Here is a 68,138-nt window from a genome sequence, read left to right on the forward strand (position 1 = left end):
ATACAAGTCGGTCACTATTAAGGGGCGGAGCCACACGGAGGCGAGTGCAGGCATCCGCCTCACCTCATCTGTGATTTCTTGCAGCAATTGAAGGCAGTGCCCGCATTGAAATTTCTGGAGGATTGGATCTGCTGAAAACACTTTTCTCTCCACTCGTCTCCGGCTACACACTTTTCTCTCCACTCTGTTTCAAGGTTGCTTCTATTGATTCGGTCCTCTAGCTTGAATTTGCTTCTTCTTTTCGTCAATCAACTTTTCATCTGGGAATTGCAGTTTTTCAGTTGGGACATCTTCTTGGTTTCTTCATAGCTTGAAGATTGTGTATATTGTGTATGTATATTTCATATAAAATTTGATTTTACTCAAAGACAGTAGTGGAATTACAGACTTGCAAGGTGTCAGGGCACTTTGGTCGGATGGATTGGGTTTGAATTTTAACTTGCAGGGTGTCAGGGCACTTTGGTCGAATGGATTGGGTTTGAATTTTAAATTGGTCATTGCCATGGTCTTTGCATTTGTGTGCTGGATTAGATTTGAATTTTAAATTGGTCCACTTCCATGATCTTTGCATTTGTATATTATTTTACTTAGGTAATATTATAAGTGGAAGGTGGCGTTAATGGTGATAGTCATTGTGAAATATGGAGATTTAATTCACTAAACATTGTGAAAAAGTTAAGCTTTATACTTTAATATTGTTTCTCAATATTTGCTCAATTTAATAGTTTACTGTTATTGTACTTTCAATGTTAACATGTTTATAATTTTAAAATTTTAAATGTTTACCTTTATACTTTAATGTTGCCTATTGTAAATTTTTGAAGGCTTAGTAATTTATTACTTATAGATGATTCTTGCCGAAATCATGGTCCTATATCATGAATTTCTAATAATTGATGACTCCTCCGACTGCTTTGAATGGCACTACCACCAGCGGAAGTGGGAACCACAGTGAGAAAAAGCAACAACAATCACAGTCGCAAAGACTAAAAAAATCACTGTAGCCAATATCTAAAATTGTGCCCGCACTGGATAAAAATTCTGACTCTGCCCCAGAATATACCTCACAGTTACAAATGAAGAACTAAAGCTTTCTCCAACCAATTATGTCGATAAGTAATATTAGCCTAAATATGACAAACAAAATAGTAAATGACGAAACCTTCAGTTTCTTAGAGGTCGAGTGCTTGTAAGAAGACAGATGAAACGACTAATAGTTATTCAAATTTCACAACTACAAACATGTCAAGAGTTTAGACTCTGCAACCTCATCTGTTGGCGGACTCGTTGAATGAACAAGTCGGCCATTTTGTCGATATCATCCTCTAGTCTTAGCTCCTTTCCATATATGTCCTTCGGGTTCCTCACCATTGACATTGATTCATCACTTTCTTCTTCCTTGTTCACATCATATTCATATGACACCGGAGAATACATCAAGTTCAGATAATTGTTATCTTCCTTCTCTTCTTGTTCCTGTTCCTGTTCCTGTTCTGCCAGCTGTCCTGAGTTGGTCGATGTGATATCACCGTTCTGAAGTACGACAGTATTGCTGTCAACGGTGTTGGCCTGCTGATTGAGGTGCTTGAGCTGGTGAGATACACTGGAGCCAAGAGAAAGCACCTTCTTGTCCCTCAACAAGTAGAATATGATTAGACGATTCTCAATGGCCCGAAGTCTCCGCTTAAGAGCCTTTGAGTTGGACTCCAACTTCACCATTAACTTCTTAACCAATCCCATGCCTCTAATGTTGTCCTTCATCGTTCCTTCGGATAAGTCGAATGTTAACTCAATAGTATTAGATAATTAAAGGATGAGGGAGAGATGAAAGAATTATTGAACAAGTCGGGTGGTTGTGGATATCATTTTTAATGTGAATGGCACAGAGAGAGGTAGAGAGAAATAGAGATGGTGGAGTGAAGGCTAAGGAAAAGGGGAGGGAAAGGTCAATTCAAATTCAAAGTAAAGTGAAAAAGGGTGGAGAATAAATTAATAAAGGGTTTCAATAAACAATATTTCTGCTTGCACACGGCCCTGTGCAAACAGCATCGTCCTTCAATAAATCATGGCATTGTGCATTTACTTTTGTGAAAAACAAGTCTCTTCTTACCCATAAAAGTAGGAATAAGTCATTTGTACAATGATGTAGGTGTCAACAAAGTGTTGATAGGAAAGATAAAATATTTTTCAAACCGTTCAATGATAATCTGCCAGATAGCATGTTGTCAAACTTGTTGTAAAAATCATTGTACAACAAGTATGAATCATAAAAGTATAGTCAAAGTGGAAGGACGAACCAGATGCGGGACCACAGAGTTATTACTGAACTTTTCTTATGAATCAACTTCACCAGGTGGCATGTTTCACTAAAATGGAAGAAAAGTAGAATTGGGAGAGGCCACTGTGTATCATTTCCTGGCTCCAAAATAGTAGTTGAGTAATTCCAAATGAAGGACTGGAGGGTATAAAACACATGGAATTGACCGACCATAGAACATAATTGCATCCATATACACATTTGATAAATTAATTGAGATTTACTATTCAAATTTGATTGCCTAACATGCTGTTCACCAATAATTCATTGACATATCATTTTACACTTATTTTTATGCACAAGTGACAATGAAAAAAAGTTGGATAAATTAATTTAAAGTGATGTAATGATGAATTATTAGATAAATAGTAAGTTTGACAATCAATTTTGGACAATAGATCTCAACTCTTGATAAATAACATCCATGGCATTGGCACAAATGCTTGCCTGAGTGACATGCTTTTTGTTGGAATTAATTGTTTAATACAACGATTTAAATGCGTGAATTGGAAAGGTTTCAAATGAGTGTGATTACGAGGCACAACTTTTAAATTGCAAAATGTGCGTATCAAAGAGTCATGTTATTTCGGAATGAATGTGACTTTTTAATAAAGTGCAATCTATACCATTAATCATCAAATGATGTGATAGAATGGCTGAAATTAATCTGTACAAAAAGATGCAATCATTCATGGAGACACATGAAAATCTATAAATTGAACATCCTAGTTTTATTTTTTTCACTCCAAATCAATTTTATATAATTGATTTCTAACTCTTTCATTCTTCAAATTATGTCAAAATAACATCCGAATTATTTTTGAGATGCGATTTGATTTTTATATTCGACGTCTTCTGTTCGAGAAGAGTACAATCAAGCGTTGGTTCGTTCAACCAAATTAATATAGTGTCATATTAATTTTGGGAAAAAAGTATCTTGGGAGGCAGACATCCATTTGATCTTTTTAGCAGTAGTTTAGGAGGCAAAATCCGATATAAGGAAATTTTGGTTCGCTTACCTCCCTTTATTTCATATCCTTCATATTTAGTAAGTCAAAATTTATTCACATACCATGGTTTCGGTAAGTAGTTAATTTATTCATATTTGCTTGCATGTATATTTTATTAGTGAAATATAAATTATTCATCAATTTATCCAACAATCTTAAGACAAACGATCTCGTGCATATTATATTATACTAGTCACAGGTGAACGTGTATTGCACGTTATTCTAAAATACTTTATAAGTGCTGTAAAAGTAAGTATACATGAAATTGAAGAATTAATTTGTACCGTTTTGATCTAAATATGAGAGAAATGCAAGCATCTGAAAATAAATTTTAATTATTATACATGCACGTAAATAGTGTACTGCATAATTGAAAATTAAAAGTGAAGTTTTATTAAAAATAATTTATAGACACGTAATATGGACAATTGACTTGGACAAAAGTGTGTGTATGTGAGCCTAGAGAATAAATTTATATAACAGATTAAATGAATAATATTGAAAATAATAGGTTTATATGAACATGAATAATTTATTTACTCCTAGTATAATTAAATAGCCCTGAAAATATATAAAGTGTATATGAACTTAAAGAATTAACTTGCATCCATATGATCTAAATATAAGAAAATGCAAGCCCGAAAAATAAATGTTAATTATTATAATTCACTTAAATAGTGAAATGCATAATCGAATGTTAAATACATATTGAAAAATGAAAAAGTAAGGTATTATTGAAATAATTGAATTATAGTCGGACTAGAATGTTTAATATTTATGAAATTTAAACTCTATAAACTTCACATAATTGCCAAGATATCTATTTCAAATCACCAAAAAAATAATTAATGTGGAACATACTTTGATCCATTTTTTTGTATTTTGAATAATGAAATTTTGAATTATAATTTTTGAATCTTGTTTTCTTGATCTTTAATCTTGATTCTTGATTTTGAATTCTCGAATTCTTGAATTATTCTTCTCGATTCTTGATTTTAGAACGCTTGTTCTTAATTGTGGGTTTTGGATCTTCATTTTCAATATGCTTTCTATATTATTTTTGTATTGATGAGATGACGCAAAGAATATGAAATTATATATGAATTGGGGACCACAACTTTATATATAGTTTCCATATGTATTTCGCCCATCATGAAATATAATTCTAAAGGAATCCGATCTCTACACATATAATCCGACCTACACTTTTTAGGTAGATGCCCTAAACCCAATTACTTAATTCTTTATTAGATTACTTTGATTTTGGGCTTAACTTTAATTTAATATTTATACATAATTAATTACATATGTGGGCCCACATGGAAAATTAACAATTTCTCAACATAAAATTTTTAAAAAAATGATTCTCACTTGATATGATATTTAATATATTATAGATTTGCAATAAAAATCATGATATTGCATGGAAAAAAATCATAAGACATATTTTTTGATGAATCATAATGGAAAATATGCTCTATTACAATGTTTCAAGGGACAATTGCAGCAGTAGTTCCTAACATTTTCAATTTTTGTAGACTTTACTCGAATCTTTAATTTGTGACAGCGGAGGTTCCTAACCTTTCAGAATTATGCATCTAGAATCCAAATGAATGGAATTCGTCCATTTAACCGTTAGTTGACCAATGAATTCAAAATTTGATCAATTTTGACAAAATTAAAAAAGGCTAAAATGGTACGTTTAAAATTACCACATTAAATAATAAATAAACAAAAAATTTAAAAACCAAAAAAATAATAAAAAAGGGTTTCTCCTTCTTTACCCATCCCATCCCTAGCATTCCTCCACCAACATTGGCTGCCACCTCCAACACCAATACCATCGGTCATCTTCTTCACTAACACCCACTCACCCCACCCTACTTCCCAAATTGCCACTTGAAAACCTCACTTTGTCCGTCATTATTTCTACTGAACGCAAAAAACCAAACCCTACTTCCCATTGTCACTATGTCCATTGAATAGTGAAGAGAACTCATTGCATTTATATGGTAAGTCAACAGATTTGATTATTATTGGGATATCTGGAATTGAATTTGAAGGATTTTGGTTCATAATTGACGGTGGTCGGCGATGGTATAAAAATTCGATTTTTATAATTTTATTGAAGCAAAATGGTGGTGAAAATCAAGTTACCCTCTGGTTTCTAGTTTCTATAGATTTATTGATTTTGATTTTTTAGTTAGATTCCATTTGGCTATGTATAAGATGGTAGTGGCGGCGACTACAGATTTGGTGGCGGCGACGATGGTTTGGTTTTGAACCAGATTGCAAGTTGTTGAGTTGATGATGATGTGAAAGTGCAAGATTGTTAGATGCACCATCTCCAACCATTGCAGATGCTGAGGTGGAGGAAGTTATTAGCATCAGTCTGGCTGTAGTCATGTTGGTTCCAGTAATGGAATGGCTAGATAGTTCTTCCACGGGCTTTCTTCAACGGTAACAGCCTCTGTTCAAATGTGGCAATGGTGGTGGCAAGTGGCTTTGTTTGTTTTGGTATTGGGTTTGTTTTGGTGGCATTTTAGGTCGGTGGTTGCACTAGTTGCTGAATGGGATTTTGGCTTTGATTGGCTTGTGGTAGAAGTGTTTGGTGTAGGTGTAGGTGGAGGTGGACATATAGTGGTTGTAGTGATTCTTTCCTCAGATCTGGCTCATCAGCTTGGTGATGGTGGTAGTGTGGTGGTTATGCTACCTGACTTAGCTTCGTGGTGGTGGCGACAACTGACTGTGGGTGGCGAAGGGTTGTAGAGTTTTGGCTTTAGGGTAGGAGTAGGGATAGGGATGGGTTTGGGATAGGGTAAGGGAGGAAGATGATGATTTTTTATTTTTATTTTATTTTTGATTTTTTAAATACTTTAATATAAGAAAAATGCAAACTTACCATTTTACCTTTTTTTAATTTGGTCAAAATTGATTAGATTTTGACTTCCTTGGTCAAAGTAAGTGTTAAATGGACATATTCCATCTATTTGGACTTCAAATGCATATTTTTTAAAGGTTAGAGACCTTCGTTGGCACAAATTGAAGGTTAGGATATAGTCTGCAAAAATTGAAAAGGTTAGAGACCGCTGCTACAATTTTTCATATTTTAATTAGAAAGATTAATTTGTGTCCATCAACCTATTAAATGAAAATGAGGCATTAAAATAATGCTCCAATTTAAGTTTATGGGTAATGAATCTGTGTATCATCATAATTAACTACATAGAACCGGTGATTCTCTACACGTGAAATAATTCATTTATGTTTTTAAAAACATTACAATAAATTCCATATTACTTTGATGCATGGACATCGATTCTCAATATTTATTTAAAGAAGAAAATCTCTTTTAATCTTTAGTAACTTGTTGTCTACATATTTATGTGTTCGTTTGAATATCCTTCATCGACAATTTTAAAATTATGGTAGTATACATGAATTATTCATTGAATTTCAAAAGTGTACCAATGTGGTGTCTTTTCATTTTATTGGAAATAATAACTCATGAAAAGTGAACTTATAATATGCAAATTTTTGAGGGAAAATAAAAGAATTACGTTTAGAATTATGAATTTGACCGTGTAGTTAGTGAGTAAGCATACTTATATGAAAATAAATAAAATAGATCGTGCACTGAGTATTGTTGATCTCGTTTCAAGTTAGGATGACATGAAAAACAGATACGGGGCCCACTCGTGTATACATAAGCAAATTCTAATACGTATGGACATGATGCTAGTCATTGATACTTGGGGTTTGGACGTGGGAAAAGCTTTATAACACAAGATAAATATGTTCAAGCTTCAACAATAGATTTTGAGAACGATTCTATGATGATAACCAATCGTTAACAATTTGACTAAAACTAGATAATCTTAACTCAAGCTAAAAACAAGTGTATAATCAATAAGAGAGAAATCAAATAGTAGCATCAAATGTTTTGATTTGCATTAGCCTTCAAATGATACATGGATGGGAGTATTTATAGTGTTACAAATGAAACGGTGTCCATTGGATGAAAATCCATATTGCCTCTTCTTTTTGCCGAATCATAATATCCTAGGCATCAATTCGACCTTCCTAACTTATGGTGCATTTAATGCTCTTATAAAAAGTAGCCACCATATTGCCTAAACTGACAAGATAAGATATTTTATTCATTACAAAAGTCCCATCAATCATTCTAAAATGATCTCCTACATAAATTAAGAATCCTTTTGTGTAAGTCATCGCTTGCTATTGCTGGTGAAATAGTTATGAAACAACACCTCTGTGCCCTCTTAGCAGCGCAAGGTGTTTCTGCTGCTCTGATGAACAAATGTTACTTGGAAAATGAGGCTGGAACTTTGTTCCTCGTTGTACCTCCAACATGAGAATTATTATAGGATTTTGGAACATCGATTTAGGAGGAAAATATATTATGAGTATTTATAGGTGTCTGAAGCCATATAACTGCTGAGAGGTTATTGTGCCATGTGTCCTACGTAGCACCCTCCACTACGCTACATTCTGAGTAAACGTCCTCCACTATCCAGCGGTTGTTGTATCCATGATAATTGTTGCATGGTTTCCATCCATTTCAATGATGTTTTCATGGTTGAGTATTGTAGAGAGCCTCATAGTAGGAGACGACCTCATGATGGTAGACGATCTAGCATAAAGTTTGAGGGCCTCATAGTGGTCAACTGCCTGATGTGGACATAGCGGGCCTCATGGTGGTCAACAGCCTAGCATGGGGATTTTTAAACTTGGGTTTCCTCCTATTATATACAAAACTTTTTTAACTTTTTCCTTCTGTGAAAGTGAGAATGAGGGGGCGAACATGTCTACTAACCCATGGTCGGCTGGTTGATGCCCGTCCGAGCCACCAATCGACAGTCAACCATTGCTGATCGATGTCGGACAATCAACTAGCCTTGCTGGTCGACATCCATCGATTAGCATCGCTAATAGGTTGATCGTTTGTTAACCAGCCTCTTAGCTGGTCGACGGGTTGGTCGAGAGACTACCAACCTCGTTGAGAGCCCCCATGAGCTTTATTGATCCCTAATCCATTATTTGGTGTCGTCTTCCTTGGACAATGTCGAATTGCAAAGCCCCTCGAGCTATATCGAGTTATAGAGTACAGGGTCTAGTGGTTTAGGGCCTTGACCAATTTTCGGTTTGAAGACTCCATTATGACTGTAGGACATGATTGATGACCAAACTCTTGATTTTGTTGCCATATTGTTGCACCTTACCAGCTAAGGCTTTTGATGGGTATCTTAAGGAGATGAGTATTCTTGATATGTCGCACATACTCTAAAAAGGGCAAGTAGGAGATTGTTAACTTAATGCCCATTCTTCGAGTAGTATTCTGTAAAATCACATTATAAATTGACGTTTGTCTATTTGCGTGTTACAATTTGAAGTGATTATTTAAGGTTCCATGATCATATAGGATGTCACAAATTGTATACTCGATGGATCGGGTATAGTAAGACACAATTCGTGATGTGATCAAAATTATGTCGTCACAATCAGTAAATAAAGTTGGATGTTTTATGTTGATAAGATTGTATTGTTCTTATAAAGATTTGTCTAGATCTTGAAATAGGAATAATAATGTTTTTCGATGCACATTGAATGAGACCGTGTAGATGACTCAATTGTGATCGTTCAAAATGAGACTCTACTTAATTATCAAACAAATCACTTAAATCTTGAGTGAGTAATGTACCTTTGATTGTTAGTTTAAGTTCTTTGAGATACCAATGAGTGAAATCTTAAATAGAAGATTGATCTCGGTGCATTGAGAATCGGGCCAAAACAATTAGAGATCATATACTTACAATAGTGGAATCCGTTAATCATTGAGATGAGACGATCGTCACTCTAAGGTATTTTCCTAGGCAAATTGAATTTGAACTCAGTAGGTCGACGATGAGATCGTTGAAACATTGTGATTTGATTACAACGAATTTGCCGTATGAAAATGGTACTTGGAGGGTAATACATGTTGAAGAGCAAAACTATCATTTTGCCAGTTTCAACATATTGGCGGTCAAATGGGGGTTGACTTGAGGAACGATAACCAGAGGATATTGTTATTGAATCATAATTTGATTCTATAACTATCACTCGACTCGAGGGTGCAATCTCAATTTTTTTATAGAATAAATCAGGATTAATAGATGTATCTCAATTGGTCAAATGTTGACCCAATTGGAAACATCTATTGGAGCTTGGGTCATGTGAGTCCTATTAGGTCTTTTTCTTGACTCCAATGAAAGGTGTGTGACTTAATTGGTCTACTACAATAAAGTCCAAGAAAATTTGTATAATTTTTAAATCCTAATAGGGCATTATAAATATATACTTTATTGGCATATTTTCATAAGGGAATTAGGGTTAGCCACTTTTCACTTTCTTGAAAAAGAAATACATCTAGTGGAGAACAATGGAGAAGATCTAAGGGAGAAAGCAATTGACTAAGCCATTAAAAACCCTTTCAAAAGGTTATCATCTCATCTTTTGATGTGTGAGGATTTTTATAATATAATGATCTTAAAGTTACTAAGATCCTTTTATTCATATAGTTTTAATCTTCAAAGGAAAATTAATTTCCTATTGTGATGATTAAATCCATTAACCAATTGTGCAGATAGCCTCCAAAACTCGAACTCGAACTCGAACATGGGCTCATGCCAAGCCTAGCCAACTAGTCGACAGTGGGGGGCGCGTGGGTTTATGATCGAACCCTATATGATATAAATCTCCCCCCTTCCAAAAATTATTGGTACCCTTTGGAACCCAAATCCAATTTCCAAACTTTCACCATATATTTCACACCTAAGTTTTCTAATTTTCCCATGTGGGATAAGCGTGGCAAATCAAAATTTTCACTAATTCATAGTTTCAAATGAGTTATTTTGACATTAAATATTTCATTCAATTCTATATGATTTTCGATAAATAAATATATTACATTAATCATCTCGTAGAGTAGAACATGAATATATTAGGTCCCATTAAAATTAAAGTATGGATCCCACTAAAATTTAAACTCAAAGTTGACCATTTCAATTACCATTTTCCAACAGAATTTGACCTTCTAAGAGGGTGGGGTTTACTTACGTCAGGAGCTTTATACCTATTTCCGGACATAAATTCAAGGTGTTTAAATCTGCCCTTCTACCATTTCTATTAAAGTAGATTTCCACGGTTCCATTAGGAGTTTGAATATTTTTTGTTCCAGGTCTTGCTTTTCAGCTGTCCGGTTCAGCGGCTCCTTCGAGTTCGGGCTTCAAGTGTTCATAACTTTATTTTAAAAAAAAATAAAAAAAATACCTCTATAGATTGCAGCGACGTGCTCCTTAATGCTTTCATTTCTACTGTAAGTGGGACATGCAATTTCTATCCAACTAAATAATATTTAATGCACCTTTAATTGAATTACAAATCCTAATCAAATAAAAAGAATAGGTTATGCTTTTATAGCCATACACGTGCTGCCAACCATTTGAAAATCAATAAACTAAATTAATTTATAATTAATTACAACTTCTTTAAACGTCAATATTTTATATGTAATTTATTTGATATAAATTTTCTCGAGTCCATGATGTACATCATTTAGAAAAAGTGTAAGTGTAGAATAGTTGATTTCAATTCAACTAAATATAATTTAATGCAATCACAATTGAATTACAAATCCTAATCAAATAAAAAGATTAGTTTATGTTTTTATAACCAGACACACGTTGCCAACTATTTGAAACTGAATAAACAACTTAATTAAATATACATTTTTTAATTTCAATAACTTGACCTCAACTTATCCGAATTAACTTTTTCTCAAGTCCATAATATGTAATAATACGAATTATTGAACGAGCTCAATATTGATATACTAAACTTGAATTAACTTTGGCCCAAATAAATTTGAAATTAAAACTATTTCACTTTATTCTCTAAACTTTTCAAAATTCAAAAGGCACCTCTGTGAAAAATCCTTATCATCAAATAATTTTATTCTATAAAATTTTGCAAGGTTACATTTTGTGATGAAAAACTCGACTATATTTCCGACTCTTTTGCTCCTATAGGCTTTTCCAAGTTAAAGCCCCCTCGTGGGTGCCATACGTAAATTGAATATGGCACTTACAAACGAAAGGTTCCATTAATTCAAATCCACTGAAGTAACGCAACAAATTATGGGATCCAAACATTTTCAACGATATTGAACATGAAGACATGCAAAAATCGTCGACGATTAAGAAAATTATCCAACATAGTTATTATCATTTGAATCCAAAAGTAACTTCATTAACTCTCTAGTCGGAGTCTTCGTAGACTTCTCCATCATCAGAGAGTTCATCAAATGATCGTATATCAAGCTGATAGCGAAGAATGCCCCCAATGCCACCAAATCCTCTGCAAAATTGCGACCCCTCTTGTGATTTATTTGTGACGAATTCAAGTATACAACCAAACTTCTTGTATTCATTGGCAAACCACTCGAGTAATGGCAATTTCTCCTGAACCTCCAACTCTGCAGAGATGGCTGCATCCCTAAATTGACTCTGATCAGCCTCTTGCTCCTTGTTCAAGTGCTTAATGACAATCTCACCGGTGCTACTATTTTTCAAGACGTATCTAGTTATATCTAAATTCTCCCAAACGATCAGGGTTTCAACAGCACCCATCTCCAGTGCCTTCAGCGTGTCATCTACACCAAATACATATTTCCCAGTATCCTGACTAATCTCCTCAAAATACTTGCCAATTAAGCGTTTCTCCTGTATGAACTTAACATTTGATAGAATCTCTGCCGACAACTCAATAGCTTGATTAAAACCATTTTCCCCACCATAGGAAACGTCAACAACGTTGAGTATCTTGGCCTGTAAACGGGGATCAAACATATCTGATTGGCTCAATTCGGTCTTGAAGTCGGCAGAACCAGCAAGAATAAGACCAGAAACATTAGGCTGGCTGGTATTGGGATTAATGAAGAATTGTGTGGCAAGTTCTGCGGTCTTTCTCACATAGTTATGACGTTTTTCCATCCTCAGACGTGCAAATCGAAGAGCAGATTGTCCTCCTCTTCCATGCTTCTTCGGAAGATCTACAGTAAATTTGTGAAGCACCTCCCTTGTATTTCCACTTAATGTTCCAAAAAGAGTCCCATTACCGTCCATGACTATAAAACCAAATTTGTCATCAGATTCCAAAAGTTTGTTCAAAGCTTGTGTGAAATTTATTATCACAAAGGTATAATGATGCATTGATGGGTTTGAAAGGCTCAAAATCAATCGTCACTTTCTTCTCCTTGCCATCTTCAGTAATAATAGTACCAGTGTAAAGAACCAAACCGTTTGGAGGAACCTTATTGTAAAGCTTCAGCCTTTGTTGGGCAGAAGTGATGGCCCCAAGCACTGATTGACGATTCACCCTACTTTTGATGTTTGAAGCTGTTCCAAATTCATCACCAAGCATCTTGGTAACCCTAGAGATCTGATCTCGTGGAGGCATTATAAGTGATATCATGCTGGTCCCATTGCCTCTAGCGGATTCCAATGCTTTGATCAATTTCTTGATCTTCCATATCTCAATGTTCTTATCAGATTCACCATCTGCCATCTGATTGGAAGGTAAAGCAAGTAAAACGACACGACAGCCTGCAAATATTATAAAGAAATACATGCATGAGATGTACAGTATATTTAAGAAATCTAAATAAATGATATTTCATGCTTTGAGGATTAAAAGAAAATTTTGGCTTTGAAAATTATCTAATTACCATCAATAAAATGTTTGCAATGGTAATTTACAAACCATAGGGAACAAGTTCCTAATTTATTTACTATAGACTATAGTGTAGCCCAGAAGAGGATCACATTTTAAGTATTTCAGTTCGATTATAAACAAGGACGAGGAACTGAAAAGAATGTAATGCATATGACTACGGACAGCAGGATGAAACAGTAAGTGTTACAAGAATTACCTGCAAAGTAAAAAGGCGAGTCACAACAACTATTAAACCTTCAAATGCATCAACATTCTTTCCCATTTGAAAATGATGAATGCAATTGGTAATTTATGGTAATATCTCACATTGCTTAAACATGAAAATAATAATCAACAACAAGTAATTAGATTACTGCTCATAATAGGGGTTGACCTTTTAAGATAGAATCTCAAGGCCAACAAGAAACTAAATCAAGCTTCCACGTTGCTAGGGGATATCGAGAGCAAAAATGCACAGCACTTATGAAATATAATAATGTTTAGATGACTCCTCTTAACAATGTTGAGATTTTAAGATCAATCATCAATGCCCAAATTTATTGCTATGCCAAAAATTGGGTATAGACATGTCAGCAATTATGATCCACAGAGAGACATCCAAAACATCCAGATCAACTAAGAAAATTGCGATTTTTCTATTACAATTATAAAAATGCCAAAATATTTTAACAAATCTTAATTGCCTGTGACTGAGTAAACATGATCTATTAAGCAAGCTAATATCAACAGGCACAAAAAATGCGATTTCCAATCAAATCAAGTAACTAATTTTTTTAATCGAAATACAACACAAATTTTGACTGATTTCTCATCAATTTATACATCAAATAGTAGCAAATACAAGTTCTATAAATGTCCAAATTTGGTCTTATCTCTTACTTAGCTGAAATGAAATTTAAAGCGAAAGGGAAAAATGGGACAAGAGTTTACCAGAAAAGGTTAATGATTTGATTTGGAACTAGCGGTTGGTTGTGTCGGTGGAGAGCGGAAGGAAGAAGCCCTAATTTCTCGCTTTTCTTCTTGGGGTCAGCTTTAGTACAGGCAGGGGTAATTTAGGAATCATGTCATAAGGAGAATGTTCTTAGCGTCATTATTTTATCAAAAAAAAAAAAAGAAAAAAAAAAAGGAATTGCACTCCATGTGAACTTTTTGCTTTGCATTTTTTAAAATATAATTTTTTTAAATCTTTGCAAGATTGTCATTTTTGCCCCCCAACAAAATTTAAATATCCTACACATCTTTAAGTTGACAACATAAAAAAATTATATAAAAAGTGAAGAAAATGTGACAATTAATCACCTCACAATTGTATTTCAAAGTCCCTACAATATATAAAAATATATATATAAAAGAGCAAAATTTATTAACTATTAACTCATACATTTTTCTTTCTATACAGTACGTTTCTTTGCAAAATTTTTCTTTTCTCATTTTTTCTTTTCTATATTTCCTCTCTTGATTCTTTGAAAACTATATGGAGTGCAAATTCTTGTGTTGGGATCCCGTTTAGTACAATAATACAGAAGGAAGAAAAATATCTTAGGTAAGGTTTTGAATATGTGCTTTTCTTTTTTTTTGGTCGATTGAATGTTTTATTTTAAATTTTGTTACTAGTGTTCCTATTTTTTGTTTTTATCTTAGATTGCACAATCAATTTTGAGTTTTTAACATCTAAACCATGAGTTAGTTTGTTCTACGTTTTGGGCTTAGCTTTGTTTGGGGTGTACAATTACAGGTTGTTTGGATTTCTCCCTTTTCTTAGGGTTTATATATTTTTTAGAGATTTCGATTTTTTATAGATTTTTTGGTGTGTTATATATGAATTTTTCAATATTTTTCTAAGAAAATATTTCAATTTATGTCAATTTTTAACTTCATATTTCACTGAATTTGTTTGGTTTGTGGAAACCGATTGTTGTATTATACTTTTCAACTTACTTTGTTTATTATACTTTTCTAGGTTAGACATGATATCAAATATGTTAAGTAAATTGTTTAATTTGTCGCAATGAGAGTCTGTATAGTTATGAATTCTCGACACACGAGAACTTCTCGACAGATTGGTTATGTGACCCATCAGCCATGATAAACTATTGTTTCCCATACTTCGTTTCAATTATTCTCTACAGATGACTAAATATCGACAGACGAGTCATCTGTCGATATAAACTGTCATTCTCGACAGTTAAATGCAGTATTTTTCGAACATTATAGTTTGTTTTTTGCTTTTTTATATATTTGTTTCACATTAACATTTGAGAAATTCAAAAATTTAAATACTCTCGTCTCATTTTATAGTGTGCAAATTAGAAATATTGAATTCTTGTCCATTAATATTGTAATTGTTGTTTTCAACAAGATGGATGAGGCATCAACTCGTGTTCAGATTATCATGATGGTCCATTGTCTAGTGGAAACCAAGAGATGAATGGTATGTATGTTAATTATGAAGAATTCAAAATTTTAAACACTCGCATCTCATTTTATAGTTTGCAAACTAGAAATACTGAACTCATGTCAATTAGTATTGTAAATGTTATTTTCAAATAAATGGAGGAACCATAGAGCTCGAAGTGCTATACCTAGACAAAGAGGAAGTTCCCTCAGCTTTTAGCGTAATGGAGATGGCCACAATACCCGTCGAAAGCAACATGTCGTTAACACAAACAATGATCGACATACATTCGATTTCCTGCAACATCTTTTAGGACTCCATAAACCAAGGAGAAGAAAAAGAGAGTGAAGAAATAGTGTAACGAAATTTTATTAATACTACATTAGAATCAATATGTGACAGTGTACTAAATGACCTCATTTTGCTTCTCTCCAAGAATATGGTTACAAACGAAATTTGGTGGTTGAATCTACGAGTGGTTACACATTATATCATTTCTTGTTTCTCATACTTGTTGGATTGTTTGATTATCACAAGAAAAATTGTTGAATTTCTTGATTAAAGTTTGATTATGAGAAGTTTAAATACCAAAAATACTTCAGGACCTACTACAATTAAGATACAAAATACTCTTGAAAATTGATTACCGATAATTACATGCAAGAAACTTTAAAATAAAATGGTACACATGATTTAAGATTCACATTTTCCATAAAAATTGATTATCAACAACTACATGCAGGAAACTTTAAGATAAAATCGTACATATAATTTAATATTCAATTTTACATAAATTATGGACAAAGTTTGGAGGATAAAGATACTTATAGACCTTAAATCATCACACAATTGTCACTCAAGCAACACTTAAAGTTGTGATTTCGTGGTTGTGTTCTAAGTTACCATAATTGCTTCCCTCCAAAAATTTAATTATAAATAGCATGACATGACTTTCTTCTCAGTTACATTTAAATACTTCTCCAACTTTATGATACTTTATACATCAAACAGTTTCACTCAATACAACCGTATTGACATAATGGGTTCGTCTACGAGAAGCAACGAACCGTTGAACCTGAATGAGCCTCTGCCAATACCCTATTCGTCCTCATTTTTTCCCATCATAATTTCTTCAAATGATCAGTAAGTCACCCCTCCAAATGGTAGGAAAGCCATTTTTGCTGTTCTTTTTCCCAAATTAGACGAAATTTCAAGTGAAGTCTCACAATCACCTTCCAGTGTACTTGATGATGTGTTCGAGTTCATGGTTATGTTTGAAGGTGAATCCAAGGATGATGAGTCATTGAGAACATTCCACCTCCCGAGATAATTGTTATAAGTTTGGACGATTCTGATAAAGACAGTGGGAGAACATTCAAATTTTGAGAACGATTGCAGTGGAGTATAACTGTGTACATTTATGTACTAAATTATATATTATAGTTTTGTCAGAGATAAATATGGTAACGTCTTTATCAAATATTTTGCAACAGCTTGTCCCTATACATCTTTTTTGTACTTAAATTTTCTGCTTCGTAACCAAATATAGAGAATGACAGAAACCTTCCCTGGGGACTGATAGTTTAACTGTTAGGATATTATGCAATGTCTACAAATGATAATGAACTACTAAAATAATGTAAGTTGAGAATGTGCTCGGGAACAGCATGTCCCTTGTATATCTTTTTGTAGTCACATTATTTACTTTGCAACCGTCTATCAAGAATGATAGAAACCTTTTGCAGAGACTCTATGTAATTTTTTTCTATATAATCATTTAGCTTGTGAACTTAAACACGACTAATGTCTACAAACGATAATAAAATGAAAATAATAATATAACTTCAGAATGTACAATACTATCGGGGGAACATTCAAAATACAACTTCAACTAATTTCGGATGCCAAGCCTATTTACGTGAGTTGTGTTAGAATGGAGTTGAAACACGTGGTCTAGTTATGGCCAACTCTACCGTAGCGAGTACATAGGGTAATACTTGTTGGAACTAAAGTGAAAGTGGTTTTGTTCAATTTCCGCTTCCATTCATCATCCACATAAACAAACTTTTCCTCCATGCGACAAAATGAATTCAAGTGATTACTAATACATGAAAAGCTGAGATTGCAACTGTAAGAACTCTGCACAATCAATATGTCAACATTTAATAGCATGAAAGTGACACTTTCGAATATTTAAGCCCATTCAACAGTAAAAGGTAAAATGAATGGTTGAATCTCGATGGTTAAATTATCTATCCTGACAGTTTCTAAATGTCGAGTTTGACAATTGAGATGTCTAATATGAAGGTTTCAAAATGCCGAATTCGGTAGTTGAACTGTTGAAACTGGTGGGAAGTTTGAAAACATGTATTTGATACCTTGGAAGAAATTATTCAAAACATTAATGGTGATAATCAATTCTTAACTACAACGTCATAATATCTTCCCCAAAAATAAATAAGGAATAACTCAATGTTTCATTAAATACGGAATCCTTCACATTTTCTAAAGGATGTTGGTATATTTTTCTTTCAAAAATATATCAAAAATCAAACATATCAATGAATAAAAGTCTCAAAAATTTCAAATAAATATGACCATCTTCTATATAACATTTAAAATAGTAAGTTATAAGATGAAAATATAAAAAATTTCTAATAGCTAACTTCTGAATATGGATGATGAATAGTCATGTCTTTTTCGTGATGGAATGAAGAAGATGGATAAAAAGTTCGGGTTTATGAATGGTAAAAAACAATGTGTTTATTTTTTTTTTAACTTTTCAAATTCTTTTTTTTATACCAAAATCCATATTATTCAATATAATAATCATATCTCTAACATTTTGGACCATCTTTAGTGCAAATGAAATAAATTTTTATGCATTTTCAAATTTAGTGACATTTATAAAAATTTCCCCTTTAAAAATATGCATGGTGCATATTTGGCCGTGCATATTTGAAAAGTCTTGCATATGAGCTATGAGTGTAACAATACGATCAATATATTTCATTAATCGTTTATGCATGAACGTCAGAATATGTAAGATTCGGAGAAGAGCCGCAACGCTAATGGAATCACCACCTTTAACGGCCACCACACTCACAAGCCTGTGCCTGTGAAAGAAGCGGAGACAATTCCATCGACTTTTCCCGAAACAGACTTCATGCAATATTAATTCTCATTTTGATTATCTCTTGTTTGTTGTGCAATGTCCTTATTATTACTACTGCAACTCTACATCTGCTGCAATTATGTTGCCTTTATGGTAGCTTGTCTTTGACCAAAATATGGAAATTCATAAATTGAAGGACCTTTTGAATTTGTTGAGTATTTATTATTTTTAAACCATAGATTTATAAGAGTTTCATACTGAATTTGTTTTTGAAATTTACAGTCTTTATAACTCATTGACCAATCGAAAGGAAGATCGACGGTACACCACCCGAGCTCGGCACTGTAGTTGATTAGATTGACAAGACATAATTCCAAACAAATTCTATAAATATAAAGAAATGGTCCCCTACAAGGGACAAGTCTCCTGAAATCAAGGCACATTCACACAAAAGATACTTGTGACCCTCATTATCAAGAAAAGTGCTATTTTTCTTAAAGTTGGCTAAAAAAAACCGAACTTAACAATTTTTGACGTCAACAGTTTGACGCTAAGAGGAGGACCCTATTGTGTATAATAGTCTCATTTTTCCCATAAAAACAATAACTAAGCAAAAGCTATGAGCCGCAATTCCACTTCAGGGAGCCAGTCTCACACTTTTCCCAATGAAGCGCACAGTTTCTAGAGAAGACAAAGCCAAATTGAAATACGCAACCCTCAGATGACGGCCATGAAGGAAGCCATTGGAAGGTTAACAAACGCCATCAGCAAGCTCGAACAAAATCAATTTTACATTTTCCCACTCGATATCGAGGCGGAATCCCTACCAGGGAGAGAACCCAATGACTTTCCACCAGAAGGTCCTTCTACTTTTCAAGGGGGATCCTCCAAAAGTCAAATTGACGAAGTTAAAAGCAAGGTCACAGTGGCGGAGCCAGTCACTAGAAAGGCTGGAAGTGTGTATAACAGATTAGGTTCACGTCACTCGCTAACCCCACAAAGAAAACATGCTGAACATAACCTAAAGCCCTCACTTGAACAAACGGAACCTGAAATGAGCGCCTTGAAAAAACGCATTGCCAACTTGTAGGCCAAAAATGAAGGAGTGGTGGAAGAATATCTCACCAAATGCTACTCCCACTTCACATAAAACATTCTCGTCGAATCTTTACCCAAAAAATTGAAGATACCTCAGTTGACTGCGTACGAAGGGGATGGAGATCCCCTTAGTCACCTAGATAAATATTCTTCGTGGATGGAATTGCTAGGGACAAGTGAGCTATCATGTGCTGCACTTTTTTCCTAAGCCTGGGAGGCTTAAAGGTGGTTCAGGATATTACATCAAAGGTCTGTAAAAATTGGAATGACCTAGCTACGGTTTTCTTGGCCCAGTTTATGGGTTCCAAGGCCAGACTACTCCTAAAGAACGAATGGCAAGTATCAAGCAATGGAAAAGCAAGTCACTTAAAAGCTATCTTAGCATATTCAACAAACAGTCCATGAAGGTTGAGAAGATCTATGATGACACCGCCCTCATGGCAGTTCATTTTGGACTAAGGCCTAGGATAAGATTCTGGTGGTTGGTATACGAGGATGGACCCCAAATGTACTACAAATTCCTTAACCGAGTTGAGAAACATATAAATGCACGGGTTTCCCTTTTGCATCATCATCATTTTTCCATCTTTTTTCTTGATCCTACTATATTTTCTTGATATATCGCTTGTAAATCTTACATCATTACCTCATATGAACAGACAAGTCCCAAAATTATCCCAACGTTTCACTTGTTATGCTGCAACTACACGTCTGCAGTTCTAATTTCGTCGTGTGTGGCTCAAAAGTTGGGATGGGGACACATGATTCTTTGATCCGTGCCTTTGGGGGTTATGATTGTATCCCCAAAGTGTGCATGTCGTTCCTTGCCAAATTCTTGCATCTTCTTTAGATATGCATTTGCAAGAAACCACTATGCAAGGCATAATTCCAGATATTGTGATGGACCCTTCTACATGTCCTTTCGACAAACTCTTGGTCTACTTTTAGAGGATGCTTTGGATAAAGAGATTTGAATTTATCCTCCATTTCTGCCTCACCTTTTAACTCAAGACCCTTTGCAAGAATAAGGGTTGTGAAGGTGATTGAATCCTTGGGATGTTCCTTCTATAGTAGCTTTTACTTTACATAACAAGTCTTGTGACTAGTAGCATTTATTTCGTAAAACAAGCTTTTTGTCTATGCAATAATTATAGCATGTAAGCATTGCTCGCTTTTAGCTTTCTTTTTGATTGATTAAAAAAATTATTTAGCTAAACTCTTGCTTTGCAAATGTTTGTTCAATTTTATTTTCGATTTATTCATTAGATTTTAAATCAACTTGGATGGGTTCGCACAAGAAGAAAGAATTTTTGCGATCTACTTTATTGAGTTCATAAGAAATGACTATTATTTTATTGATAATACTTTCTTAAGTGCATACCATTTCAAGGATGTTTAAGAGGCTCACCATCTTTTCCTACGAGATTATATATTTCAGCTCCCTCCACTTCAATTACAGTATATGATCCTCTCTGTTTTTTACCAATCGAACTATAGCTCATTTCTTTGTTCGCAATGAATACTTATTTAGGACCAAATCCCCCGCTTTGAAGCTTTTCTTGCAAACTCTTGAGTTAAATATCTATCCATCCTTTTCTAATATGCCCCAAGCTCGACTTAAGGATCATCTCTTCTTTCTTCTAAGAGGTCCAAGCTCGTATTCATGGATTTTTCATTTTGTTCTTTGTCATACCCTATTCTTCTTGCTGAACTTATACCCATTTCCACTGGTACCATGCCTCCATCTAGTAGGCTAGAGAAAACGATATTTTTCCAGTGGTAATTTTTATAGTGGTTCGATATGCCCATCTGTCCACAATCCCTTTGCCCTATCGAGCTTCTTTTTAGGATGTTCATTAGTGTTTTATTGACAACCTCCACTTGCTCGTTGGTTTGAGAATAATAATGGTGAAAAATGTCTGCAAATATCCAACTAGTCGCACATTGTTTACAGTTTCTTTCCTTGAAATTGTGTTCCCTTATTTGAAATTATTAAGTTGGGTAATCCGAATTGACATATAATATTTTTCCATACGAACTTACAAGTGTTACCATAAGTAATGTTCACAAGGGGTTTGGCTTCTACCCACCTTGCAAAATAGTGCAATACCACTATCATAAACTTTTGATAGGATCTTCCTCTGGGCAATGGTCCGTGAAGTCAACTCCCCACTTGCAAGGCCATAGGCCATTTCTAGTTACCAACTCTTGTACAAGCTATCGAGAAATTGATGCATATCAGCAAAGTCCATTTCATCTTTTCTTATATTAGGCTAATAATATTCATGTTTCAAAGCTTTTTGTGCTAGAGAGTGTCCATTGGCATAATTGCCACATATATCTTCATGGATTTCTTTCATTATGCATATGCATCTGAGCATATAGAGTATGTATAATGGCTTGAATAAGATATCACTTGCAGCATATATCTAGCAGCTCTTATTCACATTTTTTATGCTATCTTTTTATCCTCGAGTAGTATTTTATCCCTCAAATAAGAGACAATATCTTGCATCCATGAAGTTTTGTCTTGTATGTATAATATTTTCTCTCTTTTCACCCATTGGTGGTTTTGTGAGCACTTCCATAGTAACAATTTTAAACAACTTTGCATCTTCCAAACTTGCTAACTTTGATAAAACTTTTGCACTCTTTTTCCTCTCTAGAAATTTGGACAAGTTCAAATTTGCCAAAGCATTGAAGTAATTTGGTGGCTTCTGCTAGGTACACAACCATTATTTTATCTTTGGCTGCAAATGTGTCATTTATTTGGTTTATCACCAACTGTGAGTCGCTTTTTATTTCAATTCTTCGTGCTTGCATTTCTTTCACCAATCGAAAGCCCATCAATAATGCCTCGCATTTGACCTCATATTTGGTTACTTTAAATGCAAACTTTAATGCACAATTCAATTTGTGCCCTTCTTCGCTTAATATTATGCCTACTCCTAAGACAGTATCCCCTAATGATCCATCCACCCCCCAACTTCCGCATTCCCCATTTGGGCTCTTATTTTAAAATTGGAACATCAGACAGTTTTGTAACGAAGTTAGCTAATGCCTGTAGTTTGATCGCAAAACGTCCTTTATAGTTCATTTCGAATTCCCAGCTCTACCCCCCATTTCATTAATTTTTTTTGACATGTCAAGCTCTTACAATACTTGTTTGAACTTTAGATATAGGGTCGTAGCTTTTGCAACGTCATAACTAAGGCAATATCAACTTTTCTATGTTTGGATACCTTGCCTTTGCTCCTTGCAAGGCTTTGCTCACAGTGTACTGGTAATTGTTGTTGTTCTTCCATTTTTACTAATACCAAGCTAACCGCCACCTTGATTACTACTAAATATAGCAATATCTTTTCTCCATTTCTTGGTTTAGCTAAATAGGGATGTTTCCCCCAAGGGGTATTTCAGGGCTTGGAATGTTTACTTGTATATCTTTCTCCATTCGTACTTCATTCCTTTCTTTAGCACCTAGAAAAGCTTGGACATTTATCTGTTATTCAGGATAGAAACCTACTTGGTGCAACGACCCTTCCTATTAGATTTTGTACTTTTTTGGTTTATATGAAACCGCATTTTTATGAAGGCTTGAATTAGTCGATATTCGCTTCAATACCTTGCTGATTGACCATATATCTACGGAACTAGGCTCGGACATGGCCCAAGGATAACCAAACAAGCGCCTAGGGCCTCAATAATTCAGGAGGCCTCAAATAAAAATGTTTCTAGCCCAAAACTGGACTCGAGACCAATACAAAACCCACCTAAATTCTCAAAATAATCTAGTTTATAGGGTTAAATATATGGTGAGAAGCTGATTCGTGTGGGTGTTCACATAAGAAGCAAATTGGTAGAAAAAATTACAAGTAATCGGTTCTTGTCCCTCAATATCTATCAGTATCACGTCTTGTATATTATTTTCAAGATTGTAGTTCTCCCTGTTGTTCATTCAATAGAGAATGACCCTAATTAGTAATAATTTGTGGGTTCCTCTTCAGCATTAACAGCCGGATCGAAGGAAGGCAATGCTAACCTGCTTTCACCTTCTATTTAAGAAGGAAAAAAATGTTTTTCGAATACGATTTCTTTCTCAGTTAAATTCTTAACTTCGCGACAAGTTAAAATTAGACCTCCGGTCGGCAAAATTGGGATTACACATAAAATATGGGGGTTGGGGGGGGGGGGGGGGGGTGGGGGGGGGGGGGGAGCGTACTGTACAAAAATCTCAGACCGCCACTAATCTCTGTTGAAGGTCTCGCGACATGCCTCAACATTTTGCCATGCTCAGGCACAGCATCTTCACCTCTAGATAAGAGTCTTCAAATTCATAGCCTCAAGTGAATTGCAATGAATCAGTGTTTGACTGAGGAAAATATATCATATCATGTCACTTTGGGCCATTGCGATGATTGTCGGCAAATTCTCTAATTAATTGCTTCAAAACCCGTCCCCCTTTTCCTTGCATATGCCCGTGATTGTTTCCCCCTCCAGATTGTCTGCTCTCGAGATAATCTGAAGCCGCAGCAACAAGAGCATTCAGCCAAACAGGCACTAGAGATTCAGCTTCTCCCTGTTTTAGGTACTCAGCAGGCAGCATTTTCACCTGAAATAAATTACCTCAAGCTTTCAATCTTAAAGAAAGGGTAAATTCCAAACATGAATGAGTGAGAAATATTTCAAATTGTCTTAGAACATGTCAAAAGTAAGTAGTCAAAAGCTGTTCAGGTAAAGGACCTGCTGCTTGATTACCAACAACAGCATAAGACCACTGGGAAGGACCAATTCAAGTTTTGCTGACATCTATGTAGTATGAGCACCCCTTCTAATGCAGTGTGTCATATCCGATGCCTAACTTCTTGGACACTCCAAGGCATGTCTTGATAAGCCAGATTTAGTATCCTATAATTTATATGTTTTCCAAGTTTTCGACACTCAAATTGATACTTTACAGACTCTACTCGAAGTTGTGTCCTACATTGCATGTGCTTCCTATATTTAAACCCAAGTGCCGACTTTGTCTTAGTGTCCTACCTTTTTTAAACATTGCGTGTCCGTGTGTTGTGTGTCCGTGCTTCTTAGGCTGCCATTATACATGCATGGTTCATACCATATGCATATTTCATAAGAAAAAGGCAAAAATACATTATTGACTGCTGAGTTACAAACATTGTAAATGCACAAAACAAGTGACTGAATAAGATTATAATGCAATTCAAGGTCCCACAAACCAGTTTGGTTTTATGTTACATAATCTACCGTAGAAGCTATTTTACCACTTTAGAGATTGACTAAAAATAACAGAGAAAAAATTAATGATTTGTATGGATTTGGCGAAAAATATACTATAGAGAGCCCAATGAAAGTTTATGTTGGTGCTAGAACAATAATTTTTTAAGATTTGTATGATGCAATTATAAGAACAGCAAGCTGTAGTAGCAAAAACTTCCTATTCCTAAGAGCTGTATCGAAGCACTACCCTGGATCCTTACTTTTTGATTTAATCATGGATGCACTCAGGGGACATCCAAGATGAAGTCCCCTGCACATGTTATGATGATATAATTTTAGTTGATGAGATAAGATAACAAATTCAAGTTAAAACTTTGTACAAACACATTGAAATCATAAGGATCTATGTTTTACAGATGAAATGCATATTGTCCTGAAGTGAATTTAGGTAGGTAGGTTTGATTATAATTTATTAAGAAGAAACGAGAAATAAAGATGATATAAATGTATATAAATAAAGTAGGTCGGGAAGAGTGGAAAAGTACTCAAGGATTCCATGGAATAGAAAGAAGTTCTAAGTAAAGATCATTCAATCAACAATCTTATGGTACCGAGTGTCCACCTGTTAACGAACAAAATCCACATAAAAAGAGTGCATTGGGCAGGGAGGGAGTGCTGGAATATCATTTTGTCATAAACTACTAGGAATGATTTCACTCGAGTAAAAAGCTTGGAAAAGATCTAAAACGTGAGTATAGCTGGTTTTGCAGCAAAACATTTGGGAAGGCACTTGTAAAAGTAAACCTAACACCTCTAGTGAATATCGACAAGGAAACAGACTTTCACTTACTTGGAGGCTCAAGTAGCACAAATGGCGAGAAGAGCCTTACAGTCAGGAGACGAGCTAAACCCAAATTGAAGTTTGTTCCTTGAAAAATTAATTTTAGTCTATAGTAACTCATGTATAAACACGTTCCAAGTTCAGAGAGAGATAAACTGGAAGTCACTAATCCAGGTAGGTCTGTTCTTTGTTGGTGGAGAGAATTTTCTTTGTTTTCTAGCCAGGGGGAGAGATTGTGGGAATCAAACTGCAGTTTGAGCTCCTTCAGAAGAAAAATCACTTGGAGAGGAACGACCTTAGGGTGAATTTAAACCTTTTCTTAAAGAAGTAATATGTAAGATCAAAGCAATTTCACACACTAGACAACTCACATCAAGAAAATGNGAGGAGGGAAGAGAGAGGGGCGGGATAGAGACCGCAGAATATAGCCATCCATGTAAAAGTTCCCAGCAAAGAATAGCCTTCCGAGTTGTTCTTTCACTTAAACTGCACATTGCAGCCAATTGTTGGAGTATTGTTGCGGATTTATGTACCTGCACAAAATGGCAAATTATATTCTGTCCCTTTATCTTTTTCAGTCGGAACCAAAACGAGGAAAAAAAATAACAATTCTACAGCTTTTATTGAATGTAAAATTTCATCATACAACGATGGCATTGCCAACTCGGTACTTGAATGACCTGAAAATTAATTTTGAATTATACTCCTATGGACGATAAATCATTAGAGCTGCATTAGTAGAGCAATCAAATGTATTCGAATCACGGATCATTTATGTGGCAGTTCTTTCTTCATTCAGTGTGAACCAAGAATTTGGCCTGAATAATAAAAAGCATGTTTTATTTTTCCAAGATGAACAGTCAAAATTCTACTTATTTAGACGAGTAGTTGTCCAGCATTCCATTTCGAGACACCTTCCGTGCAAAAAAGGTACATGGCTACCAATAAATCTAAGTTTAACCAGAATCATCATTAAAGAATGAAAATGCCAAGACACCTCACATGCAAAAAAAACCATATGGGTACCCAGCCAGCTGTCTATTATAAAAAATGCATCTCGGGATCGAGCACTTGTTTAACAATTCCAAGGTAAAGACGTGAAAGAACAATAATCAACTTTATGCAAGAGAAAATGCCATTCTCTCGACCATACCTTGAACATATACATCTAACATGTCACATAATATACGTATGTACAAAGCAATCTAGGATATTTTAATTCAAAGATTTCCAGATTTATTTTTAATAAGATCCCGTTCATATTTTTATAAGCTAGCTACTGCTAAAGCAATTTGGGATGGCACGTAAAATCTATAAACATCTGTCACCCAGGCCAGAGTTGGATGTTCAACAAAACAAAGGCACAAGGCCTTACTAAATCTACTTCCTCTCTATAAACCTAAACTTCAGAAATTTAAGGATCTAGACTTTACCCTTGACATTGCAGAAACACCAAGCAGGGCATACACCAGATTCGATACAAGACCCTCACCACTATGAGATATAACCCTTGTCACCATATCTTGCACAGATCCTTCAGATATACATGTCATAGATTCCACCAAAGAAGCAAGTCCTACATCCAAGAAGCCTGGAAAGGTAAAATAAAAAATACGAATTTATCAAAACTCTATCATGGTTACAAAATGGTTTATTCAGTTGCAGATAAGGATGAATGGAATGCGGATCAATAACATGCCACATGTTCGTGTTATAGAGTGATCGAGACTGGAAATTGAGGATTAATTCAACCAAAATGTTATACAACAAGTGAAATAAAATATGTTTTATTCTACAAGGCTTACATGACAAATATGACATTGCTGCAAGTGCCGCACCACGGTGCATCGCTGTAGAACATATTGCAGCCTTTTGCAAGGACACTTTGAAAAGGGAACCAGAAGACGCTAATACATCCTGAAATATATATGAAAGTTTCAACAGTACATACACTAAAACGGACTATCAGATAAGTTTGAGGAGATTAGGAGTCAAACTTCTGGAAATGTATTAATCAGCTCATACAATTTTTTTCATGAACACAAGCAATCAGAAATTTAAACATACAGAGAACAAAATGGAGACACCACCTTTGAACAGCTGCGCACATATGAAGATGCAAAATTTGTGTATGCCTCGACCAAGTCAGGCTCTTGATCACATATATATGAAGAAGTAATAGCCAATACTGATGGTGCACAAGTAAATCGTTCAAAAGTACTGATGAATAGAGATCCATATTCCTCCTTACTGCCAAATTCTTCAACAACAATGGATGCTGGAAAAAGTAATGGCAACAAGAAGAATGAAAAGCTAGAAAGGGGAAAGCAGAAAAAGAAGAAACCAACAAATAAATTGTTCAATTGAGATGCACGACAACAATACCCTACAATATAGAGTCCACACCTTGCATAAGCCACGACTATTGAACAGTTAAGGCAATGGGAAAAATTATTAAAAAAAAAAAAAAGGTGTTACGAAAAGAGAAAAACACGGTCAGCTCCACTTTCTAAAGTACTGCTACATGTGGTGATAAACTCAAAAATAAGTTAGTTTGCTAAAGTGGTGATTTGAGTAAGAACAAGCACTCATTTATGTACAGAACAAGAAAAGACTTTTTAGTGCCACAAGGTCATAAAGAAGAGATGTGTGGGATAAGCTGGCAAGAGTCCGCCATACAAGAGACAGAAAAAAGGGTCAAGGTTCATCACATCTCTCCCTCCCTCCCCCGATTTTACTAATGAATACCAAGAGTACTATTAATGTTTCACCTGTTTTTATGTAGCATTCATGACTAGGGAATGCTGCAAAGTTTGTTGAGATACAATCAAGCACTTTTGGCAAGAGTGTTGTAAAATCCTGACCTGAAATTCAACCAACTCAAATTTAGTGAGATTGGATAATAAATTTCACCTTTATTTCAAATCAGTCATAACTTATACTCAACAAACTATGTACAAAACCAGAATGTGTTGCCACAAAAGCATCTAATAATAGATTACAAATATCCTCACTTATTCTCCGGGCTGCATAAATTGGTCAATATTTATTTGCACCAACCATTTCCCTACCCTTCCAATAAGGTCCTTACTATCGTAGTAACATAACATTCTTCTATCCAAAGGAAACCTTGAGAACAGAAATTTCAGGAATTACGCAAAGATTAGAAAGTTTCTTAAAAATTCAACATTCATAGAATTTATTAGGAAGTTACTAATAACAGATTGCAATATCCTCACTTATATTTTCATTAAAAGAAATAAGAAATTTATGAGGGAAATAGAGCCCTACAAGTCACAAGACCCCATTACAGTTCCAAAAACAAATAAGATTTCCAATTGATGGATACCTTTTGAGCACTATCAAGTGTAAAGAAAAAAGAAGCATTACAGTGAAAGCATTCCATTCGATGCAGAATTTCTTATGGGCCTATAAACGCTCGTAATCCTTTTGTTTTGAAAAAAACTTGATCACCATGAATAATTGGTACTCTTGCGCTGCATTTGCCAACAATTGTGAGGAACAAAGCTCTCTTCTTTTCCTTTTTCTTTTATTTTGGAAGCACTATATTCGATACGTGTTCCTAATAGTTATGTAACACGAAAATGGTGTATGAGCAGTGTGCATCAAACCTCGTGTCTTTATGGATTCCGTTGGCACTGTATAAATAATATATGACCTATCAAACATACAAATAAATGGAAATTAAAAACCTGATGACTGAATTCCGTGTGAGAGAGCCCTGCAAGCAGCTGCAGACAAAATTGCATTTTCAATATGCTCCGATCGAAAAAGTTTCTCAAGCATTGGCCAAAATATCCCTAGTAAAGCAAGGGCAGAATCATCTGAAGCCATAACAGGAGATAAATCTGTTGCAAGATGAATGAATATGGTTCCAATCCTGTAATAAACCAGCTAGAGAATGAGCAGGAAGCCCATTATCTATGATGCATTTATGAAACGAATATAACATAAAGCTAAGCAAACAAAGGCTATGGGAAAGCTCAATATGAAAGCACAATGGACAATGACAAAGAAAGACAGTTGTAAATTTTCTATTTGCTGACCCTAGAGGGTATTATTCTGCTCCAGTCCTAATCTTTGCTGTTTTTTGCATCCTGTGACTAAATAATTCTCAAATGACGTCCCATTCTCTGATTGAACTCAAGCAACATGAAACAAAAGCTAGACTTAACCAAGAAATTTATTGGGAAAGTTTAGCTTGTTATACAGTACTCAAATTAAAAGGTTCAGCATCAGATTTGAGGCCAAACGGATAAACATATAATGTTCATGCCGGTACAAAAACGTAGATTGTATAAAAAGGGGAAGTGCCTTCCAGATATCAAAACTAGAAGAAGCAATGTATACAGAACCTAACTCATGATTTTTCAAGGAGTACCTAGTCTTCAGAGTAACCTTGAAGTTGACCAGTCTAACATTTTCTAGTCCTGACTCTAGTTCCAGTTCAGAAGTTCTTCAGGTATTCTGCCCTTCCTCCTTTACCTGTAATCTCTACCCTTATTCTGTTATAGGCTACATTAAGATATAAACCAATCATTCTTTCTCTACTTATAAAATAAAAATAAATAAATAAATAAAAATCGTTCTTTCTCTATTTTTACGACCTAATAATTCAAATTCTCGAAAAACAACTTTGTTACTGTTCAAAGCCCATGGAATGAAACAGTTTTGGCTCCTCAACTTACTATAACCCTCAAACCAATTTCTCAAACGTTTGGGCAATTAAATTGACAAAGAACTCAGTGCTATAAATTCCACTTTCAATGAGTGGACAATTCCCAAGAAACACTGTGTACTCATACACACAACCGTACACAACCTACTGTATATAACATTCATATTATACCCAAGTTGAAATAATAGTAGTTAGCATGTATTACAAAATATTTGCTAATATAAGTTCTCAAGGTTATTCAAAAGCATAATTTAAGCAAACAGATAACAAGAATATATCTTCAGCAGAAAAGAAGAGTACTAATAGAATGTAAGAAGAGCACTAATAGAATGTACTCCTTCCATACCTTTATTATTGCTGAATTATCACTAAAAAATTATCAAAATAGTCAAAAATAAGTTTAACTCACTTTCCATAGATAACCACAAACACAAGCCAAAAAAATAAGATAAAAGCAATCATTGTTTTTTAAATGATTGTGATTTTGAAATACAGGAAAATAGATAAGATAGAATTCAAATGCCAATGTCAATGTACTATGCATAAAAGACTTGATTTTCCAAATTCATGCTAATATCATAGGCCATAAGTAATATATACAAGTTCACCTTCAATATTTCATCTGTAAAGATTTTTCTTTTTCCCTTTTTCCCCCCTTTTTTGGTATCTGGTGATGAATGAGACACGTTATATTCTCCCATATTTTATGTAAAATAGAGAGGCATGGTCTATACAGTATTGATTCAAAACCAAGGTAATATCAGAAAAGCAATAAAAAGGTAAATCTTAAGTGCTCACATCAAAGGGAGAAGTATAAATGCTTGACAAATGAAAATTCATAGAAACAACAAGATTAAACCTATATAGCCCTCTTGTTGCAGAGTTCATCAGTAGAGTATAAGTAGACGGATGTTGCCTCAAATAATGTCCATAATCTTCTTCAATCTGAAACAAGAAGAATCAATTGAAAAGTTAATACAAGCCTCAAGGAGAGCGAAAGTTAGTGCACTTGACGTCAGAACTCCACCATCAAATTCGGCTCATCAAAAAATTCTGGACTTCAGCAAGATAGTAGCTGTGTCACGCCGTGTATGAAATAGGCTCTTGCAATTATTTGAGGAACTGGAGGCTAATAGGGGACGGGATGTGTACACCAGTTGGCAAGACAAGAAAGGGTGATTGTGAGCTTAAGTGGCTTGAATGTTCGGTTGATTATGACGTCAAGGGTGGCAAGTCAAGGAGAGGACGGATGGGAAGGGATCACAAAACGTTAAGATGATTTCAAAAAATAATTAGTTGGAACATGAAAGGGCTTAATGAAGCTGGGAAAATTTTAGTGGTTCGAAATCTATTAAGGGGGACGGGGACTGACCTTGCATGTTTACAAAAAATGTTGAAGGTTGTTTCGAGGGCTGTAGTGAGTGGCCTATTGGGGGACAGCATTTTAGGTATTAGTTTACGGGGTCATCGGGGCTTGAGGAGGTGTGCTAGTCGTGAGACACTATTAATTTTTGATATGGAGGAGGTTAGTGAATAGCTATTTTCTTTATCGCTTTTGTTTAGAAATATTAGGGATAGTTTCCATTGGACGTTTATAGGAGTTTATAGGTCTAATGTTGATCAGAGTAGAGGTGGATTGTGAGATAAGTTGGCTTGAATGATGGCTTGGTGGAACCTCCGGGAAGATTTTAATGTGGTTCGAATTCCTACTGAGATGTCTACTGGTGGGAAATCAATAGAGGCTATGGAGGACTTTTCGAATTTATCAAGGAGAATATGTGGGAGGATCTGCCTATGATTAGGGAGGTTTTACTTGGTCATCTAATAGGTACCAACTTGTCCTATCCTGAATATATTGGTTTTTGGTATGTGGGGAGTGTAAGGCTAAGTACCCAGAGATCACTCAGAGGAGATTAAGGAGGGTGTATTCAGATTATTTCCCTTTTTCATTATTCAGAAATGCGAAGTGGAGTGGAAGGCATTTTAGTTTTAAGAAGATGTAGCTAAAAGTAGAAGGTTTTAGGAAGCGAGTAGGACTTGGTGGGGATCCTATAACTTCAAGGGGTCTCCCTAGTTATGTGCTGGATCGAGAATTGAAGGCCTTAAAAAGGGATCTAAAGTGGTGGAATGAGGAAATAGTGGGAGATGTTAACTATCACAAAAATCAACATCTTTCAGATATAGAAAAGTTGGATAGGCGGAGCGTCGATTGGTAAGTAATGAGAGGTTAAGACATGGAGATTAAGGGGAGAGACAAAGAGGTTTGTAGAGCTAGAGGAGACTGCTTGGCGTCAGAAATCTAGGGTCAAGTCATTAAAAGAGGGAGACCAATGTACTCAATCTTTCCACAGGGTCGTTAATTCCAACAAGCGCAACAATTATATCACTATGTTGAAGGTATATGAGGTTAGTTATGAAGAACCACTTTATCAAGAGCAGTTTGATTGGAAGACTAGAGTTAGAGGGGCTAGATTTTTCTACTATTATTCAGGAAGATGCCAATTAGAGAGACAATTTGGGGAGGATGAAATTAGGAAGGGTGTTTAGCATGAATGACGACAAGGCTCCAAGACCAGACGGGTTCTCTTTCTCATTGTATAAGGCTTGGTGCAATCGATATTGTAGATGTCCTTACTTATTTCTTCCAATGTGGTAGGTTCTTGAAAAGCTCCAATGCTACATTTATTGTGCTGATTCCTCAGAAATCGGGAGCAACAGATATTAAGCCCCTGTTTGATCCCCATTAAATTAAATTACATTACATTCCATTTTTCTCTCATATTTTCAACCACACAATCTTCCATAAAATAATATTACACGTAAATCGAAAACTTTTCTTTCTTTTTCAATCACTTATTTTTCTAAAAAATATTATTCCCCCAATTTTCATTTTCAGGTAATGGGCATCAAACAGGGGCTAAGTATTTTAGCACTATTAGTTTAGTGAGTGGAGTGCACAAAATTATTGCGAAGATTTTGGCAAATAAATTAAAGTAGGTGTTAGAAAAAGTGATATCTAAGTTTCAAAATGCTTTTATCAAAGGGAGCCATATTTTGGATTCTATACTTAATAGTAAATGAATGCATCGACTCAAGACTATGCCTAGGAGTTCCAGAAATGTTATGTAAGCTCTATATTCAGAATGCTTTCATCACATAAACTGGGGATTACTTTTGTATATGCTTAGGTGCTGTCGCTTCGAAGATAAGTGGTGCCAGTGGATTCAATTTTATCTCTACAGTTTCTTTCTTAGTTATGGTGAACGGCACTCCTGAGGGTTCTTTTTGAAGTAGTAGAGGATTGAGACAAAGGGGATCCTTTGTCATTCCCTTTGTCTCCATTGCTATTTGTTATTGTAATGAAGATTTTCAGTAGGATGCTTAAGAAGACTGTGGAGGAAAGTTTGTTAAAGGGCTTTATGATTGTTCAGTAGCAAATATCTCATTTGTTATTTGCAGATGATACGCTGATCTTATGTGATGCAAATACTGAGCAATTCAGGAACCTGCGTCATTTGTTTCTGTGATTTGAAGTTGTATTTGGATTGAAGATAAATCTAGAAAAATCCGAGGCTATCACAGTGAGAGATGATGATAACGTGGGAGAGTCGGTTGCTATATTGTGTTGCAAAGTTGTGCAACTACCTATAACATATCTTGGGCTTCCTTTAGAAGCACGATTTAAAAGCATACATATTTGGAACAGTATTGTGAAAAAAGTGGAAAGAAGGCTGGCGAATTGGAAGTATATGTAAAGGCAGGCCGTCTTACTCTCATAAAGTCCACTCTGTCGATTCTCCTTATTTCTCATTCTTATTTCCTATTCCTGCTGTAGTTGCAAAAAGATTAGAAAGGATTCAAAAAGAGTTTCCTTGGAAAGGATTAGGGAAGGAGAAGAAATTACATTTGGTTAATTGGGGTGCAGTTTGTTCTATCATAAGGTTGGGGAGTCTCGGACTGAGGAGTATTGTTTAATAATGTCTTGTTGGGTAAGTAGTTGTGGCAATTTGGAGTAGAGGGCAAAAGTCTTTTAGAGAAATTATATGGGCAAAATATGGTGTTACAAAGGAGATATGATGCTCGGTTGGGAGTCGTGGTTCTTATAGGGTGAATTTGTGGTCGCATATCCGACGAGTGTGGAGCAACTTTCAAAATAGTTTTGACTTTTGTGATGGTAAACGGTAATACGACCAGTTTTTGGGATGATTGTTGGTGTAGAGATCAACCACTAAGGGTGGGATTTCCTTCTTTATATCATACTGCGTTGGTGTCGTCTGCTATGGTGAATGGTGTCTTAGATATACATAATGGGAGTCTCAGTTGGAATATTATTCTTGGGTAGGGTTTGCAGGACTGGGAATTGGATAATTATGTGCTGCTTTTGACATCTTTGTATTAGATGCACATTGGGGCTGGAAAGAGTGATTATAGTAGGCGGAAGTTGACATGGGATAATATTTTCTCAGTCGGCATTTATTTTAGATCCTTATTGGGACCTATGAAGAGTTCATTCCCCTAGAAGGTGGTGTAAAAATGTATATTGCCTCCACAGGTGGCATTTTTACTATGGACGGTGGTCAGGAATAGGTATTAACAGTGAATAATCATTGAGTAAGGGTGTTTTTATGTTACAAAGTGGTGTTATGTGTAGGAGGGATGGTGAGACAATTGATCGCTTATTCTTACATTGTAATGCTGCTCATTTGCTACAATAAGATATTCTGGTATCTCGACACATGGATCAGGTGTTGCCGAGGCATATGGAAGGCTTGTTAAAGGCATTAAGATGAAATTTTTGTGATAAGGATAGCAAGCTCATATAGGACCTTATTCCGAGTTGCATCGTATGATGTATGTGGACAGAAAGAAATGGTACTGTTTTAATGATCAAATATGGAAAACTGAGCAGGTTAGAGAATTGTTTTATTTGACATTATATACTTAGTTTAATGCTGCGGCTACTAGTCATATAGATGGGTTGCCCAATTTCATGTTCCCTTCTGGTTTAAATTGATAATACACAAGGTGTATTATCCTTTAATAATTAATAAAACATTTGATTACCTTTATAAAAAAATAAAAAAAAGAGAGAGAGGTGGAGTGGGCATTCCTTATAATCTTTTCACATTTATTTTGCTTCAGTTTAAATATGTGGGCAACCATTTAGGGCCAAAAGAAAAGATTTAAGCCATTCAATGTGTTAACCCCCCATTATCCTAAATGACTTCCTATTCTAAGGGAAAACATCCCATTTACAATATCAAGAGGGTTTGAAAGAAGAGAACATGAGGGTATTTATGAGTTCATTTAGGAAGGTGAATGTTATTCTAGTAGATTTGGATTTCTGTGACTATACAAACAGGTAAAGGATCATTCAAACTAAAATAGATACAATTGAATATCTAAAAATTCTTAGTAAGGATACAATTAATCTTTCAGAGTCAGCTCCTTCACTGTCAAAATTCTTGGCTCCAGCACTTCAGGGATTCAGATCGCTTCATAATACATTATAGATATTTATATTGCTACTTTCACTCATCAAAACACATGCCCTGATTATAAATTGGCCATTACTTCAGGAACAGAAAAGGATCAGCTGGAAATTTTCAGCACATTCTGATCTCTCTTAAGACGGAATTAACATTCTAAAACAGTATTAAAAAATGGTAAATATTTATTAGAAGCTCCTAATTTTTGAAGAATGAAAGGTGTAAGGTCAATTACAAGTTCTTGGAGCCAGGTTGCTAAGGACTTGATGCATGCATGTCAAAGATCACACAATGGAAGGCAACTAAGAACTGAGAATAGAACAGTAAATTGCAGCTCCTTGCACTAAAATTACATGATATAATAATTACGAGAGATCCTGTCAATGCTTAGACTGAAAGAGAAAAGGCGATTGAAGTACAATGCAAATGAAATATAAAGATTATGTTTACTACTAAATGCAAATTGAACTAGTGCCAGCCTTTGTACATGTCCGGAAATAGAAAGTATGTTGATTTGATAGCATTATAGGAAAAGCTTACAAGTTTTCCGATAGCTTCATAAGAAGGAGACAGCAACCTAGCCAACAAATTATTCATCAGCTTCTTATCAGGGATGGAGCAAAATACTAGTGTGATGGCACTGACTACTTCATCCTCATCCTCCAAGGACAATTCCCTCTCTTCCAATCCCTAAAGACAATTTTGTCAATAAGTGTGCCCAACACATTTAGAATTCAAGAAATAATTGCTTTGCAAGCAAACAGTTTCCCCAAAATCAAGGGCTGGAAAATTATAACAAGTATTAACTCAGTTTTCAAATTCAGTGTTCATGAATGCTTTCTAAAGGTTCTCTCATGCATAGTCTGGCAATATATTCTTTGTATAAAGGTACACTTAAACTTCTGAGAGTGAACAGATTTCTTAAACTTACATTATCAATTAAACTCAATGAAGATTCATATGATTATAGATATTCGAAAAAACAAAAATAGACCCCAAAGAAATTGAACACATGAATTTAATTTACAGGCATCCATCATGACCAACCTCTCCGATCCAAATTAAGATTTCCAAATTGGAAGGTTCACACAACATTGCAGCAGCCTCTTCACATAATTTGCGAAATGCATAAGCACAAGCATTCGAACAAACAGGTTCTGATATCCCATTCGCAAGAAATAGTCTGAAAATAGCCAGTCAAATACCTTAATGACAAATGAAGGATAAGAAATGGAAAAGGAAGAGCAAGTGCTACAATTTACAATTCATTACTACAGTGCTCCGTGTAAACAGAATGATTTAATAGCAAATTCATTTCTCTAGTTCTTTTTACGGTAGGTGTAAAATGCAATCCTTTCTTCATATGCAAAAGCATTTACAGAAATGGTCTTGTGTTGCTTTGGGAAGCTGATATCCACTTGGCATAGGAACCCGTAACATCCGCAAGCGATTTGTATACCTAGAAGGAATAGAATTCAAAGGAAACTGCATTTAGAAAGTCACTGCATACTGTAACTTACATAAAGTTGCTCCTAGACTGAAGCAGCAGAGATATAGTCTTATTCTCTATTTATTTATTTTTAATTCGTCTTTCAGCTCACAAATAAAAAGAATCAAGACAGGAAAGAAAGCTAACATAGAAATGAGACTTACAAGGCACATAAAGCCCTTGCGGGCATCACAAGTCCTACTGGACAAAATTGTCACCAAATGCATAAGAACAGAGACATCAAAAGGCTGTCCTTCCTTAAGAACCACTTCAGCAACCTGAAACAAAGCCCGTATTTAATTTCTGTATGCACTGAAAATCTTCCAGTAAATGTGTGACACTGCACAATAATGCAGGCAAGGAAAAAAGGTACAAGATAAGCACTTTTTTTTTTTTTTTATTTGATATGGTTCACTGCACTCACTGCATTAAGCATGAATAATTTGGCTTCCACCTCTTTCCAAGGAATATGTATGCCAGAAGACGTCCAACTTCCAGCGAAGATCTGATATATGCATGAATGAGAAAACTTCCATTATGTACACTAACAAAATTCACTGTGCTTATTTTCTGTAAAGATGTCAAAATGCTCAAATTTCAAAAGTTAACAGATGAAATTATCTAAATGGATAAGAGTTGCACAATGAAATATACATCACCTTTTGAATAAATGAAGTAGATCGTATTAGCTGACATATATCGACCAAAATTTCCATCAAATTCATCCTAAATTGCACGAGGCTGTCAGGCAGGTCAACAGTTTTACTATCATCATTATATGTGGAATCATCAACCTGGCTGACACAAGATTCAATCTTATGAAAGAAAAAGGAAAGAGATGATGATTATGATAAATAAATAAGTAAACAAAAAGAGATCATAACACCAATTCTCAGAAGACCCGACCTGGGCAAAAGGTTCATGAAAACCTATTAACCATTTATAAAATTTCCCGCCCCTTAAGCCCCCGTTTGAATCTCATTCCATTACATTCTATCTCTCTCTCCTATTTTCAACCACACAATCTTTCATAAAATAATATTACATGTAAACCGAAAACTTTCCGTTCTTTTTCAACTACTCATTTTTAAAAAAAATACTATTCCCCCCATTTTCATTTGCAAAAAATGGGGGCTAAAACTTGTTCACACATATATGTAATATTCTAGGGGTGCCTTTGCTACGAGGTAATGAAAACTAGGACGGGGGCAATATTTGGCCCTTTTAAAAGTTAATAGGTACCTTGGTCATTAAACTAGATCAAATGCCTGAATACAGGAACCTCAAAAACATCCAAAGTGAGGGTTTTTCGGTTATTAATTGTGAGAAATGAGATTCAAAATGGAAAGTGGTTCTCAAAAGTCCCTACAATTTAATTCACCCTATATGCATAGCTAGCCATTAATCTATTTTAATTAGCTCTTCACAATGACATCAAAGAATGAAAGTCACAAGTTTGCATTGAACACTTAATTTAAAAGTGTAAGCTCTTAGAGAGGACCCCGTGCATTTTATTTGATTTTTAGCTTCAACATCCCCCCACATGTAAGTTAGGTTCGTATTTTCCATGAAAGCCTTACAATGTACACATGCTATAACAGATCGGCAGTGGTGAGACCTCAAATCAAACCTTTGAGTGCTCTGATACCATGTTAAACCATTTAATATAAAAGTTTAAGTTGTTAAAGAGAACAACGTCTATATCATTTAAATCTTATTTTCAACAGTTATTCTCATTGATCAAGAAATGTCCATTTAAGCTTTCTAGAAGCAAAGTGGGTGGGGAGGGGGGGGGGAGGGGAGCAAAACAGGTGCTAAGTACGATATCTCAATATAGAGGATAAAAAAATTGATCAATGAGAGAAACAAACGGCATTTAGGACCAAGTCTTTTTTGTCTTTGGTCTTTTAAGGGACACTCATAAAATTTCACTTTTCTGCAAAAATATAAAGATAATTCCGATAAACATTAATACAAGATTTAATACCTAGATTAGTGTATTATCAATATATGTTAGATCTGCATCTACTTACAGGATTAAAAACTTTGAGTTTGTGGTCAGCTGACATAAGCCAACCACTTTTGTAGTGAATGCTAAGCATAAAACAAAGGTGAAGCCAAAGGAGATGGAGCCAAAAACCATAGATAAGGCAATGGTCATTTCTCTATTTAAGAGAATAAGATCATCTCTTATTCATTTGACTGGTAACACTCATTACTTTCTTCCATCAATGGGGAGCAAGCTTTGAAAAGAGTGTTTTCGTCGACAAAAGAACCCATGAATTATTTTACTTTCAAGCGTGCTACCAAGTTGCACAGATCACGGAGATTTTGATAATCACAAAGAAGAATACGATATGACCATATTTATATGTGTTGTATTTTAAGGTAGTAATTACAGTTTACCTGAAATTGTATCATATTACGTGGTACGTTTGTAATATCCATCTATATAATGCAATGTGTCCCAAACGGGGAAAATCATTCAACCAAACTTTGACATTATTTCTCTTTCACATATCATCACTGATGTTCAGATCGCTGACATGTTGACTAAGGCAATGGCTCGACGTCATCAATCCCTTGTCAACAAATTGATGTTTCTTGATCATCCAGCATCAATGTGTGGAAGATGTCAATAAGATTGAGATTGAGATCACGGAGATTTTGATAATCACAATGAAGATTACGGTATTACCATATTTATATATGTGTTATATTTTAGGTAGTAATTACAATTTACCTAAAATTGTATCATATTACCATGTATGTTGGTAATATCCATCTACATAATGCAATGTATCCCGAACGGGGAAAATCATTCAGCCAAACTTTGACCATTTACAATGTCAATGTAGAGAATCCCTACCTAATTTCTCGTCACTTTTTTATTATTATTTTTTGTTTCGTTATTTTACATCAACCGAACGATTTTTAAAAGGCATTCATTTTTTTCTCCTTTGTTTCAATATTAAAGGTTCATAGGCTATTAAGCCCCTGTTTGATGGCCATTATTTGAAAATTCTTTTTTCTACATATTCACTCATTTTCAACTACATATTCACACAATAAAATATTCTGTATATAAATCTAAAATTTTTCCCTACTTTTTAACCATACATTCTCCCAAAAATCACTATTCAAAACATTGTTTTTCCCAAATAACGACTAGGGGCTAAGTTTTATTCAGTCAATTGAACATTCCATATACAGATTTAAACAGAATTAATATCTAGTTACTCATAGGGAAAAAAATTGTAACATAAAATCCACACTAAAACTTGTGTAAAGAGAGACTTGGTGAATTTTGTTCCCCCGATTTCATTCCCAATTTCAATAATACAAGGTCTTGGTTTTTGTAACTAAGAATTTGAATCCAATCAATTTTCTATTTCAGGTACCGAGGATGGAAAAATATTTAGTTGATTAAAACCCTACAGAAAATTAAGCAATTTTTCCAAAAGTCCAAAGGAAAAATGAAATTTCTCAAAATGGCAAAGATGGGTCAGGCAACTAGTACCCTAGCCACCAGTTCCCACAAAGAGCATATGATGATGCAAAAAGAAGTTGGAACAAAAAGGTTAAAATAGGACACATGGAATTTAATAGGATTTTTATTATATTTTCTTTTTCTTTTTCTTTTCCATCTATTGATATGATAGTACTATTACATATATGATTGATCAATATTGTGGAAAATAATATATATATTATTAGTTTCTTATTTAGTTGTAAAGTAATGTAAATCCTAGGAATTCTAATTCATGACTTTGTGGTAGTAGTCAGAGTATGATTCCTGATTCTTTAGGAATATTTTATCAATTTCCTTTTTAGCTAGTTGATCTAGGTCTGTATCTAGCCTATAAAGGCCTCTGTTTTCTGACTGAATACAAAAAGGAAAAGCATTATTCTCATTTTACCACATAGTATCAAAGCCCTAAGGCTTAGAATTTTTTGGGAAGAATTGTTATTTTGACTACTCGGCCTTCATTGCTTGTAGTTTTGTGATCCTTGCCAACCTTTATTGGTGCCTTAATTGCCTAGAGATCATTTTTTTTTTTGGTTGGAAGATGTCGGAGATTGTAGAGACGGTTGCTACAACACAATTGGAGGAGATTGTTCGATTCCAACATGGGGAATATCCAAGCTGCATATAGGCTAGATGGAAAAAAATTACTTTAAATGGTCTCAACTTGTTCGCACTGTGCTAAAAGGAAAAGAGAAGATCAACTACCTCACGAGTATTGGGACGAAACTAGGAGATCCTCATTTTGAAGCTTGGGATGAAGAGGATTCCATGATTATGGCATGGCTCTAGAATTCTATGACTCTTGAGATTAGTGACACATGTATTTCCTAGGTCTTGAGGTGCTTTCAACTCCAACAGGGCCTTACCTGCATCAACATAAGTATACAGAAGAGTTGATTACACTGGCTGGACTTCGGAATGGTCAATTTGTTGACACTCCTTTGGAGGTATATGTGAAGTACGCAAGGAAGAGGGTGATCTTCTTTCTGATCCCTCTTTATATCGTCAGTTAGTGGGCAGTTTGAATTATCTTACTATTACACAACCTGATATTTCTTTTGCGGTCTAGCAAGTTTGTCGATTCATGCATGCCCTACGATATTTTCACTTAGCCGCGATTCGTTGTATTATTAGATATTTGATTGGTACACCTAACAAGGGTATTTTCTTTCCAATCAACTCCTCTCTAAAGTTAATGGGTTATAGTGATGCCGATTGGACTGGATGTATGGACACTCGTCGCTCAATTATGGGTTGGTGTATGTTTCTTGGGAATGCGCTTATTTCATGGTGAAGTAAGAAGCAGGATCGCATTTCTAAATCTTTCACTAAATCTGAGTATCGAGCTATGTCATTTGCTTACTCTGAGATTGTCTGACTTCGAGGTCTTCTAACGGAACTTGGTTACCCTCAACTTGAACCTACTCCATTTCATGCCAACAATACTAGTGTCATTCAAATTGCTGCTAATCCTGTGTTTCATGAACAGACGAAGCACATTGAGGTGGATTGTCATTCCATACAAAAGGCTTATGATGATCGAATTATTTCTCTTCCACATGTCACCACTAATATTCAGATTGCTGATGTGTTTACTAAGGCCATGACGAGACAGCGGCATCAATTTTTGGAAAGCAAACATGTGTGTATGATTCTCTTACCTATAGCTTTATTTCTATATAATGAAAGCCATCCCGAACTGGAAGATCATTCAGCCAAAACTTTTACATAACCCACAACTAGCTACTCCAGCCCCTTCTACCAAGCATTACACCCATTGCCATGGCGCTATAAACACAACTAATGTTTGCTAGAAATTTCTTGATTAACTAGTATGTTTAAAAAAAATAAACAAACTGAAAAGATGAAGAAATCTGCTTAGGTGGCTACCACTTAAGCCTTATTGTCCTCTACTGCTTATGCCTCAAGTAACCACTCATGCAAGACCATCTAACCAAGAAGACAATTGAAGCTAGTAAAGACGGGAGGCCTTTACTACTAGGAGTTGCAATCAGAGTTAAAACAACGATTTTTTAGAAGTGGGTCGTTCTATAAATATATATCCATCAAAGTAGGACATGTTCAATACGCCAAACTTGGGATGGGTGGGTGGGAGTTGGAACAGAAAAGTTAAGACTATGAATTATGAAAATATTTCCATATAGCTTATGTCTAGTTTAGTTAGGAATTAATATTTCCTTTTAGTAATAGAATTTTATTATTTTTCCTTTTCTTTTTCTATTGATAAAATTGTACTCTGATATATAGGACTGATTATCATTGAGCCTAAATTCTAAATAAATAAAAAGAGCATCAAGCAATGCAAAGAAAACAGGAAAAAGTCGTTCTAAATTTTTCCTATTTTCTGCATTATCCACTTCAAGTCCAAGAATGTAGCTTGCAAGAGTACACCTAGAAAATGAAACAAGTTCAAGGCACTAAATAAAAACACATGAAAGTGCATATTCCTAGAAGGGCAACATTATGATCAAGGTGATTATTATATAGCACCACAAAAACATCAAAGGTACCAAAACTGCAAAGTTGAGTCTGCGATCTCCCAGTCACCACTCGGAAATGCCACACAACTGCTAACATACAAAATAACACGTGTTAAATGAAGTAGTTCCACTAAGTACTTTCAAGATTTTTCTTGCTGATAAGCTTTGTAAATAAAGCATGTTCATCCTGAAGAATTAAATGATATGGTACAATAGGGGCACAACTCATTCACACAGAAAAACTATGATGTTCACAAAATATTAGACAATCTAAAAACAGATATTAATCAAGACACATTCAGTTTTGGCATGATTTATACAAGAAAAATGTAAACGCATCTAGAGGACATTATGTAGATTGCAATTAACAAGTAAAACATATTGGAAGATCAAAGCCCATCAAGTGGATGTTTAATGAACCAATCCCATCATCCTTTAGAGATCTTTCAACTTTGATGGCTGGACCACATTTACGACCAAAGCTGTAAGAAGTAAAGGAAATAACGATCGGCTTCTCTAGACTGGTTCTAGTTTAGCCAAGCACATATAGCCATACAGTGCTATAAAGGAGAGGGTCAAGAACAATTTCTAGACATGAACAAGAGAAGACGACCTACTGGATGTTGAGAACCCATTCAACCAATAGAAGCCAACCTATTGATTATTGAGAACCCATTCAACCAATAAAAAATCCATTACAAGAGTCCCAGTAATAGACACCCAAAAATTCATTAACAGCTTACTATTTTTTTTTTAGCTATGAATGAAACCCAAAAAAGTTAAATAAAAATCATTTTCCCATCCCATTTCTTGTCTACAAAAGATGTTCCATTTCAACTTCAATTGTCATCTTTCCCTCATTCCAAATCATTCAAGCTTATAAATGAAATGTTTTAATCAATACACTCTGGATGTGACAGAAATATATATCACTAAAAGTGGAGAAAAGCTCCGACAAATTGCTTCCATGCCATTTTGCCAATACCTTCATTGTGCATGTGTCCACTCTAAAATGCAAATTGCTGATTGTGTTTTCTTCCACCCACTCCCATGACGACCTGAGTTCATTTATTGTTTCCTATCTTGTCACTAAATAATTATTTTTCCTGGAAGCTACTAAATGAACAAATTACATCAACGAAAAGCTTTAGAGCTATTGGATTTTATGCGCAATATTAAAGAGATGAAAACGAAAATCAACACAAGAATTTTACGTGGTTCAGCGATGTGCCTACATCCACGAGAGCGAAACAGAGATTTCTTTATTCAGTTGGTAAAAATAGGGTTACAACATATTATTTATACTAACTCTAGCTTGGGCTCATATAAGACTTTAAGGTCCGTACAGAAAATACCCCTGTACCGTACCGCAAGGGCGTTGTCCCCGCACCCCCAACCCATTCAGCGTCCCTAATAATCAAACAGTGAATTAAACCCGCGCAAAGCCGATACCGTCGCTCCGTTCCTCACTCCACTCAGCGCCGACATCGGCCCATTTGATCTAAGACCTGTATTCCACTCTATATGAGCCACATGCACAACAAGAGCATATGCAAAGCTTCTTTTGGAATAAGTGTACCACGAAGATTGTGCAATATATCCTCTCGAGAGAACTTATGTTTGGAAAAGAAGGCAAGAAATCTGACCTCAAGAGGGCATCTGCCAGCGCAAGTGCTTCAGAACTTGCTTTGACAATCAAAGATGGCGCCTAACAAACATATAAAGGAAATAATGAACAACAATGCTATAATTATATATCATCATTTTCTGGCATGAATATGGAATGATTTTCTTCAAGGTGGGAATTAGAAAGCTTTAAACAATATCAAAATGATATCTGGAAAAAGTTAATGAACTGAATGCATAATATATATTAGACACTAACAGCTTGACCAATTTCTGACATCAGACAAGCAAGACCTCCTATTGGTTTTTCATCCCTACTGTTAAGAGCAGGAATAAGAATTGCTTCCTTGAGAAATCCAACTCTACATAGCAAAACCTGTGGTAGTCCCTGCCAGAGAAAAGGTCAAATTACAATAAATCGTGATTAGAAGATACTAAAATTGGGAATCTCCTCCTATGTCTATATGAACAAAGCAATATCAAAGCTTTCCCACTTCTGTGTCCTAGTTAAGAGTTAATAGTTTACGAAAAAAATGTATCACCCAATAATTGTGCATTCATTATGTTCAAGCTTTTCAATTGATTCTGTTTGAATTCCCACTCCAACTGGATCTTATACTATACTCTAATAAAGAAAGACTAATTCTCCCAAACTCAAATGCAAGTCACGATTTAACATTAGTTGATAACAAGGGGTGTGAGGTCGTTTGGGGATTAGATTGTCATTATTCGCTTTCATTGTTGCTGTAAGCTGTCCCCCCTACCTCTTCTTAGGTCATTCATTAATGACTTGAGCCTTGCCACGATGGTTGCTGGTACTGGAAGAGAATTTTCTTCTTGAGTACATAGAATAATAGAGATGGACTGGTAATTTTACATATTCATTTTGACCTAGGACAGGATCTTGAAAGATTTATGATGTGGAAGCATAGAGTTGCAGCGCTGCTATAGTGTTGTAGCTTGTGGCCATCATTTGTATTCAAGGAATTTTAATGTAGTAGCTAGCCCCTAGTCAGGTGTCACTTATGATAATTAACTGGATCAGTTTAAGATCATGTTGTATCATGTCTATAAAGCATCATACTGACATTTGATATTTAATCTTACTACAAATTTTTTATTATGTCAAAAAATTATGCAAATGAAAGAACCTAAAGATAAAATTATACCTCATGTCGACTCACGAGTTCAACAAGAACTTCAACAGCCAGATCAAATGAAGACGAAACCTATTTGCCAGTAAAGAAGGCATGAATAACCATGTTATGCATAACATTTTCAAAAGACCTTCAATAACATCATGTCTAGAAAGATGCGTTACCTGCAAGGAATTGAAAACAAAATTAAGAACTGGATGAGCTGGCAATGAGCTTAAAGGGATCTCCGAAAAGCACCCAGCTCGAACCTGAAAGCAATAAGATCAGCTCTACAGGAAAATGGAGATTATTTAGTGCAAAATATGCATGAATACATAGTACATGGTGAAGTATGTTTTATTGAACTAATCAAAAATCATGTATTTAAACTAGAGATCAATATAAGGATTACCTAGGGATACTTTCAATCTAACACGGAATAATTATTACTCCTTAGTGTGAAATTTAGAAGTAATGTTGTCTAAGGTGAATTATCCAATTAGAAATGTAAAATACTTCGCTGTCATTCCTTTTTTTCATTAGTTAATCTCGGAAAACAGATGTTGTCCAATTCAACATGATTTTCCTAGCTTAGAAAATAATGTAGGACAATGTAAGAAGTGATTACTGATGCTAGTATTCCCATTTTGCTGGGATTTTATTTCATTACTTAGATGGGAATTCTCTCTTTAAGGTTTTTTGTCTTCTTTTCTTTTTATGAAATTGTTTATATTCCTTACACTATAATGGCTAGAAGATTATTTTACATATATAAGAAGATGCTAGGCACACTTTCTAACCATCAAATTCAATACATTCAAGTTATTTGACTACAAATCTAATTTCAATAGAATTTTTTTTATTTAAGAAACTTCAAATTCCACTTCCGTCAGAAAGAAAAAACCTAAAATTTTTAATAAAATCTTACCCAACTTAACAAGCAACGCAATATCTTTCTGTTCCTGTCATGGTGTTCAGCACCACTGCCAAAGATCTTCTCATTTTGCTGCAGTATGAACTCAAGAACCATTGGAGTATATGCAAGAAGCTGCTATAGGAAAAGAATGTTTATATGAGAAAAGAACCCAAAGGCAATGTGTATGTGCCAGAGAAAATGAGAGATGAAATGCTTGCAGCAGAAAGTAGTGAAACCTCGCGCTCATACTCATAATGCCAAGCAATGCTTAAGCTGCAATCAGCATTCTGATCCTCGATAATCTCTGGCAAGACTGTGAGCATCTCTAGAACAGCAATGTCTCCATTATCCTGATTTTGTAAACTCTGAAGACTGTAGAATAGCTTCTCGATAGGTTTTCCATGCTCTACAGCATGAAGTATTAGTGTAGAGAGAGCAAGACAGATTTGTGTTAAGAGCTGCTTCGAAAATAAAGCAAATATTTCAGAAAAATTTACTTTATTGATTTACAATGACTTGGAAAGTGAGATTATCAGTTCAATACCAGCAAATCACATTTCAAGTCAAAAGTTGATCACCTGAGGAGGACCTGAAGTAAATCTTTTAGCAGCTAAAAGAAGAGCATTTAGCAGAGCATCTTTTGCTCCTAACTGCAAATTGCGTCCTTCATTTTGGATCTGTAAGGAGACAAAATAACATCATGCTTGCCACAAAGGAAGGTTTATATTTTCCCATACAAATGCATAGAACATAAAAAGGAACAAAAAATCAACACCAAAGTAAAAAGAATAAAGCAAAAATTGACCAAACAAGCTTCTCAACTGATGAAATATGCAAAATTTTCTAAATTTGTAGGGAGAAACCAGTCTAGTGAAGAGAAATTATACACAGTCAGAGCCAACTCAAGCAAGTAAAATAAGTTTTATGGCGTTATGGTTTATTTTAGTTAATTAATATTTATTCTCTATTCTTATTTTCACTTTTATTTTGAATGAGTCCAATAGTGTTAGTGGATTGTTAGACATATTTTCTCCTATTTGAGTCTCCAATTGTAGTATTCTATTTCTTATGAGAGATAGTGCGAGTCATCGAACAAGCTGTAGGTAAATTTATTTTTGTATTTAAGCACAATGATCAATGAAAATGGCATCATATTATTTTGTTGCAAACATAGCAGTTGTCTCATAGGTTTAATTCCTTGACAACCTAGCTATGGACGTCAAGATTCCCTCAAATGAGCCTATATCTTCTTCAAATTCTCTCAACGGAAGAACAATCTTAACAATTGGTATGATAGCTGGGAAATAAAGTAAGGAGCATATCCTAGCAATGAAGCAACAACTAGAGCTATAGAGAAAAAGGAGTCTTTTGTTATATAAAATTTTTAGAAAAATGAATGCAACGCAAAAGATGTTAGAAGCAAAACTCGGGTTGTTTTCAAGTCAACAACCAAAGGTGATGCTATTCACGCACATGTTCATACTGAAAAGAAGTGAAAATGGTTAGAAGTCGACCATGAGAATTTGTATCAACAACAAGCTCAGGCTAAAGCACTTATGCTGAATTGGTGTAAATGCAAGAGTTATTCATAAGAAAAGAACAACGACTGGCAACTAAGGAGCAGAAATTCGGTTTGGATTATGGCATATAGGTAGGAGACATTGCACCACCTATTCTACATGGTGTTTCCAAACTCCATTAGATATTTGATTGGGCAAAGAAGTCAAGAAAATGTTTACTGCTTTTCAATGATAAGGCTGGTGCGTCGCCATGCGTACGTAATAATTAGCACATGAGTAAAGCTCGTGGAACAGATCTATATGCTTTGATCTTTCAAGCTTGAGACCAATCTTGAGACGTTGTTCTTGTTCTTCCCCAAACAAAATAGATCTTGACAATGTTACTATCATTTACCAGATTTATGGAGTTACTGAATTCCCCTTCCACAGCATTTTCAGAAAAGACCCAAGCTTTATTTAAATTTAATAATCAATTGGAAGCAAAGAGAACAACACCATTGTTCTTAAATTTATCCTTGACATCAGGGAAGCTTTCATGGGGAGGGAATGTTAAAGTGCTTAGTCTTGTTTCTAGTTATGTTTCGAATAAGTTAAATAGTGTCATTGGGTTCTTAAACAAAATTTTCTCCAATATGAGTGTGCAATTCTAGTATCCTATTTCTTAGGAGAGAGAGTGTTGAGTCATGGAACAACAACTTTAGTTGTGGTTCTAATTCATATTTGTATTTAAGCACAATGATAAATGAAAAATGGCATCAAATTATTTTGTTACGAAGATAGTGTTTATCTTGGAAGTTTAGGTTCTTCGAAAACTTGGCTACGGAGGTCAAGATTCCCTCAAATGAGCCTACCACTTCTTTAGTTCCCTTATTAGAAACATGATCTAACATATAACAAGTTGTGTTAGGTGTTAGTTCCACCTCGACGGCAACTCTGAACATATTTTACTTTTTCTGGTTTTATCAATGCATCTTGAGAGCTGGGATTTTGAAATGAATAACATTGGTGAATTGTTTACTGACTCTTGTACATCAAAGCTCAAAGGACTAAATTATATTTCCCAAAAAAAAATGGAAGTTAATGCATTTCAAACCCTTAACATGTGAAGTTTATGGCCTTAAACCTTACTGTCCCTCACAATAGCACGGCCCTAAACCTCTGCTGCAGCACAAAAGTTTCGTATTGTTGACCCAAAAACCAATTAATCATGTTATTAAAACTAAAACCCTAAAGCCAAAATTTTCGAAAGTGACGAAATGAAAAAATGCTCACCTTTCGCTTCAGAATCTGAGCAGCAAAAAACTCAACTTCGTAACCAGAAACAAATGGCTCGTGATGGTCGAAGGTGAGGATAGACGTGGCAATGTCCCAAGCTGAATCGGTTTGCTGGAACTGAACCAGCCATTGATTTGCAGCAACGCGGTTACACGATTGGGTATCGTGATTCAGAACGTGGACTGCCTGAGCTAGCTTCATGTGTAGCTCCATGCGGACCAAAGGAATCAATCATTAATCAATTTTAAATGCGAAGAACCACCTGTATCTGGATCGCCTCTCTTGACACAACGACCATTGATCCGATGGTTAAGATAATCCCAAGTGTTGAATTCCCACAGGAAAGAATTTTGCCCTAGGAAGGGAATTTGGGGATATTGGTAAACATCCGGTCCGAAGCTTGCCAAAATTTTCATTTTAGTCACTAAATTTGCTTTATAACATTTTGATCGCTTGTGTGTAGTTATCGCCCTTGTTTGAGTCCATTTTTTAAATTATTTATTTTAAATTTATTTTCCATTATACATTTTTCAGTAAAATAACATTACACGCAAATACAAAAAAATTTCTTAATTTTTAACCATACATTTTTCATAAATCTACAATTCCAAAGTGCATTCTTTCATAAAAATGGATCTCAAACAATAGCATAATTATTAGTTTAGTCACTGAATTAAAGCATTGCAAAGCAATTGACCAAGCTTCAAGGCTTACCAATATTTATTTCCTGAAAAAAGGCAATTTATACATGATTTTATGAAACAAAATGTTGGGAAATGATTATATGGGCGGATTTTGGCATAATTTTAAGTGGGACTCATTTATTCATTTTGGAATATCAAAATTAATTCATGTTCTTCTTAGTGGGAACATCAAAATTATATATTTACTTGTCAAAAAAGATAATCGGGTAAATTAAATATTAAAGTTCAAAGTTGATCAATAAGAAGATAATTATGTGTTGGTGGGTGTCTCATGTAGAAAAAATTAACATTGCAAAGACTAGTTTATATATGCTTGCACTTTCAAAGAGTGTAATCATGTCTAGCATCTAGACTTCTTCCACATACACTCGCAAAAAAGGGTGCAAATCTCGGACCGAATTAGCACCTCGGACTTGAACTTGTATGTGAGTGCAACTTGTGTATACAAATATTGGATTGAGTGGACCAAAATTAACTCATAATGGTTCACGATTTGCCTTTTTTTCTTTTTAATTGTTTTTTTTTTTTCTGTTAATTGACTTTTCAACACCTAAAACTATTGAAATTCTTGTTGTTAAAGATTGTAACACCTATAACTTTCGATCCGTTGAATCACCATTACAGCCTTTTGTAAATGTCATTTTTTCCTTTGTTCTAGATATATTTTTTTATACACTATTAGAGCTTCTTCTTAACTTTTGCATACACATTTTCATTCTTGTGTCTATAATTTTTTTTCAGTTTCTACATGAAGTCTTGGTGTTTTGTTTAATACTAATTCAGTTCATTGGAGTAGAAACAAAAGTGCTCGGGATCTACTAATTTTTTCGTTTATCTTGGAATACAAGTGCTCAAAAGAAATCTCAAAAACTTTTTGATGAGGAATCGAATCTATTTTAAGGACATCATGTAATACACATGCCTCAATTTACAGATCTGTTCTCTTTATATCAATTATTATTTCCTTATTTTATTATTATGTTCTTCCTATAATTAATAAAATTTATTATCCTTCAAATTTGTGTAACAAATTTTAAACACATTTGAAAAATAACTTACAAGTGATTATATTAATCTTCTTTAAGAAATAAATATTTGTCTGATTTTTCAAAAATGGCGACAAAATCAACCAATATAGATGTGGCTATTGGAAACTAAACTGTCATTGAAGTGCCAAGTCCTATCGTGGCCCACACTCTAACTAAATTGTCAAGTCATGCTATGATCCAGAAAGTGGCTCAAACAACTGGCCATGTTGTAACCATTTCGATTAATTATGGAGAAAAGTCAGAGAAATTCAGGCTTTGTTTGATTCACATTTTTTCTAAAATACATTTTCCTCTCAATGGTTTGAAAAAGGTTATAATAGAAAATGTTGTTTTATTTGACCACATTGAATCTTACAAGGTTTTTGACTGAGAATGGTCCAAAACTCAAAAAAGAGGTTGGGAGATATGCAAGCTATATGCACACTTGATGCTTGGAAACATTCTCACTTTCTATTGCCTTATATCATAAACAAATTGACGGCTCATTATATGACGTATATAGTATAGTGAAAATGGCAAAGAAATTATGAAAAACTATGATTAGTCCAGTATAGGAACTCTAAGTGATTCTACATTTGATTTATGTTGAGAGGATGATTTTGACTGAAACCTTCCAAGTGGTTGCTATTATTGAGAAGTGCATTTGGCATGTATAAATTTCAAAAATTATCTTAAATACAAGTAAAAGGAAATGAACATTATAGAATAATTGTTGGACTTTGAATTAAAGAAGATGAAATAAGTTCGAAAAAGAAAAGAGGTTCAATCCCATTGAGGCTAAAGCAAATGTATAGAATATGGTTAAACTTAGAGATGGCAATCGGGTTCATCGATTCGAACCTCCTGCGGCTCAGCTTGGAAAAAGCTCGAGCCCGCCCTGCTCGAAGCTCGGGAGAACCGAGCCCCATTTTGGGGGTGTCGGGCAAAGTCTGAGCCTGCCCATGTGGCTCATAGCTCTTACGAGCCTATATTTAAAAAATACAAAAAAAATAATTTAAAGGCAACAACACGCTCCCTTTTAAAGTAACGTGTTGCTGCCTAAAATAGGCAGTAGGTTTCTGCCAAACTAAAACCTTAAAAAAAGGCAGAACAGGCTGCCTTTTTTATTCACTATATTAAAAGAGAAGATGATTAAGCCCCCGTTTTGCCCATTTCGTCGATATGAAAATGGGAGGAATAGTATCTTTTTGAAAAATGAGTGGTTGAAAAAGAAGTAAAAATTTTCGATTTACGTGTAATATTATTTTATAAAAGATTGAATGATTGAAAATGAGAGAGAGAAAAATGAAATGTAATGGAATTTAAATTAATGAGGGCCAAATGGGGGCTAAAAGAGGGGATGAGGGCCTTCACTGTTCATTTATGCACCCTCATTTTCACACTTATCGAATTTTACACTGTTGATTATCCAGTTCCATAAAGCAGCCCACCTTTAACTTTTCCTTTCCCTTTCATCCATCGAAGAAGAGCAACTCCCAATTTCTAGACACTGTTGAGCTTCAAAAGATCAGTCTTTTTCCTTTTTAGCAACTTTCACTATTTGTATCACTAACCCTACTCGCTGCTAGGATCCGTGGAAGCAAAATCCTACAATTTAAAAACTTCTCAAAAACCTTAGAATTCTCTTCATCGTAACCTTACTCTTTGCAGATACTATCCTCTCAATTATTGAGTTATTTCATATGTGAGATCTGGTTTTCAATCGGCTTCTCCTTCTTCCAACGAGCCTTCACTTTCCCTTCGTGAGTTTCTCTGTCTTGATGGATTTTCAGAAACAATATCACAGATTTGATCGAAATCGATTTTTCATTCCTCTTCCATTTAAGGGGTTTAGGCACTGATATTGTACAACATTTTTATATTCTCGATTAAAATTCAAGATTTTAATTTTTATTAAATCATTAAAATTTGTTCCTCTAATTTTTCTTTCTCGAGTCTTAAATTGTGTCTTTGCATTCTTCTATGTTCTCGATGAACAAGAACATATGAAGATTTTTTATTTGCACTCTACACTATCTTCTATTAGCAGTTACTTATTTTTGAAAGTTGTCTAACTTTCTACCACTCACCCGCCTCTCTGAGTAGCTGAAGGACTTTGTTTGAAGCCCCAAATTTGGGTACATAATAGTGTTCATCCTTATCCTATATTTTGTGGCTTCATATTGAGACAATGATATGACTTTCAATCAAGTAGTCTTCGAAATAATAGTTAAACCACATATTATTATATTTGAGAAGATTTAATGGTTTCTTGAACATAGATTTAATGACATTAAGTGTATGTTTGACTCATGAATCATATAGCACTGTTGAATCTCTATGTAGTTTTAGATGCTGTTATTAAATAATTCTCATTAAACTTCAAAGAGTCATTCTTTGAAGAGTAAAGAACGTTGTTGGGATTGTTGAAAATTGGTTGACTAACTAATTTATTAACCAATATTGATGTTATCTTTTCATATGCTGATGTGATATGCTAATTGGGTTTTAGCTTGATAGTTAGAATAATTTTGCATAAGAGGATTGGTAAAATCACTACAATCAAATCTCTATTTTATGTAAAATTATTTCGATGTTTCGCACTATTTTAGTCACTTTTATAGCAATCTAATTTCATCCAAATAGAAAATGAAGCTAGCATCACATTTATCATGATCATACTTGGGATTTTATTGCTGAAGGGGAGGTTTATATTTGATTTGTTATCTTTAAGCATTTAATTGATTTTCTTCACTTTTATATCCTAGTTTATATGTAGATGTTTAGCTTCTATATTTTACCCCTGTTTGGCGGTTGCTTGATGTTCTTCCTTCAAAAGCTATAAATTGAGAGATTTATTTGACAACAGAAGGGGAGTCGAATAGAGTGAAATCTTGCTCAGATTTGATTTGGGGCATCAATAAATTATCTTTGCTCAAAATAGTAACTTTATTCATTTATTTTAATTTTTTGAGTAGCCATCCGATGTAGTTGGTAAGGTGTTGTTCGGAGTTCAAATCTCTGATGCAAAGCTGAGAGCCTTAATCAAAGGTAATGAAAGAGCAAATTGATAAAAAAAAATCCCTTATTATGCTATTTAATTTCCTTTTATAGATAAGTTTGCTAGATTTGTGTCATTCTATAATAGATTTAAGTAGTGTTAATTGAAAGTTGATAAATTAAGTGGGAAAGTAGTCTCCTTATTCTTTTAAGTGATTTTGAATCCAATTGGAGTGCAAATGTGCACTTGGTAATTAGTAGTTGTGATTTAAGTGTAGTAGAGTTCTGCCAATGTGGTCGGATATTCCCCGTTTGGTTTGGGTTTTTTTCTTGTAGTATTATGTCTCTCTTGTTTTAGAAACATTTGAGAAAGTATAGAGAAAAAGAACATGTTTAGAATGATGTTCAATCAGCTGATTTGTAAAGGAACCGGCAAATAGAAGAATAGAAAATAAAGTTACTACATCAAATATCTTTAGGCTCTTGGCTTGTTATATCTTTCCTTTGAAGGTCAAAATTAAAATAAACCAGTATTCTTTAGTCAAAATTATACATGAAATGGCCCGGTAATCAATAACATTCTCCACATCAACTTGTGATTTAGATTTAAGTCAATTCCTAAGGTTGTTTGGATACTTTTGTTAAATATTTGGTATGATCATTAAATTCTAATTAACTATTGTGTTTACTACTTTTAGGAAACCTTGTTCAGGCTATAAACTAAAGGAGATGTCTGGCAACAAAATTTTGTAGTTGATGATGAAAATGAGGAATTGGAATCTAGAACTTCTAATAATCGAACATATGTGCTTATTGTGCAGGTATAAAACATAGATTGTGCTGACTAACTAGAAATCAGATTAATCTTTTTTTGATTTCTATATTTTGGATTTCAAGGAAGTTACGAATGATACGAGCAAGATTTCCTTAAATACGGAAGAGAAGTTTTCTCTTAAGAAGTCAACTACTGTTCCCGAGGTTGTAATATATTATGTTCTTTAAATTTTTGCTTTTTCCTTGGTTTGAAATTGTTCTTTAGTTTGAGTAATCTCAGTTTGAATTTTTGTATTCCCAAATATAATACCACTATATGTTTGTCAAAATCGGAACTATTTATTTGTCTATAATTCTTAGCCATATGTTATATGGTTACTTTTCAAGCACAATTGTTTGCTTATATCATAAAAATAGAGAGAATTTGTATTGCAAAATTGATTTTCATCCTCCGAAGATGACAAAGCCAACAATCTGGCTAGGAAGAGGTTAGATCTCTATTTCTGGTCGCAGTTTCAGTTTAGTTACTATTTCTTTTTTTTGTGTTGAAGTCTTCTTATTTGATTGTTGACATACGAGTTTTGCGACTTTAATCCCGACCGGCAAGTCCAAACTCTAAGACCACTTCAATAATTACATTTATCCTTGTCTCCCTTTTCGCTTCCACTATGGCACCACTTTTTCTAATCCCATCCACCTACTCTACCATATAGGGTTGCATGTGGACGACAAGCTAATGTCGAGGAAATGGGACAAGGGCTGAGCCGTGGACAATTCCAAGAAAATGATCTATTTGTTGCAGTCCAAATTGGAGAGCTTGAAACAGTTGAAGCAAAGGCCAATGAGAACCCAAATTTGTTGAGAGTGAAAACCATTCATAGGAAACTTTCTGCACTGTATTTTGTTGTTAGGCAGATCGAGGTGGGTTTTCTGTGATTTATGATTATTTGTATTTTCTCATTTTATTTGACTTAAGTCTGTACATTTTGATCAAATTTTCTTTGTTATCTATTTTCGTAGGTTATTTGTGTGCTTTTAGATTGGTGTAGTAATCCAAATATCTTTAATCGCCGCAAATAGGTGTTTGTTTGATTCTTGTTTTAAGGAAATCTCATCCTATTATTTATATTTAATTTTGAGTTTGAGATGCATTTTTCTTAGATTTTTTTGGTTTGAATTTCAAATTCAAAATAACTTATAAGGCCTAGAAAAGCTAAAAAAATTGTTCAAATTTTTCTCAGATTATGTTTTGCAAACATTGAAGGTATCCTCAATCTGGGACAGCTTGGGGACTACTCTCATTCTTTCTTCCTTATGCTTTAGACTTGTCCAATGAAGCCGAACAAGTAAAGAAAAAAAAATGAAAACTCGCTTTTTGTATATTTTGTTCTAAGAATCTTGAATTTTTTATTTTTTTGCGCCTTTGGTTAGATTACGAAATTCTCGTGTTGGATCAACAAAGTACTCTTGATTTTTTTATCCCATTAATTGGTTTTTAATTTTTTATGGTTAGAATACCATATTCTTATGTTAGACTTCATGGAGTCTAATTGTAGTTGAATCTTCCTTCAACTGCGAATCTGACCTAATATTTCCTTCAACTGTTAAATCTCCTTTCAACTGTGAATGATGAGTTCAGAACACAAATAATCGGAAAATTGGTTATAAATGGAGGATTTGGGCTTCGTAATATAAGAAGAAAAGTTGCATGCAAATAAAGTCTAAGAATTCAAAGCATATATCACAAGGAACGGAACAAACAGGCACAATACTACTAAGCCCTCATTTGGCCCCCATTAAATTCCATTGACATTTCATTTTTATCTCTCACATTTTCAACTACACAATCTTCTATAAAATAATATTACATGTAAATTGAAAACTTTTCCTTCTTTTTCAACTACTAATTTTTCAAAAAATACCATTTTACTCATTTTCATTTCTAGAAAATGGCGGCCAAGCGTGGGCTAATTATATAGTGGAGAGGTATTTAGATACTTTCAAAGTTTACCTTGATTGGAAGTCTAAATTGATTAAGAAGGCTATAGAGTGCATTCATATCTTAGTTGCTATGAGAATATCAATACTATTGAGAAGATCAAATTTATTGAGAAGGAAAAGAAGTATTTTAATCTAATCGACCAACACAAATCACTTTGTTCTTTTTACTTAACCCACACTTTCCCACCCCAATCTCCCATCAAGCACTTCATAAAATTGTCCCACTATTTTGTTTTAATTCATTACATTTGTATTGAATTTTTGGGATGAACTTCAACTCTTGATGGGTTGGCGGTTGCTACTATGATGGGATTCTTTGGTAAAAAGATTTTTAGTTGAAAAGATTAAACCCCCGTTTGGCCCCCATTTATTTGGAAATGAAATTGGTGAAATAGTGTTTTTTTTCTGAAAAATGAGTAGTTGAAAAAGAATGACAAATTTTCGATTTACATGTAATATTATTTCATGTAAGATTGTGTGGTTGAAAACAGGTGAGAAAAAAATGGAATATAATGGAAAGAAAATTAATGTGGGTCAAATGGGGGCTAAAGATCAAAATTAGCTCGAGCTAATCGTTCTGTTAGGAGGTTCAATTAAATTTTTTGGGACATTTGATGATTTCTATGTTACGTTTCCGCTTCTTTTGTTAATTGGTTTGGAGTCGGCATTTAACTGAAGAGGATTAATTGAACTTTTAGCGTAATTAATACAGATAACTTTCATTTGATACACTTCTCTTTTATGGTGTTCTTTTATTTTTCCCCCCCCCCCCCCCCCCCCCCCCCCCCCCCCCTCAAAAAAAAAGGAATCTCCCCTCCACCTTTCTATTAGATTTTACTAGAGTTTCGACCGCTTTATGCTTTTTTCCTTTGTGAATGTTTCTTCTCCTTATTTATCTTTTGATGTCTTGAATATTCTAGGATGATTTCTTATAATCATTTGTAAACTAAAGTTGATGATAAGTTTGATCATTGCTCACTAAAAGAAATTGGGCAATCAACCATCCAATAGTTGACTACTTCTATTTGTATATTTGTATCTCTTGTCGTGAGAGATGTTAAAATTACATTACTAAATGTACTTACTGGTGTATGCGTAAATGAGCTTTTGTTAAGAAGAATCTTTTTGTGATAGGTAGAGCAAACAATTTTCTCAATAAATACTGTCGGTGGTTTTCTGTTACTAAAACATTCTCATACGATGATGTGGATGCCATATAGGTTGTAAATTCTGCTCAAATTATATGATGATGAAGAAATGATATGCATTTTATTTCATTTATTCAATTGCATAGGCCTGTAGATATTTCACATCAGAATAGATGATTTCAATTTTCTAATTTCTTAATTTAGATTTTGAAACATTTCTCAAAATGTCAATGTCTCTGAGATCAAGAAAGCTTAATACAAGCTTCCTGTGAAATATTGAGTTCTCCCCATTTTTAATTATAATTTATTTATTTCTTTTGTATGTTGAATGTCGTTTATTTATTTATTTCTTTGCATAGCCATTCAGATAAAAATCCCGGTTCGAAGTTGAAGAAGTAGTTTGTGAAAATAGCAAATGCTCTTGAGATAACTGTTCACTTTTTTTTTTTTTTTTTTATTCGGTTGTGAATTCCATTAATTTTCTCAAGGTAGATTTATGTATCTATGTATTGAATGCAATTATATTATATGCAATCAAAGAGGATGTTGATTCATTCACAACAACTTGCTTATTACTTTATCTGATAAAGATGATTTAAGATAAAATGTAGGATTTCTATTGTGGTCTAGGCTATAAAATTATTGTGGTATAGAAAAATGATGTAAATCATTTGTCAAATTTCTAAGTCATATATCGATTACTTCAAGATTTAAGTGGTTTAGGCACGCCGTAATTTTTTTTTCTTTTTTTTGGGTTATATCATGCTGTTAAACTATAAGATCAATTAACTAATAGTGCAGATGATGTAATTTATCATGCTCTTGTAAATGACTTACGTAATAGTTGTAGATTTTGAAAGATTAAGCTCTACAAGGGAGCAGTGTTATGCAATTGTACTCGGAGAAGATTAGTAAAATGTTTTATTATGCCTACACTTTGATGCATACCGTATATATGCTTAGAGTTTAAGATAGTTTACAATTTTTGCCTTTTTCTTTTTTCTTAGTAGTGAAATCAATAAACCATTTCATCAAAGCTATGCTTGATATTTGTGGTATTCTCTTCATAAATAGGAAAATCAATTTAGCTAGAGCCTGGAACACTATTGCAATAACTCACTTGTAAATGAGTCATCTACCACTGTTAATGAATGATTCTACATAAATTATCATCGTCGTCATTATTTTTCTCTCATGGCAGAAAGATTGCAAGGGTCTTAAGGAGTTCTTTTTCTCAAGTCTAAAGTTTACACTGCCATAATGAAGCAAGTTACTATTCTATTGCCAAGTTTTGTTTGATCAATTCAGTGCCATGATTAGGATTTAATGATAAATATACGATTTAAATTTATGATAGAAGTATATTGATCCTACCATTGACCTTGACAAATATTACCTCTCATAAATGATGAGTTATGAAAGGTTGGGTTATGCAAATGATCTGGCTTTTGATTTCTGCTGCAATAATGTTTAACTACAGTTGAAATTATTAAAACCGTGTTCAATTTAGCTATAATAGTGTTGACATGAAGGCACATTCTTTGCATGTGAATATTACGCTATCAAATAAAGATGAATAATCCATCGATGAAGAAAATTTAAATTTACAATGATACTTTGAAGCTTAAAATTGATAGAGGACTCGCTAATTTTTGTAGTATCTAAGCGATATGGTTATGCATTTTGTGTCAAACCTTGAGTATGTAGTAGGAAGGGAGAGTTCAAAAGTAATAGGCTCTAGAAACTTGTGTTTTGGTGTTTTTTTGGTGAGCACTCACATGCTATGTATGAGGAACACAAATTTGTTGCCAATATATCCTTCCAGCTTGGTATTTCATTTGAATTTGACAGTGACCATTTGGAGTGGTAATGTTGCAATTTCAAACGATATCACAAACTAGGCTCTAGGCTTTATTCTCTGCTCGAAAAGGCTCGAGTCGAGCCTAATTTTGCTCGGTCGGACTCAAGCCCCAAAAAAAGCTCGATCATTTTGCCCTAGTTGAACCTGAACCCAAGCCTCAAATTTCGGCTTACGAGCCGACTTGATTCGACTTGTTGACACCCTAGCTAAACTTCTAAGACGTACGAAAACAAGTCTAAGCAATTTGATGGCGAAAGGGCTAGGTTGGGATTGAAAAATATGAAATTTCTAAGAATAAGTTTTAAAAAAATGCTTCAACTGTGACAATGTAAGTCGCGAATCTTCGGAGTACAAATTGCCAAAGAAAAACAATAAAAAAGAAGCAGATATGGTTGATTGCATGGCACATGATGTGTTTGAAATGAACCTTTCAGTAATTTATTTTTGAAGTGAATTTTGGTGGGATACAAATCCAAAAGAGTGCTGAATTGACACAGTGCTATAAGGCATATGTGCTTCGATAAGAGTTGTTTAATTTTTTTAGAGCAATTGAGAATGGTGAAAAGTTGCTATTGAAAAATTCAGCAACACTTGAAATCAGACAAGGTAGCTATGAAGATGACTTATGGGACAGAGCTTACTCATAACAATAGTATGTGTCGAAAATCAATAAGAACCTAGTATTTGGATGTCTTCTAAATAAACATGATTCTATATAGCATTTGAGTTGGACAAAATTATTTTTTGTCCAAGAATGAAATGTTTGTCTGAAAAGGTTATATGTCTGATGGATTGTTTAAGCTCAATGTAGTGATTTTGTAAACTGAAAATGAATAAAACCTATTTCTTTTGCTTACTTGCTTATTAGTAGTATGGTGGATTAGGGCATGTTAATCATGATACTTTATGTAAATTAATTATCTTGAATTAAATACGACACTTGTTTTGAGATAAAATTGATAAGGTCATCATTTCAATCAATTGAAAGAAATATAGAACTATTTGATTTAATTCATAGTAGTATGTAATTTAAAATTTGTACAAACAAAAGGTGATAATAAATACTTCATTACTTTTGTTGATGATAGTACAAAATAATGTTATATGTAGATGTTTAAAAGTAAGGATGAAGCTATAAAGAAATTTATTCTCTATATGAATGTAGTTGAAAATCGAGAAATTTATTCTCCATAAGAATGTAGTTGAAAATTAACTAAGTATGAAAATTAAGGTGTCAATAGTGAGTATAAAGCACCATATGTTGAATTATATGCACAATATGAAATCGTACATGAAACCAAGGCACCTTATGTCCTGATGTAGATCGAATCTACAAACACACGATGATAGAAACTCAAACAGATTGAATTTAAGAAAACCAATGTTTTTCTTATTTCATGAACAATAAAAAACCTAGGAGGTGTTTTCAGAGCTTTAAATATGAAAAGAACAAATAACATATTGAGCCAGCAGTTCCTTAATGGACTGGGCTATAAAGCGAAAATAATAAATTAATAATCTTTAGATGCAATTTTGACCCAGTAAGCGAATTCAAAAAGCAAAAATCCATCATCTGTCGCAACAAAGAAGAGTTCATCTAGAATTGTCGCAAACTTTCTGAAATGGGGTTATGGGCCCAAAACGAATACCATATGCGAAAGTTATACCAATTTCTTCAAATGCCGACCATCCAAGCGTTCCATGTACTCAAGTGCATGTTCCTCCAAACGAGCCTCATCATTAATCCAGCAAAATGGCGTTGTTGAATAGAAAGATTATAATTTAAAAGAAATGAAGAATGCAATGTTAATAAATTCTGAGACTATCAAGATGTGTGGGGGAGAAGCTACGATGTCGACAAATTACCTTTTAAATAGGCTACCTTAAAAAAAGAAAAAGAAAAAGAAAGAACCTCTATGAGTTATGAAAATAAAGAAAATCCCTCAACAAATACTTACAAGTATGAGGGTATTTTGCTAAAATAACTGTACCAACACTAAATAATATAAAGATATTTCCGAAAACTAAAGATTGCATCTTCATTCACTATTATAGAATCACATATATACACAAAAATACGACAATAGAGTCGAGAAATGTTTTATTCTTCGAACACATACTTCCATATTGATCCAAACAGAAAGTAAACTCTTCTAAACAGACAGTGAGACTAGCTACAGCTAGATTTTCAAGAGGAAAACGAAAGCAAACAATCGAGAAGAACAAGGCTAAACTGGTGATAAAGCATACAACAGAAAGGCCATGATTAGTTTGATACGTATTCTCCAATAACAAGAATAACATCTATTGAAATGATATTTGCAATTATTACTCTAAAAAATCTCGAAATACATAAATGGATGTTAATAATGCCTTTTAAAGGGAGATTTAGAAGAGGAAATTTATATGAAACAATCAGAGAATTTCTCATCCCTATGCAAGAAAAAAGTCCATAAATTGGTAAAGTCATTCTATAACTTGAAACAAACACCAAAGTAATGGCGTGAAAAGTTTGATAATCTCATCTGGATTGTGGATTTAAGACCAACGAGTGCGACAAATGTTTTTACGTCAAAGATACCGAAAATGATTATGTCATTTTATGTATTTAGATTAACAATATGCTTATAATTGGTAGCAATGATAAGATGACTAAAACTATGTTAAATTTAAGATTTGATGTAAAAGATATGTATTTAGCTGATGTGATACTTGTAGTTAAAATTTCAAGAACATCGGATGAACTCGTTCTAAGCTAGTCATATTATATAGACAAAATTCTTGAAATTTTTAAAAATAATGATTCTGGTATGGCTGAAACACTGATAGATACAAGTAAATATCTATTTAAAAATAAAGATGAGAGTGTCTCTCAAGTAGAAAATATTGGAAGTTTGATGTACTTGATGACATGTACAAAATTAGACATAGGTTACACTATTAGTAAACTGAGTGGACATACGAGTAATCTAGGAGCTGACCACTAGAAATGAAGAGTACGAGTACGAGTTAGTTAAGATATAATTGTAGCTATAGAATGCATTACACCGGATATTCTATAGTCATTGAAGGATGTAGTATGTTAACTAGATATTTGATATAACTTATTCAAAGTCTACTAATGGATTTGTTTTCACATTGGAATGTGTAACTATATCATGGAAATCCTATAAATATTATAGCCAGATATCATGTAACTGAGTTTGTATCTCGCCGCATAACTTCTTAGAAGATATCCCAAGATGGTCAAGACTCTTCCATAAATTTCCATACATTATGATAATCAATTTGCGATTAGAAAGGCATAGCGCAACATGTTGCATGGTGAGTCTGGCATATATATCATAGAACATAATATCATATGACTACTCTCAACTGGAGTTATCTCTATTGACTATGTAAGGTCAAAGATAATATTGAGAATCTACTAGCCAAAGTGTTAAATAGAGAGTTAGTTGAAAATTTATAAGAAGGTAAACTCTTGAATGAATAACTTAGCCCCCCTTTGGCCCCCATTCTCCTTCTCATTCTTTTTCTCTCTCTTATTTTCAACCACACAATCTTTCATAAAATAATTTTACATACAAATCAAAAACTTTTCATTGTTAAAGCACCACACAATTTTCAACAAACACTATTCTAATCATTAAAATTTGGAAAGAATGGGGGCCAAATGGGAACTTAATACAATGTAAACTCAACTTAATGAATTAAAGATCTCAAAATTTAGGTTCAAATGGACAATCCAATTGTAACATCTTAATTGAAATGTCCATTCCTATGATATAACATTGATGCTCGTAAGGATACAAGATAAGCAACCAACTTTTAACATTGTTCTCTATTAATTTAGGGAGCTCAAATTTATTGAAATGTCATGACAAGTTCATGACTTCGCACAAATATGCGACCATCATTTTCTCTTTTGCAGCAAACCTTCCATTAACTCGATTTAGCCCTATTTGTGAATCAATTTCTATTTCTATCTTTTGGGCATGTATTTTTTTTTCCAATTGTGAATCAGCTAGTAAGACCTTATATTCAGCTACAATATTTGTTATCTTAAATAGTTCCTTAAGGCATAATTCAGCTTATGCCCTTCTGGCTTGTCAAAATTATCCTTGCTCCAGCACCGTTTTCTTCGGAAGATCTATCCACAAATAGTTTCTTGGTTTTCTGTTTCAGCTCGATTTTTGGAATGGGAACATCGACATTTCGACGATGAAATTTGCCAATGCTTGAACTTTGATTGCGGTCGATGCCTTTATATCACCAAGGCAAGAAAAAAGTCTATAAATTGGTAAAGTAATTTTATGGCTTAAAGCAAGCATCAAAACAGTGGCATTAAAAGTTTGATAATATATGTGGAGTTAAACCATCGAGTGATGTGAACCCATGTAACTGTAGTAGCTCTAAAATCTACAAAAGATTGAATCACAATTTCAAGAAAGATAAAATCCCAGTTTGAAGCTTGACCTAATAAAGGAACCCAAGTTTTACTGAACTTGACCCATTAATCACAAAGACTATGAATCTCCCAATGAAATTATTGAACGCCACAAAGATAAAATCTTTGGTAAGTTCGGAATTAAGTTCTATGAAGGATATGAGAAAGCAAATCTCACTTTTTATTAATCTCTCAATAATTGGTTGTTTTTCAATGAAAGTAATGAGCCATATATGTAAGGAACTCGTAAAAACCCTAAACAAATCTGAAATAATCTAAAAGTTACCAAAACAATATAGTTTCGTTGACATTAAACAACTGAAAATGCATCTAGCATTTTACACCATGCGAGTGCATAGTGTATTTTGGTGCGGTCACATGAAAGGTTAAATTTCTTCTCAAGTTAAAAACTTTGGATGTTTGCGAGTGCATTGTTTGCTGACAACTCCTTTTCTTCCTTAGCTTGAATCAAATGCACCAATCTTGATTCTTTTTCCATACCAGACATGAAATTTGATGTTTTTCTCATTGTAATCAACGTCTCATCCCATGTAGCTTGAACAAGTAATCACATCACTTTCTTGATCTTCTCAGCTCGTGCTCTCATTATTGGTCATTCTTTCACAATCAATAGATCCTTAATAGCCTTCGTCCTATCATTTTCATCAACGAGCATGACAAAGACACTTATGTTTAAGAAACTAAAAATTGTTATATCATTTTATGTCTTTACATTAATGACATGCTTATAGTTGGTAATAGAATTAGTTACTAACAAACGAAGGAGGAACTGCCATTCATCATTCTTCTAAAAAGACGAAATTATCCTAAAGTTTTGGAGCGAAATCCATAAATACCTCCTCATTTGAAGAGAAGCGCATGCAATTCAAATATATCCTTCTCAAATAATTATTTTCCCTTCTTAGAGAGTTTGAGCATCAAAACTAGTGAGTTTAGTTAGTTCAAAAAATAATAGCTAGATTAGTAGGAGTTGTTGAACATATTGGTAACGTCAATTAATTAGCACCATTTGTAGAAAACATGAACAAGGTAAATCATGAAATTTAGTTACAATCAAGGAATGGCAAAAATGAATTCGGTGAGAAGATGCCGAAAAAGGAAATTATCACCAAAAGTTAAGAGCAAAGGATACAGTCGCAATGAGCTTTTGGAGAGTGATGCTAATCCAAAACGATAGCGAGATGACACATTGACAAATCCACAAACTAATATTTCTCCTGCTCAACAACATCGCCTGAGAAAAAGGCATCTATTCCAAAACTATCTAAGAAATTGACATAGCACAAAATAAAGAATTCAAATGAAAATATTAAGAAACACGAATTTTGGAATCCGCCAAATTATAAAAAATAAACTCATGAGTTTTATTAATTGAAAAATGATAAAAAATAATTAATGAACCTTTCATTAATAAGGGCTAAATGAAAACCTTGTTTAAACAAACTAAATTGAAAAAAGTTCAAGATAAACTAAATGACAGAAATAGTACTAAAATTTTAAAAGCAGTTTTGAGTCCTAAACGAACTTAGATCCAAATCTTCTTTTCTTTTTGATCCAAGTCTTCTTTTAATTCATTCAACCATATGTTCTATATCAGAAATGACTAAAAGCCTAAAGGTGTTAATCGCAGTGAATGCATCTTGAGTGCAAAAGTTAAAAATTCAGGAGGAAATTGGCAAGATGATTTGGGAAAACAAAGAGAAAAGAACTCTGCTAGCTTCTTTCACAAGAGGAACATCAGTCTGTAGGTTTTGAAGACTAGCAAAAATATGAGAAAAGAGAAGAAAAAGGAGTGGTATGAGGATGAATTTGCAACAAGAAGGTCTATGGATGAGTTGAACTCCCATGATAGGAGATCAACTCAATATTACCATCAGGAAAATTGGAAAGCTAAAAATTATGACAACACTTCTTAGTACTCTTCCCATGAAGGAGTATGAAGATCAGATGGCTAAATCATATGAAATAGACAATGAAGTACAATGGGAAATCTATGTATCATCTGTTTGAGTGCATAACACAAATGAAGCTAAAAAAGGCTATCCTTGTGTTGAAGTGCCAAGATTTTCATTTAGCATTGGACAGAACAACTAAGAAATGGTATGGAAAATTGATGTTGGGATCAATCAAAAGCTGGCTGCAACTGAAGCAAGCTTTCTTAGGAGTAGAATAGGGCAAGCTCTAGCTACATGATTGAATAACATATGGCAGGAAGAAGACGAGTCTCTTAAGAGTTACTTCGCATGGTTTAGTGTTGAATTAATAGCTTGTGAGACTATATCAGATGAATGGCCAGAGATGCCTTATGGAATGGTCTACTGATGGAGACTCCCTTTTGGCAGGAAGTTCGTTGTTGAAATCCTACTTCATATTACCAATTGGTGAATTTGATCTAGAAGAGATCCAAACAGAAGACACTATTGCCAACCAATAGAAGGTGGAACAATTTTGAAAATAAAAGCTCGAAGATAAAACCTCTACACATTTTTTTTAAACTATCAAACAACAGTTTTCTTGTTTGGGAACCTAGGGATAGGATCCGTACGATATCGAAAGCCCGTACATCGATCATGAACGAAGTGTTTCCTTCTCCTAGAGTCACCAAGTGAAATTCTGCAAGATTCATTGCTCCAGGGATTGTAATATAGATGAATGTTGTGAGGTATTAAGAGTGATTAAGCTATGAAGTCAACAAGGATGTTTACAGGAAATGATTGGAGGAAGGCCACTTTACCCGACTAGAACGAAGTCATGGAAGTAGACTAAGACAAGTCGAGCCGAAGCAAGCAACTGCAAATGCTTTCAATACCATCAATAAATGAGATCAATACCATTATTAGATGTTCATATATAGGTGGGATACAATAAATGAACGTTTTGCTCTTGCCACAAGAAAGCCCATACAAGAAGTATTATGAATACAAGATAATCCTAAACTTAAGTCTCTTTCAATTACTTTTTATAGTAATGATAAGCATGCAGTCAAATATCCCATTGCCATCAGTAGTACTGGCAGTTATAGATCATAATGGCCTTAGCTGCATGTTGGTGAATAATGAATTTTTTTTTTTAATATTTTGTTTGCAAGTGCTTTTGACCAAATGTAGATTGATCACCACTAGATACACATGGCGATACCCATATATGATTTTACCGGGGATAATTTAA

General features: G+C 34.2%; 2 protein-coding genes and 1 pseudogene across 7 annotated transcripts; 1 reads left to right on the forward strand and 2 right to left on the reverse strand.

Moving 5' to 3' along the window:
• Positions 1 to 11,472: 11,472 nt before the first annotated feature.
• On the reverse strand, positions 11,473 to 12,992 carry LOC111408843 (annotated as a pseudogene).
• Positions 12,993 to 23,922: 10,930 nt separating this feature from the next.
• LOC111408849 (transportin MOS14) lies at positions 23,923 to 50,394 on the reverse strand. Its single transcript, XM_023038662.1, has 24 exons — positions 49,984 to 50,394; positions 47,770 to 47,868; positions 47,428 to 47,649; positions 47,204 to 47,323; positions 46,461 to 46,544; positions 46,309 to 46,368; positions 45,399 to 45,527; positions 45,160 to 45,221; positions 43,544 to 43,600; positions 43,299 to 43,424; positions 38,143 to 38,281; positions 37,908 to 37,988; positions 37,648 to 37,761; positions 37,374 to 37,453; positions 37,042 to 37,177; positions 36,535 to 36,684; positions 31,365 to 31,450; positions 29,520 to 29,707; positions 28,578 to 28,670; positions 27,897 to 28,084; positions 27,612 to 27,723; positions 27,240 to 27,397; positions 26,223 to 26,339; positions 23,923 to 24,339 (listed from the first exon to the last, which is right to left on the reverse strand). Exons 1-24 carry the CDS (start codon positions 50,197 to 50,199, stop codon positions 24,124 to 24,126), a joined length of 3,033 nt encoding a protein of 1,010 aa, XP_022894430.1. The 5' UTR covers positions 50,200 to 50,394; the 3' UTR covers positions 23,923 to 24,123.
• A 2,730-nt stretch (positions 50,395 to 53,124) lies between these two features.
• LOC111408858 lies at positions 53,125 to 56,584 on the forward strand. Of its 6 annotated transcripts, XM_023038670.1 has the most exons (3): positions 53,128 to 55,539; positions 56,206 to 56,413; positions 56,513 to 56,584. In XM_023038670.1, exons 1-3 carry the CDS (start codon positions 55,475 to 55,477, stop codon positions 56,570 to 56,572), a joined length of 333 nt encoding a protein of 110 aa, XP_022894438.1. In that variant the 5' UTR covers positions 53,128 to 55,474; the 3' UTR covers positions 56,573 to 56,584. The 6 variants fall into 6 exon arrangements, 1 of the variants encoding a protein (XP_022894438.1); XR_002705376.1 differs by lacking the exon at positions 56,513 to 56,584 and having other exon boundaries at positions 53,125 to 53,856; positions 56,206 to 56,487; XR_002705375.1 differs by lacking the exon at positions 56,513 to 56,584 and having other exon boundaries at positions 53,127 to 54,769; positions 56,206 to 56,487.
• Positions 56,585 to 68,138: the final 11,554 nt, after the last annotated feature.

The sequence above is a fragment of the Olea europaea genome, chromosome 2, assembly GCF_002742605.1.
Source record: "Olea europaea var. sylvestris chromosome 2, O_europaea_v1, whole genome shotgun sequence".
In the NCBI taxonomy this organism is placed as follows: domain Eukaryota; kingdom Viridiplantae; phylum Streptophyta; class Magnoliopsida; order Lamiales; family Oleaceae; genus Olea; species Olea europaea.

Excerpts from the sequence above, each read along its gene's own strand:
- LOC111408858 (XM_023038670.1), top strand. The coding sequence starts at position 55,475 with ATGATGAAAATGAGGAATTGGAATCTAGAACTTCTAATAATCGAACAT. Across the intron at positions 55,540-56,205 it reads CATATGTGCTTATTGTGCAG|GGTTGCATGTGGACGACAAG; the intron begins GTATAAAACATA and ends TCTACCATATAG. Across the intron at positions 56,414-56,512 it reads TTGTTGTTAGGCAGATCGAG|GTTATTTGTGTGCTTTTAGA; the intron begins GTGGGTTTTCTG and ends CTATTTTCGTAG.
- LOC111408849 (XM_023038662.1), bottom strand. The coding sequence starts at position 50,199 with ATGGAGCTACACATGAAGCTAGCTCAGGCAGTCCACGTTCTGAATCAC. Across the intron at positions 37,454-37,647 it reads GCAAGGGCTTTATGTGCCTT|GTATACAAATCGCTTGCGGA; the intron begins GTAAGTCTCATT and ends TATTCCTTCTAG. Across the intron at positions 29,708-31,364 it reads GCAACAAGAGGGCTATATAG|GATTGGAACCATATTCATTC; the intron begins GTTTAATCTTGT and ends GGTTTATTACAG.